Consider the following 72,089-nt stretch of genomic DNA (forward strand, 5'->3'; position numbering starts at 1 on the left):
AGCAGCCGACGCGGCCTCTATGTCCACGTGATCCCTCCTAGCACGTCACGCCGACGGTGGCGCCAGATTTTCCAGTGGTGGAGCTCGAGGCCAATAGCCGTTTCCAGCGGGTGCTCGCTCTGCGGAGCCATATTGCTAGTAGGTGCGCGCTCAAAAGCACGAGAGGAGTGACAACGTCATCGTCATCATTGTAACTATGCAATGAAGAAGGGCTTCTGCTGTTCATAGCAAATAATAGAAATTTTAGTGCTCTCTGCGATATACTACTGCCTTTGTCGGAAGATCGCTACATTGACTCGAGCGCTTCAGAATTTCGCCCGAATTGAGGCTTCCGCGCCCACTTTTCCAACCGCAGCGTCCTGTGCCAATATATACGAGAGAGAGAGTCAGAATCAGATAAAACCAATACGGTAAAAGTTGCTTAAATTTCACGGTAGGCAAAAGCAAGGATTTGAATTTGTGGTCTCTGCAGTCAGGTGCGCAGCGCTGCGACGCGAGTAGATTACAATTAAAAGGAATTACTGTCCAGTTACGGCAGAACTCTTGGTATAGCTGGCCTTGCTTTAGTTCTCTCACTGTTTTAATGAAAGTATCGAGGGTCGTGATATGGAGAGATAATAACCCTTCCCGTATAGAAGTCGCTGCACGTAAGTTCCACGGAGTACAATGGCCAAACGGAAAGCCAGAGCGAAAGGACGATAATGAGCCAGATAAGAACATACGCATGGAAACAACACGAAACAAATGGGACTGCGCCGGCGGGCTGTCCGTCGGACGCTGGCACTTGTTAAATGGTCTCGTGAGTGAGCTCGACGGGCGTTGAAGAGTCTGGACGTATTGCTGCGGCTATCGTTCACGGTAAGCGTATGTGAAATTTGTATCGATATATTCTACTGCTGCTGTCTAGAATTTTCCTTTTGTAGGCATGCCATCAACGAGAATTCCTTTTCATCGGAAATGGTTATGCATTTGCATTACCGTGAAATGGCATAACACTACGCTGTGTTGGTGCCACAATGCTGTTTTAATTAAGGCATGGTTGACTGGATGTGCTGCTAAAAAGAAAGCGCAAAAAGTACATTTTTCTCTTTCGTGACTCCAAACGCCGTTGCCCGCGTATTGGACAAAGATGATCTTTGACAAGATGATCTACGTCTAAAATGAATGCTGGGAGTCTTGATGAACTCTCTTGTACATACGAATAATGCTAACAAAAGACATGACCGCGCCACTTCATGAACAACTTCGATCGATGATCGGATCAGATTCACAGTCCGAATACAGGAGACGTAGCTTTTGTATGGGAAACGCAGACTATCATGACGATGATTATGAAAAAAACAAAATAAAGGGGACGTAGGAGTAGCGGGGCGATGGACGCTTATTGGTGGTACGCTTAAGCGGCAGTTACTGCGTTATCACAGCGACCATTTTTCGCAGAACTGTTGCAGTACGTGTATTTGCTGATATTTCTGTAAACCCTAAAAAAGCTGAAAGGATCGGGGCTTAGGAATCCGTGATTACGAAGTCCTTTATAAGGGTTTTTGTCGCTATATGTGACGCAAAATCAATCAATGCATCATCACGTCATCATTACCGCAGTACTAACTGATATTTCAGGATTGTGGACGCCGCATCATTATAAAGTCTGGACATCCTGAGCTGTTGTCGCCATGAGCGAAGACGGTGAACAGCCCTTCTTGAGCTGCCAAGAGTGCATTGACTTCCTGCGATCATATGGCCGAGTGATGTTCATTACTCGTGGCCTACCAGGATCAGGGAAGGCTGGCATCGCAGAAGCTGTCAGAGGGACTTACCCAGGCTGCAAGATCATTTACGCTGACCAGATGTTTCTCGGTATCGGAGCCGTAGACAAAAATATTGAAACTACGACGGAGGCTCACCTTCTGTGCCAGAAGAGGTAAGTCAACCGGAAATAGAAACAAACGTCGTTAAATGAACCGAAATATGACCATTTTTTCCTTCCTTTATATATGTGGTTGAGGGAAAATACGATCTACACGTTGAAAAGACTATTAACTGGCTAAATGTATACGTAAAATTTATCCCAGGCATAATGAGCAGGTTGTGTGAGGCATCATAGGAAAGAGCACAACCTTTCACGACCGCTCGCTCCGCATTTGGCAGAATGCGACACAACTACAGGTTGTTGTAGACCGTGTTTGCATGGGCGCCGCCACATTGCGCAGGCAGTGGCGCCATTTATGGGCTGTCTGCTTTCTCCGCCATGCTGGCTTGGGCGAAGGCTCTCTGGTGTATGCCAGACACACGCTCGGCAGAAGTTGCTGGTAGTAGTAGTAGTTTTCGGGCTCGCACGGTCTACATAATATGATGGGGCGTCTTCTAAATGGGAAAGGGTTCTGTGAGATGTATTGAAGTAATTTAAGTCGGCATAGCCCGTATTGCAATACTATCCCTCTAGTTCGAAGCTGTGGTTTAACAGCAATCAGTATACATATATATAGTTCTGAAATACACGATGATAGTAACAGCGTAAGTGCTGCTATTGAATAAGTACTGCTGTTCGCTTTGATAAGCGTTCAGATTGTTATCTGTAGATATCTTTCACGACTACCTCAATAGTTTTGGTTAGTAATAATAGCATACCATACAGTGTGAATTACACTTGCCTGGGGTGGTCGGGCAGCCGGCTGCAGATTGTGCGAGCGTCCGAATACTTAGCGATAGTTGCTATGGTGCAGCTGTGTTTGTTCTACACATACATAACGCATGAACCAAGCATGCGGCCATGGCCATGCGTGGCCTAGCTTATTCCAAACGTTCACCGTTTTTCTTTTTTATTATTTTTCTTCCTTAGATGGCGACAAAATCGGCCGATTAGACACCCTAGACAAGCGTAATTCACACTGCACAAGCTGCAAGGAGATGAAAAAAAAATATATGTAATTCTGGGGTTTTGCGTGCCAAAACCATGATCTGATTATGAGGCACATCGCAGTGAGGAACTCCGAATTAACTTTGACCACTTTGTTTTTTTCAACCTGCACCTAAATTTAAGTACACGAGGTGATGAAAACCGATTTTTTTGTTGGGTCTTGTTCGGCCCGTCCTCTACGACGCCCTCACCCGTATTGCGGAAACTGTGTGCGCACAAATAGCCCATCGCATTCTTTTTGTGCGATTCCTGTTGATTATTGTTACGCGAACGAAGGAATAAGAACTGGAGACTATTTACAAAGTGTATTTGCAAAGGATAATGCAGCGCTAGCCAGTTCAGCCGACAGCTCGAGAGCCAGAGAGCGTTCGTAGTCGTATTTGTCGGGGCGCCCGTGTGCATCGCCCACAACAAACAGGCAATATGCATGTATCATTATCCCCGGCGGCGGAAGCACAGTCCCGGTGCGTCTAAATATCGGTGATGACAGTAGAGTAATATGGTTCCGGGCGTGTGACATGCGCAATGTCAGTGTAATTCGGGGTAGATGAGGCAATGGGACCGACTGGGGCGATTTCGTGCGTAACAGGGGTCACGGCACGCAACACTCCATATGGGCCTGTGTACCCAGACAGGAGTTTTTCTGACAGGCCAACGTGACGAGTCGGGGACCACAGCAGTACCAGAGATACAGGCGAAAAGTGGACGTCTCTGTGTTGGCGATCGTACAAACGCCGTTGGTTCTCTTGGGAGGTCAGGAGGCGAGCGCGAGCAATTTGGCGCGCTTAGGCTGCCGTGGTGATGGCGACAAGTGCATACTCGCTGGTCTCCGCTGCGGCGGATGGAAGGGATGCGTCCAGTGGCAATGTGGGTTCTCGGCCGAACAACATAAAAAACGTGGAATAACCGGCAGTGCCGTGACGCGAAGAATTATAAGCAACAGTGACATAGGGTAGGGCAAGGTCCCAATCAGTATGGTCGGACGAGACATACTTTGCAAGCATGCCTGTTAGGGTACGATTCAGACGTTCCGTGAGACCTTTAGTCTGTGGATGGTAAGACGTAGCCAGCTTGTGCTTTGGTCAAGTAGTCGGCGATGACTTTAGAAACGAATGTCCGACCACGGTCAGTGAGCAATTCATGTGGAGAGCCATGCTGCAGAATCACGTCGCGTATAAGAAAATCGGCGACATCTGTGGCACAGCTTGTTGGAAGTGCTCTGGTGATTGCGTAGCGCATGGCGTAATCGGTCGCCACAGCGACCCACTTGTTGCCAGATGTGTATAGAGGGAAAGGGCCAAGTAGTTCCAAGCCAACGCGAAAGAACGGCTCCGAAGAAATGTCGAGCGGTTGAAGGCACCGGCAGGGAGCGTAGATGATGTTTCTCGGCGCTGGCATTTCTCACACGCCGTAACGTATTTCCGGACGATAGCTGCCTTGGCGTGTTTTCTACACCATGAACCAAGAGCGCCAAGGGACCAGCTCTTCCGAGGCCCATGTTCTAAACGGGCGTGCAAAGGGCCTTCGGCCAATTCACCGCTCTGTTTTGATGGAGCATTTATCTACCGCAACGTCATTTTCCAACGAGCAGAAGAAGGAGACCAGAAAAGTCCGGTCGGAGACCCGTTCGAGATCCCGTCGCCAGTTCCGGAAGCGCTCCAAGTCTCGGTCCCGATCCCGCGAGGCATCGGTGCGCCTCCCAGAGAAGCGCCCTCCTTCCCCATCTTCCCAACAACCCTACAAGAAGGCCCTGCAGACCAACGCCCCAGCCAAGGTGACCCTGGTCCCTTCAGGGGTGCAGCGGACCCCGGAGAAGAAAACAGCAATGGAGGCGCCTCGGGAGGTAGGTCGGGCCGAGGGTCCCCCACAGCTCGCTCCGCCCCGTAAACCTCTCCCTACACCTTCCCCTATTACCAATTCGTTACCAAATCCTGATCCTCTAATAGAAATCGCCAGCCTACGCCGTGACATGGAGGCGCGCTGTGAGCGCCTGCAAAAACAAATGGACGCGCTGGTGGCAGACATGAGCACTAGTATGCTGGACAGGATAGAACGACAAATGGAGGCCCTTCAAATAGGGATTACGGAGCAAGTGAAATCATGTATAGAGTGCACTTTCGCACGCATGCAAGTTCCTGAGCTTAGCGGTAACAACGAAAGCGCGCTTTCCGACCAAGGCTCTCGGCGGCAACCTTCAAATGTGGGCACCCGGCACTCGCATCCATATGCACGACCGCCTGCTTCCTCTCGCGATGATGATGGCGCCGCGTAACGCGGAGCAACTAGTGGTGTGGCAGTGGAATTGTAGGGCATTCCGCCGAAAACGAGGTTCCCTACAGCAGTATATCGCCACATCCACGAACCCTCCCGATGTCATCCTCTTACAGGAAGTCAATTGCACCCCTTCTTTATCCGGCTGCAGCACACTCTCTGCTGTCTCTCCTCTTGTAGGAGCCTTAGTTTCGAAACATATTACATGTCGCATGCATACCACTAACATTGACATTCCTCACCAAATATTGGAAATAATTACGCAAGGTAAACTCAGCGAGAGTCTGTTTATACTCAATGCATACAGTTCCCCCCGTTCGCGAACGCACTGTTTTCAGCACCTACTAACTGAATTTGGTAGGTTTGGACTGGTTTGTGTGGTGGCCGGCGACTTTAACGCTCCGCATACTGCATGGGGTTACGTTAAATCGCAGGCTAAAGGGACCCGCTTATGGAATGCCATCTGTAACATGAGATACACACTGCTTACCGACCCAGAGCACCCCACTCGTATGGGCAACAGCGCATCTCGTGACACCTGCCCTGACCTTACCTTCGTGCGCAATACTGGCCCAGTCGTTGCGCACGGGCCTTTAGAGGAGCACCTTGGTAGTGACCACTACATTGTAGCGACCGCCTTGTCATTACAGGGTGCGCGCATGCCCGAGCGGAATGTGCGTATAACGGATTGGGCGAAATTCAGGGAACGTCGCCAGGACCCACCAGAGCGCCTAGGGTACGAACGCTGGCTTGACTCTCTCGCACAAGATCTAGAGGCCACAATGAGCACACTGCGCACCACAACCTAGACAACAGACATAGACCCGCATTTACTTCATCTTTGGAACGCCCGCAGAGGGTTGACACGACGATGGAAACGATAACGCCTCAACCGCAAACTTAGGAAACGTATAAATCAAATTACACGGGAATCTCAGGAGTATGCAGAGATCCTTACGAGGAATAACTGGCGAGGATTTTGCGATCACCTCTCAGGCACATTGAGCACAGCAAAAACGTGGTCGATTCTTCGCTCACTCACAGATCCCACCACAACAAAGGGAAAAACATTTCAACAGCTGCACATCCTAATGCACGAGTACAGGGACGATGTCTCGACACTCCTCAGAGAGCTAGAGAAGCATTTCATACCCACAGGCCCGCCGCCGCAGTACCCTGACTATCCTTATCTAGGCGAGGCGAACGAATTGCTCGATGCAGACATCACATCTGACGAGGTGCGGGTGGTCCTACAAGACCTATGCCGCAACACGGCACCGGGAGCCGACAACATCCGATTCGCGACCCTTCGTAACCTCAATGACGCGGATATTACCCACCTCACCCATATCTTCAATGATTGCTGGCGCAAGGGCATGCTTCCCCAAGCATGGCGACACGCCGACATCACACTGATCCCCAAACCGGGCAAGCCTGTTAAGGTTGAAAACTTACGACCCATCTCCCTAACATCCTGCATTGGTAAGCTCATGGAGCATGTACTCTTGCGGCGTCTGCAGCCCTTCCTCTAAGAGAAATCATTCTTCTCAATTCTCAAACACTCAATTCGGATATCGGGCTCATATTTCTGCCAAAGATCTGCTTTTACAATTGCGGGAGGAAGTCATAGGACCTCCATCGTCCGCCCAAACGAGAGCACGGAAAAGTCGGAGCTCATAATCATTCGCCCCCGAAGCCGTTCCTCTACTCCCCCTATCATTGTGCACGTGGATGGCACACCGATACCACAGGTTAATCGTGCTCGTATCCTCGGCCTACGCGTCCAAGCGGATGGCAGGTCAAACTACACTGTTTCCCTTCTATCCAGACAGATTGAGCAAATTCTGGCCATGATCCGGAGGGTCTCCAACAGGCGCTCGGGCCTTCGAGAAGAGGACCTGCTGCGCTTGGTGGAGGCATGCGTGATCAGCCGCCTTACATACCATCTCCCATTTCAGCGGTTGCCCCACGCGCAACAACTTCGCATAGACGCAATGATTCGCAAAGCTACGAAGCTGGCCCATGGCCTCCCGAACTATACTTCCACACACCGTCTCCTTAACTTAGGGACACATAGCACACTAGGCGAGCTGCTAGAGGCACATTGGGTCAGCCATCGCCAGCGCCTCCTACTCACTCCTACTGGCCGCCATCTTCTCACACGGCTAGGATACTCTGTCCCACCCCTTAAGCCTGAAACCCGTCCAACGATATTGTCGTCAGCGATACGCCAAGCACTAAGTATTCATCCACTGCCACGTAATATGCACTCCGAGCATGACAAAGGGCGGCGCAACGCCCGTGTACGATACATTGGCCGCATGCTTGCAAACATCCCGGAAACACATACTTTATACACGGATACATCACGCACTCAAGGGGGCCATACCTCGGTAGTTTTGGATGGCACCGAATCCCTGAGAGACTCTGCTGCAATGCGCGGAACAAATGCCGCTTACGGAGAAATTCTCGGTGTTGCTCTTGCAATTCGATATGCCACCCGTGTTCCTGATGAAGTGTATATATTGACGGACTCGCAACAGGCATGCCGGGCGTTCCTATCAGGACATGGCATCCCGAGAGCGGCGCACCAAATTCTCAAACAGATCCCGCAAAATACACCAACCACACCTCCCCGCATCCACTTACTCTGGACCCCTGGTCATACCTCGCTGCGGGGTAACGAACGCGCACATACGGTTGCCCGAGAAATTTCCCTCCGGGCGACTCGGCGTGGTGAGGCGACTAGTTCAGAGTGGGGGGATCCCTTGCTCCGTTACAAAGACATACTCCGTCATTATACACGCATTCGTCGCGCCCACGCCGCACCACCGCCGTCCTTCTCGCGGGAGGAAGCAGTGGCATTACGTCAGTTACAAACCGCAACTTTTCCAAATCTTGTCTCTCTCAATAAATTCTACCCACACTGTTATGCAGATCTTTGCCCTGTCTGTGGCAGCTCGCCCACAATCTTCCACGTCACGATTGAGTGCGCTGCAAACCTCTTTCCTCCCTTTCCAACTCTCTTTTACCCCCTACGCAACAAAGAGCTGTGGGACGATGCCCTCAGCGACGGACCTCCCGAGGTCCTCCGAGCTGTGATACAACAGGCTCGAAACATCGCCGGAATCATCTCAGGGACCCTGGACTGAGGGTTCCTCCCACACTGCTCTCGCCATTCAAATATTATTAATAAAGATGTTTTACTCTCTCTCTCCGGACGGAGCGGGCAAGGCCTGGCCAAAAGAAGCTTCGCCGCATCCAGTCGTAGATCCAGTCGTAGGTGTGGGAAACGCCAAGGTGACCTGTAAATCATGAAGTTCTTGGAGAACAGCTGACCGGAGGTGCTTAGGAATGACGACGAGTAGGGCAGGACCGACTGGGCGTACATTGTGACGGTATAATACACCATCCTGGGAAACAAACAGGTGAAGGGACGAATCACAAGACGAAGATTCCATGCCATCAATGATGGCACGCAAGGCGGCATCACGGCGTTGCTCGTCGGCAACGTGTTGCAGCTGAGAAGCGGAGAAAACTCGAGCGTCGGCATCGGGGTAAGGGTCGGTGGGTGGTTCGTCCACTGGATAGCGTGATAAACAGTCTGCGTATTGATGTAATCGGCCCGACTTGTACGCTATTGCATAGGAACATTGTTGCAGTCGCAGAGCCCAGCGACCAAGCCGGCCGGTAGGATCCTTGAGTGAGGAAAGTCAGCAGAGCGCGTGGTGGTCCGTGATTACAGAGAAGTGCGTGTCACACAAGTACGGGCGAAATGTGGAAACCGCCCAGACGAGAGGCAGGCATTCGCGATCTGTTATCGAATAGTTGCGCTCCGCTGCTGTGAGGAAGCGGCTAGCGTAGGCGATAACACGATCTTGACACTGTTGGTGCTCGGCTAAGACGGCTCGGATACCGTGACCACTGGCATCGGTACGCTCCTCTGTAGGAGAGGACGGGTCAAAGTGGGCCAGTATAGGTGGCGTGGTGAGAATGTTGGTGAGCTCGGCTAACGCGGCAGTTTGAGCGGAGCGGAATTTTCTCCAGGTGTGTTTGAATATCGGAAGCGTCGACGAGGTGGCCCAGCACTGTAATCTACCGATGACTGAAGTGACACTTCGACGAATTTAGTTGCAGCCCAGACTCGCGGAAGACTGGAAGAACAGCTGATAAGCGCTCAAGGTGTGTCTCAAATGTAGGTGGAAATGTGAGAACGTCGTCTAGGTAGCAGAGCCACGTTGACCATTTGAACTCTTGAAGTAAAGAGTCCATCATACGTTCGAACGTTGACGGGGCGTTGCATAGACCGAATGGCATAACTTTGAATTGATATAGTCCATCAGGGGTGACGAACGTGGTCTTCTCTTGGGCCTTTTCATCCACAGAAATTTGCCAATAACCAGACCGAAGGTCTATTGATGAAAAATATTTGGCACCGTGGAGACAATCGAGGGCGTCGTCAATGCGAGGCAAGGGGTAGACGTCTTTCTTGGTAATGCGGTTTAGATGACAATAATCTACGCAGAAATGCCATGTGCCATCTTTCTTTTTAACAAGTACCACGGGCGACGCCCAAGGGCTCGACGAAGTTTCAACAATACCTCTGGCAAGCATCTTGTCCACGTCATCTTGATTAAACTTACGCTCTGAAGCAGAAACTCGATATGGCTGGAGTTGAATAGGACTGGCATCACCAGTATTTATGTGATGCTTAACAATTGAAGTCTGGCCCAATTGGCGATTGTTGAGGGCGAACATGTCGTGGTAGGAACCCAAAAGGCGGCACAGAGCTGCTGTTTGATCAGGCATTAGGTTCGCAGCAATCATTGGACGAAATGTTGCGTCAGGGCAAATATCATTCTGTGGACATGGTGAAGAACCTGAGCAGACGTCAACTGAAAACGTCGTGACGTGGTCATCTCCCATAGCACGCAGCGCTGCAACCGTTATGCCTTGGGGCCGAACTCCCTTTGTCAGTTCAAAATTGACGACGGGGAGGCATGTCCGGTTATCGGCGACGGTGACGACGAAGTGGGGCACATTGATATTCCGCATTAAAAGGACATCAGGAACAGATGTGGCGACGTAATCACCATCGGGCACAGGAAAAGAGGATAGCAAATCGACGAAAGTCAAGGCTTTAGGCGGCAGGTGGACGAAGGCGGTCGTACTAAATTTGTTCGGCAGTTCAGCACGAATATGCGCAAATAGAGGAAGTTTGAGGCAAAGGGTACCGGCAGAACAGTCGATCAAAGCTAAATGCTTCGTAAGAAAATCGAATCCGAGGATAAGGTCATGGGAACAATTGGTAAGGACTGTAAAGAGAACAGAATAGGGGCGGTCAGCGATACTGATACGGGAAGTACATATTCCAGTGACGTCAACAGTGCTACCATCGGCCACACGAACCTTCCTCAGTCGACGACGAAGGTTACGATTCATTATGGACACCTGGGCTCCAGTATCTATTAACGCCGTCAAAAGGACACCGTCGACGTGAACATCAAGTAAGTTCTGGTTCGTCGGGAGCGTCAATGGAGGATTTCTACACGACGAAGATAATGCAGCACTACCCCCAGGCGCTGCATCGTCGAGTTTTCCGTCCGGGAGGGTCCATAATTGGTCGGCGACGAATAGCGGCGTGGCTAGGCTGACGGGGACCGACGGCGCTGAGGTGACGGCGAACGAGCACGACGATTGTCATCGACGGATACGCCTGAGGTAGGAGGCATACGGCGAGGCGAGTAACGGCACGGGTCGGCATATGGGCGAGGAGACGGGTAAAAGAAGCTCGAATACAGCGACGTCCAGGAGGTGCGGCGGTGGCGAGCGGCGTGGCCAATGCGGAGGCAACGGAAGCAAATGGGCTTGTCGTCCGGAGTTCTCCACTCGGTAGAGTTGGGGTATCTGGGAGGAGAATACCGATCGCTGTTAGGCGTACGTGTCGGCACCGGTCGTGCGTCAGGTCGGGAGAGGGAGCAGGCAGCAGGAAAACCGAGGTTGGCAAACACTTGCCGCACAACTGCCTGAATGAGAGAGATCGCTGGGGCTGGTTGGTAAGTAAGGGGGGGGGGGGCGGGGGGTCAAGTAGGCTTGGATGAAACGGCGCAGGACTTGTAGCCTCGAGCTGGCGGTGAACAATACGGGTTACACGCTCATTTAAGGGTGATGAAGTGGTAAAGTCGATGCAAAACGACGTCACAGCCGTGTTAGGGAGTCGGGAGTAATGTGGAGTGACGCGGCGGCTTTTGGTGAGCGCAAAGCGGCAGCATTCCTTGACAATGACGTCGATGGTGGACACAGTGTTGAAGACCAACAAGTTGAACGCGTCGTCCGCGATCCCTTTAAGTACGTGGCCGACTTTGTCAACTTCGGCCATTTTGTCGTCGACTTTCCGGCAAAGAGCGAGCACGTCTTTTATGTACGAGACATACGGTTCTGTACAAGACTGAACTCGGGTAGCAAGCTCTTTTCTAGCAGCCAGCTGCTGACCGGTGGGATTTCCAAAGAGGTCAACGAGCTTCTCTTTGAAAGCATCCCAGCTAGAGATCTCGTCCTCGTGTGTCCAGAACCGGACACGAGGAGTTCCGTCCAAGTTGAATAGGACATTCGCGAGCATAATGGTAGGGTCCCAGCAGTTGTTTTGGCTAACACGCTCATACAGGGTGAGCCAGTGCTCAACGACGACATTAGCTTGGCCGGAAAATATGCCAGGATCGCGGGGGTTGGTAACCGGGACGTACGTGGTTGGTGGGGATGCAGAAGTAGAAGCAGACGAGGTGTCATCACCGGGAGCCATTGCGGAAAGCAGGACGGTGCGGTCGCTGCGGAGCTCCGTGGCGAGGACGGGGAACGGCACCCTCTACCAAAATGTTACGCGAACGAAGGAACGAAGGAACTGGAGACTATTTACAAAGTGTATTTACAAAGAACAATGCAGCGCTAGCCAGTTCGACCTACAGCTCGAGAGCCAGAGAGCGTTCGTCGTGTTCGTCAGAGGCGCCCGCGTTCATCGGGCACAAGAAACAGGCAATATGCATGTATCAATATTACTGCTTTACAGGGCAAAGAGGCAATGCTGAAGTACAAATATAATGTATCATGTTGGTTCACCAACCGCAGCGATCGCTATGTTGAGCCACGCCATCGGCCTCATACGCGAGGGTGATGTAGGCATAGCATGTATAGTAGACTTGAAATGCGTGAAAACAATGCATGTGACTGACAAAAATATTTTAACACTTGGCGCTTAGATGTTTCGGGGTTTCATTGGGCTGGTCGTAAACGAGCACACTTATGTCTAAGTTCCCGCACTAAGCGATCAGATAGAATTCACGTTGCCAATCCACAGACGCTGCTGCTTTTCGTTGAGCGGAAAACGATGCAGCCAAAGTAGCTCACAACACACACACCGCGACTGGTGATGCGTATCGCATGTTTGCGCAGTCAGGATAAATTTCCGCATACTGTATAGCTACTGCTGCACTCTGAGGCTACACAGTGGTTACTCGCCGACCTTGTGTGAACTGACATAACGTAATTTTTTCGGAGAAGAATCTACAACATCTCCAAATCGTTCCACAGCACGCGACGGGAACACATCCAAGCAGCGCTGCGCCGCGAGCGCCGGCTCGCGCAAGCGAGAGAGGAGGAAAGGCTCGTACGGGCGCAGGTTGCCGGAACTTTCCTCCACGCCCGATGAAAAGGTTTATAGATGTTTTATAATTCAAAGTATCTACATTCTTGTAAAGTGGACAACTTAGTGATGCTGCTACTTGCAGTGAAGTATATAGAGAACTAGCTTTGTCATGTGTGTGGGACATTACACGTAACTGCGCGTTTTTACTTCATTAATTTTACATTCACTCACAAAAGCAGTAATGAACAATGACCAGAAAGAACTACTATATGAGTCATCTGCTTCCCTGTATTTTTACTTTGCCATCATTATTATTATTATTATTATTATTATTATTATTATTATTATTATTATTATTATTATTATTAGTAGTAGTAGTAGTAGTAGTAGTAGTAGTAGTAGTAGTAGTAGTAGTATTGTTGTTGTGCTTGTTGTTATTGTTATTGGCGAGGAGGCACCGCACTACAAAACTGGGCGATATTTCATGTCAAACTAACCGTTCGTAACACCTCTGTTCTGAAAACTCCCAGCATGGTACCCTGTAAAGAGGACGGAGAAAAGCGTATGGATGGGAGCACATACGTTTAGAGAAAGGTGTTGTGAGAGGGAAATAAACACCACCACATGCGCTTTTCTCGTGACAGAACGGAAGAAGCCTTACAAGGAAACACGTCCGTCGTAATGTATCGCAACAACAATGCTACAGTTCGTGAGACGGCCCGGTACATCGAGCTCGCAGCCAAGTATGGCTACTTGGTGATTGTCATCGACACATTACAAAAGGAGGACATGACTGTGGAGGTCTGAATCGCTTTCTCAATTGTTATCACGCTAGCTCTCCGCATTGCTAGCTCTTGATTCTCTGCTCTTAGGTAAAGTCTTCCAGTTAATGCTAGCCGAATAACCTCATAATTTCGCACGTAGGACACTGGTTCATGTGCACCGTGTCTTTGTGTTTGTCTCGAGTAGCACGGTGCAGTTCCAAAGTAGCATACCTCTACAAGCAGCGCAAGCATAGGCGGAGAGTTGTCATTCTGCCGGGGGGGGGGGGAGCTACCAGCTTTCCGAACCCCATATATATATATATATATGCGCGCGCGCGTGTGTGTGTGTGTGTGTGTGTGTGTGTGTGTGTGTGTGTGTGTGTGTGTGTGTGTGTGTGTGTGTGTGTGTGTGTGTGTGTGTGTGTGTGTGTGTGTGTGTGTGTGTGTGTGTGTGTGTGTGTGTGTGTGTGTGTGTGTGTGTGTGTGTGTGTGTGTGTGTGTGTGTGTGTGTGTGTGTGTGTGTGTGTGTGTGTGTGTGTCTTGCACTTGAAGAAACTTCGTCTTACCTCGAGGAATTGAGCATTGGAAGTGACGGCGTTATGTGAGTATATACAAGGCCTCCTACTAGCAGACAGTACAATTTCACAGCCCGAGTCCTCTCGGTGGTGTAACCTTCCTTCGCCTAATTGTCGCATACTTGTGATCACTAGTACTGCTTCGAATTTCCGGCGAAACTGTCTCTCTCTCTCTCTTTTTTTTTCTGTGAGTCCGAGTATAAGCGCTGCTGCGCACAAGTGCTGTTGATTCTGATTTCGAGTGAATCCGGCTTGGCCTCATTACGGTTACTGAGCGAATTATGCAGTGATCCCCAACTACCATGCACCAAGACTGAAAAATAAAGCAGTAGAGCTACTCGAAGAAAGCCTAGTGCAAATTGTTTCCACTACAGTGGAGTAGCCATGAGTAATTATTTTGTTACTGAGATTCAATGCGGTAATTGTAATTAATTATGTAACTCAAGAAGTACTGTCGTAATTTTCAAAGTGTCAATGACTCATTTGTGGGCACCCAAAGTTCCATCTAACTGCGGTGTTTTCAGCGACGTACTAATTGCTTGCAATTTTTTTCGACTGGCAAGGAAACCTCACGAAATATGGAAAATACCACATGAGTGCGCTCACACCCGCATCACAAAGCAGAGCCCTCAAATAAGCTTAATGAAAGCAACTGCATTGCCTGTCTCAAACCCGAAGAGGGAGCGTATCACCTTGATAATGGTACGGAAGGAGCCCCAGCAGCAGCTTTCGTGGATTCGCAGATATTCCTCGCTCACATTTCTACGTCACACTTATTATCCGTCTTTCAAGGCCGACTGATCACATTGATAATAAAAGCCCCTTGATAACACAGCCGAAGCGCCGCTCAAAATCAATGGAATATAGACATAGAATGTTTCAAAATCCCTGCTTTGCTCGCACCGCATCGAAAGAGTGCGCGCGAAGCTATATTTTGCGCCAGACGCGCGCTATACTTTGCGCTAGAAACTTGCTGCGGACCGAAGTTTAATTAAAGTGACCGTTTTATTTTTCATGAAAATGTGTACGTGCTGCAAAAGTAGGTTCGTGTCAAAAAATAAAAGCGAAATAAACAGACCGGGAAGCGACCAACGTGCAGAGAATAAGCAAAACCGATGCGTTCAAGTAAGTAAATATACCGCTTCTAAATGAGCCGAATTGGCAATCGAGATGTCTGCACACAAAAAATCAGACCTCAGTGTGCCCTTATAATCTATGAATTTGCAAGCTCGTGAACACAGCTGCTGTCTAGAGGACGTGTTCAAATAGGTCTCCTTTTGCAGCTACGCCAGTACTGTGTCCGTTTTATCACATCTTCAGTGGCTTCCTTGATGACCGACGCCGGAATTCTGCGGCAAACATCCGTTATACATATCTTCAGCTAATCTGACGTCCGTCTCAATCATGTAAGCATGATCTTTCACATAACCCCAAAGAAATAAACCGAGTGGAGAGAGGTCAGGTGACCTAGCCGGCCAATTTGCAGGCCCGTGCCTTCCAATCTATTGCGCATGAAAAGTCGCATCCAGCCAGTTTTGTGCTCGGCTGCTGCTGTGTGCTGCGCTCGATCTTGTTGATACCACAGAAGTGGAAGACGTGAAAGCGGGACTTTGCGGAGAAATTCATCCACTACTCCTTGAAGGATTTCGTTCACGTAACGCTCTCCAGTCAGTGCGTGATCGAAGAAGATGGGAGAGATAATAGCACCGTCGTAAGTTCCGAACCACACATTGAACGACCGCTGGTACTTGTGCTGATTGCGCTTTACCCAGTGTGAATTGTAGTCACTACTGTAGTGTGCATTATGCAAATTTATCTGGGCGTTTCTGTGAAAATTGGTTTCATCTGTGCACATGATGTTGCTCAATAAGTCCAGTGACTCATCAGCTTTTGTGAGCACCCCCAGTTCGAGAAATCTAGACTATTATACGGGTCTCTAGAATTGGTGCTAGTTAAGGTGGTACTGGTGAAAGGCCATCGTTTAAAATCCTCCAAACTGTTGACTTGGAAATTGGTACCTGGCCGGCCACGTTCCGCACGCTAGCATGAGGGTTTAAGGCCATAAATGCTAGAACATACGTGCGTAGGCTAGGACTCAAAGATGGATTCCTACGCTGCTGTTTCTTGAAGCTGCCGGTTTGTCTCAGGTTTTCATAATTTCTGGCGATAGGCGACGCGTTTGGTCTACCGCCACACTTCCATGACTGATGTATATTCGCGGTCTTCCTCTTGTTGTCATGTTCAGCTCCCAAGGCAAGGATCATTTTTACCTTCTGCTCATCAGAGAAAGACATGGCGACTGGGACGAAGCGAAACGCACATTTAAACCTTTGCACTGACGGTGTCAATTCGCTTTCGTGGTGATAGGTTTTGTGGAAAAAAAAAAAAGACATCCGTGCACTTTATCTACGCTAAGACAACAGCTATCAGAGCTTGATTCCAACTAACACCAAACGCGACGTGTTACTTCGGCGGGGGCGCGGAAGATGAGGCACCAGCTTGATCACGGTGTTTTCCTTTATTTCCTTTATTTTGTTCTACATAACTCAGAGGGAGCCTGTTCGAGGGCGCTGCTTTATGATCCGGGCGGGAGCCCAGTCACGTGGTATTCTCCATATTTCGCGGGATTTTATTTATGAGCGGGAATTAGTGCGCAATTAGTACGTCGCTGAAAATACCGCAGTTAGATGACCATTGGCTGTACCTACAAAGGCCTCATTGGCAGTTTGATATTTAAGAGAGTGCGTCTCGAGTGAGATAATTAATTATAACTACCTAATTAAATCTCAGTAACAACAAATTACTGACAGCTACTCCAGTGTAATGCAAACAATATGCACTAGGTTTTGTTCAAGTAACGCATTGCTCTTGTTTTAAATCTTGGTACATGATTGTTAATCGGGACACCGTGTATATATTTATCACTTTGCATGCAAGTGACAGTGTTTCCGTCTCTAATAAATGTTGTAAATTATTAGAAATGTTCTTTTTTCATGAGTCGTTAGCATTGCTTACTGGAAAGAGAAGCAATACTGAGACACACAACATTCACGTGAATTTCACACGCCATTGATAAAGGACTCTGCCGAAGGGGTAACTGAAGTCTATAGATTTACTTTTTTTCAAGGTCAAAAATGCACGCATAGCGATTTGAAGCGTGGTGAACATACATGCACCATATTCATTCTCTAGGCATAGACTATCCATATCTCTAAAAACAATTTTTAATTGGCCAGCTCCACCTCTTTCAAAAATATAATAAACTTTGTCCTGTGTGTATATTTAAATATATTGTGTATTGGGTGTATTGCGCTTACAGTGGAAATTTAAAACAATGTTCAAGTGAGAAAATACAGATGAGGTAGCCGCCGCTAGTGCTTCTAATGCGCGTATCCTCCTATTGTCAGGATTTGCAGAAATAAAGAGAATGCATGAATTAAAAGCCGTGCGCGTCCGCGCCAACAATGATGCAGTAAGCCATTAGCGTAGTAAAAGTGCAAGTGAAAAGGTCGACGAAAGTCAATAGAAACCTCAAATGATGTGGGTGAAAACCTCTGGCAATGGCACTTTAGGTGTGTGTGTGTGTGTTTGGGGGGGGGGGGGCGGGGCTTCGGAGCCCGGGGTGGTTCAGCCGCCCCTCCTCCGGAAAACTCCGGAGGCCGCTCGGGACCCGAAGCCCTCCCCCCCCCCCCCCCCCCCTCCGTAGTCGGCTCCTATAAGCGCAAGTGCTCTAAAAATGTTAACACAGAAGTCAAAAATAAAGAGATCGAGAAACAAAATTTCTCTACGCTCAAGCACGTAGTTTAGAGTTGATGTCTGCATGCAGTGCTTTGTTCGAACACACTATGGCGCACAGTGCGTCTACCGTACAGTATAGATTTACGTGAGTAGTAGCCGCATTATTTTTGCGTTTGTGCTTGTGCATGTTCGTGCGCGTGATATCACTGCGAAATTTCGAAGGCCAACTGGACAAAGAAAACCTAGATTTTTTTTCTCTAACATTTTAAATCAACCTTATTGTCTCTACAAAAGCCAAGTACATTGGAGGTGTGCACGGGCTCAGTGGTCTATGTCAGCACGTGCCAAATGAACTGGAGTACGAATACGCGTGCCTTTATGCCAGCATTGCGGTGTAAGAGATTCGACAGACTACAACAAATGTGTTATCAGTGCGCCTGCGTGAGGTACACAGAACTCCCGAGAAGTGTGTCCGACGTCGAAGAAATTCGCAGCTGCGCCCGAAAGACGAAGCATCAATTGCGATAGCAAGTTAGTGGACAGTTATACGAAGTAACGATAGTAGTTTTACTGGCCATATAAACTTGTAAACACAGGCATCCTAACTGAATTAACAAGCATGGTGCCGCGCACGTGCAATCAAACATGAAGGCATCTCCCTCGATGACCACGGAAACTCAATATCGAAACGCTGGAGTGAGGAAGCGCGGCAGCGGCATGCAGCGGACGAATTGACATTCGTGCTGCCTCTCGCATCAACGCGAACTAAGCGACGAAAACGCAGCGCAAGGCGGACTCTGTCCGCTTCGCAGATGGCTTTCAAGATACAGTGGCCCGGGGTACAACGCCCCTCCCCTTTCTACCCTTCCCCGGAGCGTTGCGCTTGACGCTTTCGTACCTTGCGTGCGCTTCCACCTTCGCACGCTTTCACTCGCATATACAGCATACGGCGCGCGGCGACGATATTATTGCCCTTGAACTTTATACGGAACCTCACGGTGACGCCGACGGCGACGGCAGGAATGCGCCTGGAGTGTCCATATAATTATTATCGGAATAAGAAGCGCACCGAACCTTTTAGCACGGCCAGCGAATCGAAGGCTGCGTAGTTGTTTGAGAAGGCGTAACGAACTTTGAGCTCACTTCTCCAGAGGCAACGCTTGCTACAACTGCAAAACGGCTTGCTGTCGGGCAGCACTATAACGCGCTGTGCGCGGCAAGACCTCAGTATGCCAGGTATGCCGATGATACATACATACATACATACATACATACATACATACATACATACATACATACATACATACATACATACATACATACATACATACATACATACACACACACATACATACATACACACACATACACATACATACATACATACATACATACATACATACATACATACATACATACATACATACATACATACATACATACATCGACATCGATGAGACTATGTTGTTGAGATAGCATGAAGGTGTAGCGGGCACTGAGGTAGCTGGTAGACTTCTCCACGGCCATAGAACTCAGGCCTACGAAGTATGTTCCTAGGGCGCATCAGCGTCTTCTAAAACAAGCCGTCACCAGTCACTTTCAGTCTTCATGTGTGCCGCCTCAATAGTTCTGTATGACAAAGGGACTGAGCAGGCCAGGCCTCCCTGCTGCACCGCCTCCAAATGGAGTCAGCGTGGACTGCGGCGTGGCTATACAAGATCGCACTCGCCGCGTTGCCGCCGTGTGACCGATAAGATTCATGGTGGTATTGAACACTATTGGTTGTAGTGTCATTGACTCGCTGCAGCGCACAAATCTTTGGCTGAAGCCCTCGCGCGCCGAGGCGCTTTGCAGGCTAGTGCGTAAATCAGCTAGGACACATGGGCATTCAGGTGGGCAGTGTCATTGTATGGAGACGTCAGGAGGGAAATGTCCAGAAGTTCCTAAGTCATGTGAGCTTATTCTGTGATTGGTAGCGTTTAGCAGATTACTTCAGGGCTTTGTGTCATGGGGACGAGGAGGGGGCGGCATCGTGGAACACCAGCTGCAGGCATGCGTCCTGTTCAGCCTTGGTGTGCGTGTCTTGTTCAACCGTCTCGCGCTGCGCTTCTGAATTATGACGCACTGAACGACATAGCTTGCGCGTTCTTTCACTTTCGATATAGGACGCTCTTGCTATGTAATTGCGATATAGCACGCCAGTGCTCTCCAACGCTGGCACAACTGTACTACAATGTACTACAGAGCATTCAAGGCCGAGCCCTTCGCGCATGGCTGGGAATTCCTCGGTATGATTCAATCGATTTCCATCGGCAGTGATCACCCACTAACAACATATATAGCTGTCAATACAATCTGGACGCACATTTGACATATATCCAGAGTTCCTAACCACCATCTCGATCACTAGGCAGCGTTTTTCAGAGCAGTTGCGGCCATAGGTCGGCAAAATAAGCGGAACGCACTCAGACTCACAAAATATATATTTTTGCTTATGGATCATTCGGACTCAAACTCATCAAAGTTCTACTCAGCCGGGCTCACTCGGACTTCGGCTTACCAAAACTTTGCTTAGCCGAGCTAACTCGAACTCAGACTCACCAAAGACTCACGAACTTATACACACTTGGGCTCTTTCAGTTTCATGCAATTACGGACACATTCATACTAACAGAATCACGGCATCAGACTCCCTTAAATCTCATGGAATCGCTCACTTACTCATTTGACTTAAACCCGCAGGCGACTCGCATTAACTGACATGGTAACTCATGTGAACTACGAGCTCACTAAAATGATCGCTGATACAGAGCAATATCAGAGCTCGCTTCAAAGTCACGTTCACACGTCTACTAACCACCACTGCCACACACTCCCTTGCACACTCTTCTGCTCACACTTGGTATTCAAACCAGGGTCTAAAACCGAAGAAAATAAACTTTATTAAAAGAATGGTCCGGCAGCTTTTGTTGTGGTGGCCTAGGTGGCGGCTCGAAGTCCTTGGACTCGGGCGGCATCTTCGGCTTGGTGGACGGCCCAGAGCTGGTCTTCCAGCTCTGAACTTTTGAGAGCCACCTCCCAGCGGCGGCGACGCCGACGGAGAAGGTCCCCGGCGGCCCCCGAAGCCGGGGCGGTGTCGGGAAGGAGCGAGCTCGAGGCTTCCTGTGCGAGACGGCCGCCGTCATGGACGCGTCGCGAACGGCGGCGGTTTCAGTAGCGTTGCGGCCAGCAGATTCCCAGGGCATGTGTCGCAGCGTCTCTCTGCGTTGGCATGCTTTACACGCATCAGTCGGGTATAATCCTGAGTAACAGTGGTGTAAGACGGGCGGGCTAGGGCAGGTGTGTGTTTGCAGTAAGTGTAAGGTAATCGAGAAAAAAGAAATACCGGTTCGGTTCCATTCTGGTTCAATGCTCTCCGATTTCTTCCCGGTTCAGTTCCGGATCCTACAAAACATATATAACTGTTCGCGTACCGGTTCGGCGTAATCCCCTTTCTCTAGCCTCATGGCTACATGTTGTCCAGCGCTATCGACTTGTCCGTATGGCGCACGCGCAAGTTATGTCAGGAGGAGGCAGAAATGGATTATACCTGGTACGTGGGAGAAGGCAATTGGAATTTCTATATGAATGTCAATTAAGTTTAATGTTATACAGCCACAACAGGCTTAAGAGTAAAGGTAGCCGTGCTATAGCAGGCAGTGGCGCGTCGCTAGATCCAGAGTGTACGGCACGTGGTGCGGCGCCTCGACGCGTCAGTCTCTGCGTTCCTTCTTTCTCGTGTTTGCTTTTATCGTCGTCCGTACTGAGTACGCGCAAACTGTACAAAGTAGCCTTCTTTGACTTAAAGGGCGCTGATTTAGTGTTTGTAAAGGGAACAATCTGGACGGTCACAGCTGATTAATAAGGTTTTTTTTCTTCCTAAATGGCACATTGTAATTTAGTGACAAAATGTTGCAAACATTCAATAAGGTTGGGAATGCGTAGCGCACTACTACGTGCCACAATGGTCTGGTCACAAAAGACGACGACGACACGCTTGGCGTGTCGTTGTCAAAAATACGTCAGTCTGATATAGAGCACAGGCACAGTTATGAAAAGCGACAGATCTCGGAAGTAAAAATAACGTAGTATTTAATATACAACGAATAACCTTATTTTATGTGCATCACAACTTACAGAAATCAATTAAAAGAAGTGAGCGAATAATCAGCATGCAGCGCGATCATCCAAGGCACAGCTGAAAGTACGTAGCGGAAAATAAAATTTAACTGAAAGCACCGAAATAGTAACGATAGTAGCGCCATTAGAATGCTAGCTGTTCAATCGATTAACTTTTTTTCCTGATGCTGTGAGGCGTACTCGCCAAGATTGCATCGTAAGAGGAATAGTTATGCGCCATGAATTCAGTATAGAAAGCATAAAATAGCATGATTGGTAACCTAACAACGAACTCTGCTGAAAGTTCGGCTAAACTCAGTGTTCTCGAAGACAGCACTGGACACTGATCCGTTTGAAGGTCCGCGATTGCTTCACAGATGCAACAGGGGTGATACAATCATGATACAAATTGCACACAAGTGTGTAGATGTACACGCAGCACGGCCAATGTGCAGCCGTGATATTGGCATTTGCTTTCAGTCGCGCTGAACGCCAGCGCCGCATCCGCACAAGGCAACGAGACGGACGCTGAGTTTAAAAGAAGGTCGAGCGAACGCTGAGACCGACCAAACTCGGCTCTCGGCATCGATCGCTTCTCGCAACGCCGTGGGCGTCGCAGAGTCTGGCTATATCAGGCCTATTCGTGACACTTCTCACACAGTTGAAGGCGAAAGCAAAAGCTACGTTCGAATAGCCCCCAATGCTTCGTGCTCGACTGCGAGGCACCCCGTGTTTGCTTTCCAAGCTCCCTCTATCGTGCTGCGGAGGCGCGAAGAATAGACACAGCTTTAGGAGCAAAACGAGAAGCACCGGGTGACGGGGGGGGAGGAGGAAGCAGGCGCCATATACGTCTAGACTGAGCGTCAGCGGGGTTCCGCACTGGCGCTACAGACACGTGTGTAAAGCTCGTATTTGTGTGTGCGTGTACGTGTGTGCGTGTACGTGTGTGTGTGTGTGTGTGTGTGTGTGTGTGTGTGTGTGTGTGTGTGTGTGTGTGTGTGTGTGTGTGTGTGTGTGTGTGTGCGTCGACAGACGTGTACGTAACGAATTACGTGTAATCAATTACTTGTAATCAATCACGTTCTTTTAGTAAATTTCTTATTGAACGATTAATTTGTTTACTAAGTAACGCTCACTGTAATTGAATTACATTTTTCAGTAATTAATTGCACGTGACCAGTTAGATTTCTGACGAAACATTTAAGTTATAACAGGCGGCGCAACTTTGAGTACTTAAATTTGGCGGCAGCTACAGTGTCCGAAGGGACGAGAAAGGCTACCTGCTTCCCGCAATCACCGTGCTGCAGCTACGCCTCAAATCACCTGGACATGGCAGGCTTGCAGGTTTGCACACGTGTATATCGTGGATGTCCCACCTCTCAGCCGTTGTTTAAATTTATCTGTCTCTCTCTTTTCTGGAAGCGCTTTAAGGCGGCCTTTACAGGCGCTAAGAGCTGGTCATTAATTCTTCTTCGCTTAAAATGCAGTATGACTTCTCTGATATAGACAGAAACTGTTGACCGTTAAACGCATATTTTTCTGGTTTTTTTTTCTATCCGTTTGGCATATTATACCTGACTCATGACACCTATCTTTGCGATTATAACATTCGAACAGTATTATTAGAGCTATATAAAGCATATGCAGGTTTATATGTATTGAATTACATTACAGGTTTGGCTACCTTTTCAAGGAACGTTAACGTTTGATGTCGTCCGTTAAAATTAGTCGTTCGAGTCTAAATGGTCAACGAGTAAAGTCTGCCGAGTGGAGGTCTCCCAGATATTGGCCAACAAATTGAAACGGCGCTTCTATGGCTCGATAGCGAAGGCAACTTCGGACGCTCATTCCAGGGAATCACCTATGGATGATTTTCGCTTTTCAATGGTCTTATCGGGAGCGCCTTCCCCTAACCCTAGCATCAATGAATCGTTGCGCTTTATAGTGGACCCAGACCCGAGCCCAGCGGCATTGAGTAACCATCTTGTGAGCAAAGTGTTCGTACGTTAGAACACAGACCTTCTTTCCAGCGCGCACATTGAGCGAGTTTACAATGTCGCTGCTGTTCTTCACAAGAAAGTGAGGGAATATTAGGGAAGAAAATTTCGAAGAGCAATTTTTAGTCATTATAAACAACGTGTGAAGGGCTGAAGAGGACGCGTTGAAAGAGCCAGAGCAGCTCGTTCTATTTACAGTATTTCGGCCATGTTTATAAACGCATGTAGGAAAGTAACGTTAAAGTAATCAGTTACTCTTTGGTAATTGCGCAATTACATTTGTAAGGTAGGGATTAGTAATTAATCAATTACTTTCTCCGAAGAAGTAATTGTAATTGGTTATTTCTTTCTTTTTTCTGTAACGTGTGCAAGTCTGGCTGCCGATAACGCGTCAGCCGCGCGGCATGGTTCCGTGCTTGGTCTTTTTTTTTTCTTTCTCTCTTGATGGCATTTGTTCGAAGTATACGGTGCGCGCCGCTTGGATAAACATTTAACGTTTCAGCCGTGGCCACGATTTCAGTGGCGGCCTTTTTTTATTATTTGACCATATAGGTCGGCAGGATAATTAGAACTCAGACGCACTCACAAGATTTATTTTTGCTTAAGGCTCACCGTGGACTCAGCCTCACCAAAATTCTGCTCAGCCGGATTCACTCAGACTCACGGGTCAGTTTGAGTATGAGTGAGTCTGAGTGAGTCGACTCCTGAGTGAGTTCGCCGACCTATGCTGGCGGCACTCTATGTCATTGAGATTCTCGCCCGCAACAGGTATACACCACCTTTGTGGTGCTTAAAAAGCGTCCTATGTGCATTGCAGTTCCAGGAATTGCGAAGAAAGCTAGCCTGTCCTCCGCGGCTCTCAAGGAAATCACATCGGAGCATTTACATGTTTCGTACGCTAATAGAATCCATGTTTACATGATCGGTTCGGTCTCTGGATATGGGACGGGCGCCTTTGTTATTCCATCTCGACCGGTCGTCAAGTTTGACTTTACATGTCAAATATACGAGTTTCCAACCTGTCGCTCTTCGCGCCGCTGGGAAATATATTGAAAAAGAGCCACATTCTTGCCAGTGGGTAACATTCTGCGACTCAAGGCAGCCCCTCAAAATGTCGAAGTTTACGACGCGGAAATTACGACCAAGTGCTGTCCAAAACCAACAGAATTGGCTATTGCGTTGCTGATTGAGGGCATGGTATAATCTTTCAGTGCACGGCTGCCGGGACATCGTGGCGTCGTTGATATTGGTAACAACCTCGCTGACGACGTTCCCCGATGTGCTCACGCTGGAGCGCCGGCACTTCCTTATAACTTTATCAAGAGCAGACGTTGCAAGAGATTTTCGCCATCTTGCTTGTAACATCACGTTGAGTGATTGTAAAACAACGCGGAACTCCAATTGTCGCTTATACAGCCTCGATCAATCATTGCAACTGCAGTTACCAACAAATCTTTCACGGCGTGACGCGACACTGCGGTGTCGGCTGTCGGGCGGAGTATCCTTCACTAACTCATACAGCTATCACATTCCAATGGCTGACTTATCCATGTGGGCTAAGTGCAGATGTGAAGAGACCGTCGATCATCTCCTGTGCCACTGTTCCCTCATCGACAAACAACTGCAGACTCTTCAGTGTGCCTTGAGTCGATTGTACGATCAGCCTTTTACCGAAGCAAAGTTCTCGGGAGCCTGGCCTCACAGCTCATCTGCCCGGAAAGCCACACGAGCTCCTCTACAGTACATGAAAGCGACAGACTTGAGTGCCCGACTGTATATACGTACGCTGCGTCTTGATTAGTGCGTGTGAATCACCTAGACTCATGTCTTCTCTTTCTGTCTCTCCCTTTCACTCCCCCTCCCGACGTGCAAACAGGACAAAGTCTAGTTAACCTCCCTGTTTTTCTTTCCTTCCTTCTCTCTTTCTTGAAATGCAGTGCGCGGGCGGAGCAATCGCCGGGAAGTCTCGCAAGGTTAGATGTCAGCCTCCTTAGGAAGTAGCGCCTAATTGCAGACATCATGGAAAACGTAGTGTTCTGGTTCACGGGCGAAGAGGCGCGGGGTGACAGCGACACATAATTCTAACATCCTTATGTAGTACTCGACTTCTTCGCTGGTGGTTAAGAGCAACAAAATTACGATTTATAGCTCGAGCAGAGCAAACACCGTGAACCTTTTCAAGTTACCTAAATTTACAGGAAAAAAAACTGTAAAAAAGACAAAGGACAAGAGAAGGGAATGCACACCACAACGACTGGACTGAGAACTGTAGTTTATTGAAAACAGTACATTCCCATCAAGCCTAACCGAGCATGCGCAGCACAACCAACCCTAATCACATGGCAGTGAGCAAGAAGAGAGAAACGCCAAATCTATCGCGACCAATCTAAAAAAGAAAATTCATTTTCGAGCAAGCGCACCGAAGTTGTGCTAATGCAATCATCACCATGTAAACCTATGCAGTAAGCTTCTAGAATTTCACACTCTTCTTTGCCCTTACATCTGCCAAGAATAATAATAGTACTGAACAGCGGGTAGGAACCACATTCACGGCAATGGCGAAGCAGGTTTGTTCCGTCATCAGAACCCAAGGATGTGAGGTCTTCACGCAGCCGGTCATTGATACACCGGCCTGTTTGGCGTTTGTGAACTTTTCCGCATGTGATAGGATACTTATATATCACACGTGTGGCACATGCCGTGAAAAAAGTTCTCTTACTGCGTAGTGGAACCCGGATTCCATTGCTGCCTCGTGAGATACGTGATCACAGACTCGAGAGCTTAAAAGGAGCATAAAACACAAAATTTATGCCTTGCTTGACCGCTCCCTTCTTAATGTTGCGGGCCAACCTTCTCCTGTCCTTCGTCTCTTTGACCGATTTTTCATGTAAATGATGTAACAACTGGCCTGGATTTCGACTCTCCTGCAAAGGTATAACCGCCTGTATATTACCAAATTCATCTTGAAAACCCCAGTACTCGTAGGGCTTTTCGTATGGCTGTAGAATAATTGTATTATGGCTTGGCCACAATGACGAGTGATTGAATGTGAATCGCTACAACCTGAGGAGAACTGAGCAGTGACTGGTTTAGTGGCCGATGCCTGTGTACGTGTTATGTGCTACAAGTCATACCACCCTATCACTAATCCTGCCGCAATGACTAATATATGAGGAGCTGAAATGAGAGTTTTGGATTATTGTTGTTTCTGTGCTCATTCCTCCATTTTTAGCCTGCACATATGATATACCGAATGACTAACTTTCAATGCGTCCGCTTAAATATTCAAAAATACAAAAAGAAAAGGCAACGCGGGGTTTATGGTGAAAAAAAAATTCATTTTCGCGTGCATTTATTGAGTTGTTTTTTACACCCCTCCCCCCCCGTCCCCTTTCCCCCATCTGCGTCTACATTTGTCGGATTTCCCTTGCCTGTATATCGCTTCGCGCTGCATGTCTGAAACACAAATACCCATTAGCAAGTGCAGCTTTTGGTCTTTCTTGCAGTATTTAGCTGCCTGCAACACCAAATTACTAGGCACCACGTATATTAGCCGCGCATTGGACAAATGGGAAGACGTGTATCCACTGTGTACAGGCTGGTTTATGAAACCCAGCGACAAGTTGTATCTTCTGCGTCGCATGGCCCTGCTCCAGAAGTCATGCAAGGAGAATGGTAAGAGTGTACATATAATAGTCGCTTCACGCTTACCTGCTCACAATGGAACAACCACATTTCTTATGAAGAGTGTTGTTTTGCGTAACTCCAGATGAGGCGAGATGAGATGCAGCAGTAGTCGTTGCGGCGTCTGTGTGCGGTCGTGACTGTCTGGCTGTTCTTAGTGATGGCGCCCACGCAGGCTGCTTTGCAATACTAGAGCGTCGGCTTTCAGCAACACTGCTGCGTTCGAGCGAGGTCGTGTCTGGCCGTTCTCAATGACGGCTCCCACGCATACTGTGTTGCAGCATCACGGCGTCAGCTTGCACTGCCGCAGCCATACAAACACCTATAGCTGACCTCCAACGCGGAGTCGGTAAAATGTAACGTTGGGAACAAAAATTAGAGATTACTGGTTAAAAAACACGCATCTAAGTTTTTTTTTGAATGCGAATGGGAGATATAAACAAGGCAACGTTTATTTTATAATAATTTATGGTTACGTTTCAATACAAATTCGGGGGTCCGACACACGTTGTGTTGCATTTACGTTTGACATCGGCGGTCCGTCAGCCTTCGCCGCCGCATGAAAATCGTTGCGAAATTCTCCTCAACAGCTTCGCTGTAATGTGCGAAATTATATAGGAACCGTCGATATTTGGAGGCGTTCGTGATCAGTGAAAAACGATTTGGAACTACGGTGTCAATAGAAATATTCCAGGGGTTTTACGAAGCTTAAATACTGCACCCTGCGCTTGTCGTAGCAGCGCCTCTCGAAACGACCAAAATGTTCTAAAATTGCTATAATCGTAACAGTCGCAAAATTGAAACGCAATATTATAGATACAGGCCTGCTTGCTGGTGAGCCGGCGTGTTCGGCGCGGTTTGGCCAATTTTGCCGTGGCCGAGCGCTTTAGACGAGCGGACATCAAATCCACTGATAAGATTTTTTGCAAAGGGGAGCGCATAAGCGTTGCGAAGAAAGGAGGCGCTCCCTTACTACTAAAGACTTAGTATGTTTTCAGAGACGAACCACCAGGAACGTTACTCGTGCAGTTTCGTGCAGACTTAGAGGATGGGAGTACCGGGGGCGGACTTTGCAATGTCTGTGGACATAGAAGAGTTATTTTATTCGGTACCACGTGATGAACTCTTTGTAACTGCCCGGGAAGCAATCGATTCATACGGTGTTGTTGCCTTTCAGAACGACTGCCTTATCCCGGCAGAGGGTTTTCGTGAGCTTTTAGACTGCTACCTTACCTCTACCATTGTTAACTTTGACAGTAACTTTGGTAGTTCGTGTGTACGTGCGTGTGTGTGTTTAGGTTTTGTTTCCTTTTTTTATCCTTCTTTCTTTCTCACCTATTGCATCCCCTTGCCCCTCCCCCAGTACAGGGTAGCCAGCCGGAGATAATCTCTGGTTAACCTCCCTGTCTTTCCTTTACCTTTCTCTCTCTCTCTCTCTCTCTTTGACAGTAAGATTCACATACAGAAAAAGGTTATATGTATTGGATCGTGCGTGGCACCCATTCCGTGTGAAATTTTCTTAGCCAAATTTGACTGCTTCAGCATGAATTGAACCAGGACAGTGTTCTTAAAGTTCATAGATTTGTGGACGATTTTCTCGTCACTTTATCTGTTCCATATAATGACATCAGCACTGCAGTAGCTGAGCGAGTGTTGTTTTGTTTCAAACAATGCTCGCTCTCGTCATCTTTCACAATGGAACTTCCTGACAATGGCCCAGTCCGGTTTTGAGATTTAGCGCTCTATTTTAACTGTGACGAACACCTTTGCTGGCAACATTTGCCACGTTCTAAGAAGGCCATTCTACCTTTTGACTCGCATCAAACTAATAAAACGGGGTATAGCTTCGTCGTGCCTCAAGTCGTCCCTGACCAAGTCTTGTGCACACGGAGTTGGCCATAGTTTTGACTTACAAGTGTCTCGTCTGAAAGCCTCGGTATTCCCTTTGAGTGTGCTAGTCGCGGTGGGTTCAACTCTTTTAAAGAAGCTCCAGGCTCCACCCAATGCTATGCCACGTCAGAGGCCAACTAAGTTTGTCGTGATGTCATATGTCCACACGATTTCACACAATCTAAATAGAATCGGGCAAAACCACTGCGATGACCTCGTCGCCACAGCTCCTCTCAAACTTTCTTGGTTGTGCGCCCTTGCAAACCGCCCTGAGAACAAGAGTTGTGAAAAGAAGCACACGAAACCCTTAGCTCGCCTCCTGCGCTGCCGAAGTGGTATATAATATACCACTCGCTGCGGGAAAGTTTACATTGTGCAGACGGGGCGTTGTCTAAATGACAGGCTAAGACAACATTCTTCATCTTTAAAGGCCCTGGGCAACTCCGCGCACCTTCCTGTGCACAGCACGGATTGTGGCTGTAAACCCCCTTCTCGATAAAGCCGAGGTTATAAGCAGATCTAAAGGCAGACTCGAAAGGGAAATCTACGAGGCTGGTCAGATTCACCCTCACGCTAACGTTTGTATTAGTGCCCCGTCAGTGCATCTGATGGATAAGGAATTTCCGTTCCTCGCCCTTGGCTGAAATTTCTACGCCAACCTCCTCTGTCTCCGTCCCCCAGAAGGTTCTTTTGGAGAGTGAGTGAGTAAAGACTTTATTGGAAAACAAGGTATTGACGGGTGGTTTGGCAGCCACGAGCCCCTAAGCCCGGGCGGCTTCTTCAGCTCTCGATGACCTTGGCCTGCAGGTCAGGGTTGGAGCTCAGCAACACGGCCTCCCGCTGCTCAGTATTACTTATTTCGTGATTTGTGTGATTTTCCGCTGGGCATGACCACATAATGTGGAACAGATCCGCTTTTTTCTTTCAATGGTTACATGTATTAGGGTATTGGTAGGGGGTAGTAGTAGTCATAGGCTACGGGGTGGGGGTATTCGTCTGAAGGTGTTCGTCTGAATTCGCCTCCAAGCTAATTCTTGTTGCTTGTTAAACAATTTGTATGCTGGCGCATACACTGCCCTGGCTAACCTGTAGTGCTGAGTTCTTCCCTGGTAACTGACCATGCGATCCCTCTCTGATCCTAGCGCGAGCATTCCCGGTGCTCCGCTGGCTTTGGAATGATTTCTGTCAGGTCACTTGCACGTGCCGTTGTTGCTATCACTTACACTAGCTGCCATTATTGATGTAGCGATGCATGCCCCGTTATTAGGCGATTTTATATATAAAAATGTGTAAACATTGTTTCACCGTTGTCGATGGCAGCGCATGCGCAGTGACGTTGCTGGTGGTTTGTCTCTGAATATATACTTAGTTGCAAGTGAGCGTCTTTCCTGTCCATGTCTCCGTTTTCCGCGACGCTTCCGCGCTCCCCTTTGAAAAAAGCATGTCAAACCAACTAGCCCAACAGCTTACTATTCTAACGCTGATAAGATGAACTAAGATGATAAGATAAGAAGAGTTCGCTGGTAGATTCCGACGCCCAGGGGCGCGATCTTTGCCCTCGCGTGATTGCTTAGAAACGCGTTTTGCTGACGAAAGTGCAAGTCTGACCAGCCACACGGAAGCAAGCGAACGATTACGAAAGCGAACCGTTATAAGATCGCGCCCCAGTGCATGTTTTCTTTGGTGTGAACTCGGCTCAGGTTGGTATTGGCTGCATGATGGGGTCTACATCCCTGACTGTGTTGTAGCGGGAATTTCGAATATTAAAGCTCATGGAACGTTGAGAAGTGCAAGGGCGGCCAAACTACACTCAAATGTCCCCAAATGATGTTTATTTCGCTGTGAAATCTTCAGAGCCATTAATGCTTGGAGTGCGCTACGCTTCAAACATCTTGGAGCGTAACTCGTATAATATAGCCTATAGATCTTCAGTGACGCATTTCTTAGGAGCTATTTGAACGCGTGAAATAGCATATATGTATTACATTGCAATTGCATTACGCCCTGTTGCCTCTACGAAAAAGACCCGCTAGCACTAAATATGCTCCAGGTCTGCGGACGAGCGAGGTGTATGCGATGCCTGGACCATCCTTCTGTCTTGCAAGGTTCTGTTGGTTTGGCATGGAAGAGTCTAACCGAGCTTATTTTGACAAGGTGAGCCGTTCCGGCCGATGCATGCGATTTTCTCAGAGTTTTATTTTATGCTGTTAAACTTGAACATACAATCAGAGTTGCTTTTTGCGCGTTTTCTCTCTCTCTCTTTTTTTTTTTTGCTACGCATATTTCGTTCCAATTCTTTTTTGCTCTGGTAGGACAGAAAGAAAGCCTTGACGTTGGATTATGCTACGCTCAGACTGCGTTTGTAACTGAAACAAGTTTTCGTGACGTTATCGAGTGTTTACACCGAACAAGTGCGCATTGGTGCCTGGTATACAGTATATGTGCCATTTATACGAGCTTACCATGAGCACCATGGGCATAACCGCTTCATTTCAATTTCTTGCGGTCTTTTACGTTTATTTAGAATATGGGTATGTTGAATCACATGCTCGGTTGCGAAAATTCTACTAAGTTTAGTTGTCTGTAGATTCGCCTCCAGTGCATTTTAGTGCCTGTGTGATACATTGGGGTCACATATTCTTAAATTATACAAGCTGAAATAGTGGCCTCAGTTACGGCATCCACTGACTTTTTGCCCATGCCTCCTTTCCCTTCTCTCTTATTCTCTTTTTTGCGTGCAGGTGAAACACTTAATAGGAACGACACACTTATTGCGAGTATACGGATATACAATTGTAAACGCAGTCATCTACGGCCTGGTTGAGTTGGACGAGATTCTTAAAGACGAGCTTGCGAGCGGCGATGCTGTCCAATTCCTTGGCACCGCTTTGTGGAAGCCGACTTCATGTATTGTTCCTCCCGATGCAGTTCCTCCACAGACTGGCGAAGCGGAGTCTTCCAATTTTATGCCATCCACTCACGCGCCGATGGCTTCCAAGCACCCAAGCTTCATCGTTCTGGGAAATACAAACGGTATAAGCACGACACCCAACGCACCTACGCCTAAGATAGCCGAGATTTGGGAAAACGTATTACAGAAGACTGCAGGTCTTCCGTCGGTAAGAATCGGAGACGCCACAGTTCAAGATGGCAATGACGTTTGTTTTATGCTGCTTGACGATGTCATCTGTTTCAAGACAATATTTGCTGGCTTCTACCAACCGTACGTGCCGAGGTAAGGATTCCGTAATTTGTACGATACAAATGCAGGAAACAAAGCATAATGTATGGTGCCTGCGCAGGCAGTATGAATGAATTCTGGAGCTTTACGTGCCACAACCATAACTTGATTATGAGGCACGCCGTAGTGGGGGACTCCGGATTAATTTTGACCGCCAGGTGATCTTTAACTATGATTCGACGCCTTTTTCGCCACTAGTCCTCTGCTGTTGGTCAAGAATTTTCGGGCTGCACCCACTTCGGGCTGTGCGTCACGCGACGTCACAAAACCGCGAAAACTCACCGCGTCAAACCGACGTGTACGCGTTAAAGACGCATTGATATGCCGAACACCACTGATTTTTTTTCTTCTCAATAGCCAGAGACTTCTCCGTTCTAAATGGAATAGAAGATGGCTGCCCGCCGATCGCTCTGGCACTGGCTACTCGAAACCCACCGTGGTTGCTCAGTGGCTATGGTGTTGGGCTGCTGAGCAAGAGGTCGCGGGATCGAATCCTGGCCACGGCGGCCGCATTTCGATGGGGGCGAAATGCGAAAACACCCGTGTACTTAGATTTAGGTGCACGTTATAGAACCCCATGCAGTAATTTCTGGAGTCCCCCACTACGGCTTGCCTCATAATCAGAAAGTGGTTTTGGCAAGAAAAACCCCATAATTCAATTCTGGCTACTCGAAGTTGCTTGGAAGGGTGGATTTATTTGCGTATAATAAAAATTTTTGCGTGGCAGTATAACGTTATTGAGCCCTTTCGGCACGTATGCCACTTCACTCTCCCAATCCTTCTTTGCCGAGGATCCGTTTTATCGGCATTTTTAACCTTCCATTGCATGCTGCCGCGATTTTCGACCATCCACCGCAAGCTAAGTAAAGGGAAGCGGCATCGCATACGTCGGCATCACCCTCCTCATCCGGTTATCTACTTTCACTGTGCTGGCTCGGCCCAACGAAGCCCTTTCCACTTCAGTGTGCTTCTCGCCTTTTGTCTGCCAATTAGATAAGAAAAACTACTTATTGTAGGCCGTGCTATTCGCTTTTAAAGAAAAAAAAATAAGTGACTCCCATAAACCAGGAGTGCGTTTGATTGGGCTTTTCAAACAACGCTGCGGGTTACCGCCCCATGCTTGAGTCGGTGGTTACTTAAATCAGAGGTCAGGAGACTGGAATAAATACATATTGGAATAGTTTTACGTTATAGGGCCCATGCTTTATAACGCACAGTAAAGAGTTTTTCTTTTTTAGTCTTTTGCGCTACTGAGCTCGAGGCCGCGGGTGCGATCTCGTCAGCGGCGACCGCATTACGATGAAGGCGAAATGCGAAAACGCTCGTGTACTTAAATTTCGTTTAGAAGCGTGGATTTCTGGGTTAGTTGGTTCATGTTTTAAGCCAAAAAGGAACCAGCGGAAACCAAGACGCAGGACCAGAAGGAGGCGAGTGTGTGTATGCCTGCTTCTGGTCCTGTGTCGTAGTTTTCGCTGGTTCCTTTTTTGGCTTAACACTTAAATTTAGATGCACGTTAAAGAACCCCAGGAGGTCAAAATTAATCCGGAATCCCAAACTACAGCGTGCCTCATAATCTGATTGTAGGTTGCGAACTTAAGAAAAAAAAACAGAATTTAATTTTCAAAATTTTTGTCCTCCAGTACGAGACCCACTTGGCGGCCCTTTCAGCGAGAATATATTTTCCGCCGGATCTTGGAAATGCTGACTTCCACTGCATGAAGAAAAATATTACAAGCAGAAAAGTCTGCGAAGTGGCGCGTGGTGCTTGCATGTGTGTTCTTTTATTAACAACTTTAATCGTGCCCGCCGTTGTGGCTAAGTGGCTATGGCGTTCTTCTGATAAGCATTAGGTTGCGGGTTGGATTTCTGGTCGTATTGACCGCATTGTTCTAAAGGCAGAGTGCTAAGCGCCCGTGTATATTTAGAGTTTGACGTTGATAAATGCGCGTTGTCAAAATTGATCTGGAACCTTTAATTATGGCGACTCTCATAACCTAACTGTTTCATAAGAACATTAAATCACATTAATCAGTGTTAACGAGAGAAGAAGGGGAACGAGGAGCTCCATTTTGTTAATAGTGACCAAATAAAGTCAACAGACAATGAAACCAAGGAAAGAATCGGGGAAATTAACTGTGGTTTAAGTTGGAATGTAGAAGATAATGAAGAAAAGCGAAATGAAAGTGGACGAAAAGATAACTTGTCGCCGGTGGAAGCCGAACCCTCATCCTGCGCATTATGTGAGCGTTGCACTACCGATTGTGCTACGGCGGCGGCCATCAATTCGTCCACTAACTTGGATATTTATGTTTACTAAATATAGCCCTAGGAGTGTTAGCCAGCGCCGCTCAGAACCATGGTGGGCGGGTGTGAATATTCCTTTTTTTTTTTTTGCCAGATGGCGTCACTTAACACGTGATCTTAGGAGAACAGGCACGTGGCTAATAAACCTCGGCATGCTACTTAATGACATCAAGGCTGCCAGATTCGAGACCATCGCTATGAAAAAAAACGAGAGAAGTCTGTTGCCTTTATTTCGTCATTAATCAGTGTTGTGATGCTCTTTGCGTCTCCAATGCTTCTGGCGGCATGACGGAGTTCCCAACACCAGCGTGAATGCGCATAGGAATGTATATCAATTTTGACGTCTTTTGCGTGCATTGAGGTAATGGTGTCCTAATCTCTCAAGCCGTGATACTGCAGTGTACTTGAGCAGGAAAAAACCGAATCCTCAGCTGACTTTTCTGTTTTACCGCGTGCTGCCGTGGCTTCTCAGTGTTATGCTAAACTTGTTTGCTTCTTCTTCGGCATCAGGTTTTTGACACGCACTTCGAGGAGTGGTATATGATGGCCGCAAATTCCGCATTAAAAAAACGCTAGGTGAAGTTCCTGGAAATTGAAAGAGCTGTCAAAGTCACTCAACCTTGTGAACAACAGTTTATAAGCTATTTACGATTTATTATTGTGCGATAGCAATCACATAGACACTCGAGGCGCACTTCTGCCGTCGGCATTGGCCTCGCCGTCGCCGCGAGGTTCCGTGTAAAGTCCAAGGGCGATAAAATCGTCGCCAAGCGCCGTATACTGTAGGCGCGAGTGAAATCTTGCGAGGGTGAGCCGGCGATCGGGGCTCAACCTCGCGCACGCAACGGTGGGAAGCGGGGAAGAATCGTGCTGCCTTCTGTCGCGCGAAACGCTTCGCGGGGAGTGTAGGGCAAGGGGGCGTGGTCTACTTCGGGCGGCCCGGGCCGCTATATCTTGATAGCCATCTGTGACGGGTACAGAGACCGCACTGCGCTGTGTTTTTGGGACTTAGTTCGCGTTGATGCAAGCGGCAGCACGAAGGTCAATTCGATCGCTGCTGGTGCCGCGTTTCCTTACTGCAGCGTTTTGTCAGCGAGATTCCGCGGTCATCAAATGAGATGTTTGTTTGTGCTAGTGACATCATGCTTATTAATTTAGTTATTATGCCTATGTTTACAAGTTCGTGTGGCCGATAGAACTACTATCCTTACTTTGTATAGCTGTCCACTAATTTGCTCTCGCAATCGTTGCTTCGCCTTCCGGGCGAAACTGTGACTTTTTGTCAAATTAGTTAATGCTGCCCACGTCTGCCCGTCCAGACTTCGAGGTTCTCGAATGCATTTCAGTTGGAAAGAATAAGCAAGCGTATAAGCACTGCTCAAATATAACCGAATGGCTAAAATGCTCTCACATGAAGAACTTTGCCGGAAATGACAACCATTCCACTCTGAGAATATGGAATGGCAGCGAAAGCTGACGACAGTGAGAGCTCTCAAACGAAAAGCAAAGTGCTTTCGCTGCCATTCCACCTTCACAGAGTGGAATGATTGCCATTTTCTATGTTGCGAGTCTGGCGTCGTTGCTCGTTCGGAGGTGCCCGGGCTCACGATTGTCGTTTTCGTTCAGCATCGCGGGAACGTTCTTCGTCGGTGGTCGTTTCGCGCCGGCTGTGTTTACATTCCCGTTGCTGTTCCCGAAGAACGCATGTTGTTCTTCGGGTGCACGAACTATACGTGTGCGCCCCATCGATAACGCAGCTGTTTTTAGCGGCGATACCTCTCCTGCATATATACTGCGATAACCTTGACGTCACGCTATTCACGGCGAGCGTTCTAATTTGTTCCCCATTTTGACATTTGCGCCGCCGCACTGCACCCGTATGGGTTTGTTAGAATTGCTAAGTCCGTTTCTGTTGCCGGATGCCGAAAAAACTACGGAAGGTTAGTCATATACAGCTTTCGCTGTAATATATGGAGTTCAACAACCATCGTTGTAACTTGCGCATTTAAACACAAAATTGTTTCGTTTCAAGCTTTTCGAGCATTGTACGTGCAGATAAAGCGTTGGAAACTTTCTGATATGATTCTGCGGTGGCTATTGAGTTTGAAATCCTTTATTGCTTTCTATTATTTCTACCAGGTACAGATCCTGCAAGTACTTCAAGACAGAAGCTGGATGCAAACGAGGAACCACGTGCATGTTCGACCACTGCAGATAAGAAGATGCAACGCCGCATTCCGTTCAAGTCATTGAAATTTTCTGTCTCCATGCGACCGTCTTAACAATAAAAGAAAAATACGTGACAAAAATGACGCTTCACAGCTGAAAAACTGGGATGTCTCAGTGCTCTTCAGTTCATTGTCCGTAGATCAGGTCATAGACCGTGGAAATATGTGGACAGATGTAAAATCATCGAGGGAATTTCTGACCACCAGGCCGTTCTTGTCTCAATAAATTTCCCGATTACTAAACAAAATTTTGTATTCTCTACATTTCCTGATTTCAAACGCACTGATGATGTTTCAATAATGGACACTCTATCAGGTGGTGTTGACGAATTTTTCGCACCAAGTTCTACTTGTGATGTTACTGTATTCGTTAGTTATTTCGAATGCTTTGTTAAAAAGTGTATTCAGTGTTTCATTCCATTAAAAACAAAGAAAAATATGAAAATTCCCTGGATGATGCGAGATATATTACATGCAACACGGCGTGTGAATAGGCTAAGGTGTAAGAGGCGCTCCAACAATTATACTCGTACAGCCATGCTAAGTTTCATTAAAACCAAAGAGGAGCTAGACTGAAAATGAACTCGGCTAATGATTTCTTCTGTGTGCAGCTGCAGGACCTACTGAAAACGAACCCACGTAAATTCTGGTCGTCTGTTTTACCACGTGATACGATAGCTACTTCTATGGTCATTAACAATATTTCTACTAATGATCCATTTCATATATCAAATGCATTTAATGAGTATTTCCAGTTCGTTTTCACTCGTGACAACAACGTCGTCCAACCAGACACCATTGCGCGTAGTAACATGTCCACGAATGACATTAACGTTACCGAAGAAAATGTCTTGAATTTAATCTTGAAACTTGATATTTAAAAATCTGCTAGCCCAGACAGCCTTCCGAACTTGTTCTTGGTACGGTACTCATTATGGACCTGTCGTTACCTTACTGTCATATTTCGCAAGCCTCCATTGCGAGACCTTCCAGAGAAAAGGAACGAGTTGCTGTGCATAGGGACGAATTTGGGACTCGTGATACAATAGGGCGGACTTCGAATGATGGATGCCTGCTACATTATGATTATGTGCTGCTCATTCACATTCGCTTGGTAGCCTCCATTAAACGGGCTCTGTCGTTTCGTTGCAAAGCTACAAAACTGTAAGGTCCGTGACATTATTTTTTTCACGATTGAGTGCTTTCCGATCATTGTTTTCATCCTCTCGAGTCGACGGCGCGTAACTAAAAAAATCCGGCTTTTGTGTAAAGCTGCTGTCTCACAAAGCCACGTGATTGATTGGTAAACAGCGCAGGCTAGAACCATCTTCAGGCAGATTTTTAATCCCTGTTCGATTTCATTTTTTAAAGTTCCTCCTCTCGTTCTAGCCAGAAGGTAACCGTGCAATGATTCACTGAAGTGTCTTGCACTCTCCATGGCTCACTCAAGAATTTTACCGACGTTCACGCGCGCGACGTGGCAAGTGGGCTGACGCGGATGCGCGCTGAGTTGTCGGTGATCGCAGTCGAGAACGGGCGTCAAGGACACAAGCGTTTCAGGGAATCGCGTCGGGGACACGTTGGCAACTGCGTGCACAGAGGATTATCATCTCTCTGATTTAGTGCTCTGATACGCCTAGCCCTTCCCGCAGTGTATTGCTCGCAGAGATGTCCACCGAGACGACCTGGCCCGTACGAACAAAAGAAAATGGGCCTGATACTTCCGTTGCACGGCGTTCTTCTTTTGTACATCTGAGTGCAGCATGTACTTTCCTCTATCCTATTTGCATTTTTTTTCACGTGCACAGCCATGTAAAGCAAGTACGTAAGAAATCGTAAATGGTTCTCCAGGTATAGATCCTCTTGCACATGCTGTCGCAGTCTGGACACGTGCGCGGCGCTCTGGGAGCACGGCGCGTCCGGCTGGCCGCTATACGGCCTGGCGGCATAGGCGTACTCGCACACGGATCACAGAACTAGATCGTTTGGCGATTTCCTCGGCGCTGTACTAGCTTTTGAGGACGTTCCAAAAATATTCACGACTGAGCTTTTGAGTTATTCGGTTACTGCAACAGCAACAATCATTGTTAAGCGGAAAATAAAACCACCTACCACTGGTGAGTCTCAATCAATCGGCATTGCAACGAAGGAAATGCGTGGGGAAATTCATATGAGTGCGCAGTTAATTATGTTTCTGTTCACATCAGATATGAACGCAGCCTGAAAGCAAGAGGAAGAAGACAACATGAGGTGGCAGCTCAAGCTACATCCTCATCCTCGCATGTTGTTTCAGTCACTCCGCTTTTGTAATAATTTATGCGAATGTATAGTGTTAAACCTAGCTAAGGGGCAGTTGGATCAGCAGTTGTCCCAATGAAGGTATTAGCTAACGGTTCACCCCAATGATGGCGCGCGGTTGTGGAACTTGCCCTGAAGCCTCACAGAAACAGCTGCGGGATCATGTTAGGATGGGATCATAAGTAGAGTATACATGCGCGACAGAAATAAAGAATAAATAAGAGATTTATTATTTTTTTTTTGCCTTTGGCACAGCCTTTTTTGGGCGCACGTGTATGATATATATGTTTATTAAGGACATATTGCAAAGAGATATGCTTCAGATTACGAAGAGTGCTCTGTTTGATGAGCCCGTTGCCTCGATTACTGCTTGAGGTGGAGAAAGGGGCAAAATTTGAAGTATGCACTGCCTGTGAATCAGTTCTGGGAAAGAAACTAACATTGCACCTTGAATATTCACTTCCATTGGCGCTACTCTAGGGCTTCAAGGTCCGTATTCGCAAGAAAGTTTCTTACGTGGGAAAAGCCTCGTACCAATAGTTTCAACCGAGTTGTGAAGTTGGACCTGCTGTGTCCTTATGTGTTATGAAGCCTGCGACGTATTCTCTGTCGTGAAGAATGACTCTGCATCAGAGGACGTGCCCACTGGTCCGGCTTGTATGCAAATATATGGTGCTTGAGCATTTGGCGGACTGGGACGTGACGAGTGGAGGCATCTACCGCCAACTGACTTGGCCACAATAATACTAGGACGATTGCTATGCCTGCTGATGGTATTTAATAATGCAGAGATAGCTGGTTCTACCTTTATTAACCCCATGACTTCTCCACCGCACTGTATATGAGCGAGTACAAGTGAAATAAACGACTTACCAACAACCCCGTGTTTCACTCTCCCGAGATGTGTGTTTTTTTTCATGTGTTCTAGTCGTGCTCCTGATGTACTTAGTTTGCATTATCCGGTTCAAATGGTAATTAGCAAATGTCTCGCAAATCTGTAGTGTAACTACGCAATTTTCAGATTTTTAAGTGACCAGCAAGGCGGCTGAATTCATTCTGAAGGAAGCACTCGATTATTCCGCCTGTCGTTAGGTATTTTCGAGCACCTAAACTGAAATACGCTGCATGTATTTGTGACAGTGGTCGGCGTTTGGCCTCTAAGGAAACAAACGATGTCGAAGGTTACTGCCGGTTTCGGTGGTTTGGTTGCTTCAAATGCTTGTTGTAATGTCTCTGCCAGTGAGTGATCAGGCAAGGGTTCCAACGGGAAATTGTGTTTATTGTCCGAAGCTTGCGGGCTCATGGTTACTTCAGGAATCAGCGGTTAGCGCACAGAGCATGACATTATAAGCACTTGTGCGCACATGCGCACTAACAGCAGTCTGCTTATCAGGCGCGCTATCGCCGACACAACACTTATGATCGGTTTAGAAAATGCGGCATTCTGAAGCTCGCACATACTTTTCGCGCGGCTTTTCTTCGCGTCTAATACAAAGCTCGCGTTATTTAAAAGTGACCCGTATAACGGTCCATCTGTCCACAATAAACTAATTTAGGCCTTGGTCCCGCCCAGCGGCCGCATATGTATCACAGGACGGTAATGCTGAAGGTGCACAGTATATGCGTATCGGTGACCGCTGTCACGTGAACCGAAAAATTGAAAAGCAATGTTTACCTATCAAGGAGAGCCAGTCGCTTTCGCAGACTGTCTAGTGCAATCAGTCCACAACGTCAGGCGGGAGAATTGAGCGGCCTCGCCATTACACGCCACACGTGGTGGCCTGGGGCGCTATAACGTAAAACTATTCCAATCTGTTTCTATTCCAATCTCCTGACATCAAATTTGCGTAACTGCCGACGCAAGCATCGGGCGGTCACCCGCAGGCTTGTCTGAACAAACCAATCAAATGCTCCCCTCGTTCATAGGAGGTCACTTTTGTTTGCTTGAAAAACGAATAACATTGCCTGCACTGAGCGGCTTGTCTTATCTAATTGGCTCACAAGAGGCGAGGAGCATGCTCAAGTGGAGAGGGATTCGCTGGGGCCGAGCCACTGCAGTGAATATCGATAACCGGATGAAGAGGGTGGTACCAGCGTCTGCGATTGGTCCGCTTTCTCTTACTCCGCTTGCCTGGCTCGATGACAACCGCGGCGGCAGTCAACGGAAGCTTAAGAATGACGCTAAAACAGATCCTCAGCAAAGAGGAGTTGGCAGAACGAGATGGTAAACCTGCCGAAAGTTCTCGAAAACGTTACACGGCCACGCAAAAAAAGTTTTATTATCTGCAAATAAACCCATTTACTTCGACAGGAGCAAGTAGCCAGTGCCGGAGCGATCGGCGGAAGCCATCTTTTATTCCTTTCGGAACGGGGCAGCCTGCAGCTATTCAGAAGGAAATTCACTTTTATTTGGCATATTAATGCATCTTTAACGTGTACACGTCACTTTGACGCGGTAAGTTTTTGCGCTTTTGTAACGACGCGTGAGAGGCAGGTGAACTGGGTGCAGCCCGCAACCTTTTGACCAATAGCGAAGGGCTAATGAAGTAATGGCCTCGAATCAGAAATAACTATTTTTTTGTTTTGTTCGGTCATATTACGCATAATCAGTGTGCACACGTCATATCAGATGGGGAGCTATCGCGATTTTCGTGACTTTGCGTGACAGACAGGTGAAGTAGGAGTGGTCCAAAAAATGTTGACCAATCGCTGTGGGCTGATTGCAGAATTGGAATAGAAAAGTTTGGAATGGTTTTACGTCATAGCACCCCTGTATGCGATAATATTTCAGGCTTCGAAAGTGCGTGGAAGGCAAGCATTGAAGTAAACAAAAACATACATATATTTTTCGTAAAAAAACGCACTGCACAATTTTAGCAGAATGGCTGGTTTGAAATTTATTATAGTATTTCGTTTAGCCCTATTCTGGGGCCACTGCATATTTGCCAATCCTCCAGAATGGGTATGTGCCATTGTGACATAGCGTGTATAGATGATTTAAATGTACGTACTTGCATACCTGTGCTGTTATAGGACGGGTATAATACAGATGTGTAGTTATTCAGGCGAAAGCCTTAAGTGGCTCATTGCAATGGTTCATACCTAAAAAACACGGCGTCTAGTCGAGTGGTACAAAAATATCATCATCAGCAATGGCCCATACCTCCGTAAGCAATGGCTCATACCCCTGTAAGCAAGCAAAAATTCAATGGCTCATACCCCCTTAAGGTAGAGGCTACAAGCGCTCAGCAAAGTAAAGCGAACAGTGCATACATTCGTTGAAATCACCCATACAACACACATAACAGCATACGTTTTAATAAAGAACAATGCTCAAAACAAGTATCCGAACCATCAATAAAGCACTGAATACCTCCTCGGTAGTACGCTACGGCTGAGGATGATCGCCAAGTGAGAAACGAGGTGCGGCGTGCAAAGCGGCTGGAGCAAGGCGTTCGACCGCAAATGCTGCTTTCCCCTGCTGAAAGGATGCAACGGAAAATCGAAGAGAAACGCCGTTGGCGCGAGTCTGACCCCGCCATACGAGCGCGCCAAGCCGCAGCTAAGCGTCGGAAACGAGCCGAAGGAGCCGAACTGCTAAAGCAGCAACGCGACGACGCGAGACGGCGACGTAGAGAGGAGGCCGAATTTCGCAGACAACGGCTTGTCACACGTTTACTGCGGCTCGTTATGCCTTGCAAGATGTCTGCCGATCGCACAACCTAATCGCAAGATTATGCCGATCGCACAACCTAATGCACTACCAAGTGTGCAGCAGGCTTTCGCTTTCACGTGATGCAGGAGTGTCACATGCTGCCGAGCTTTTTTTCTCTATGCATGCACGTTTCCATACCATTCTTCCCGCGAGAAGGATAAAACAATGCCGAAGTCCCACAGTATGCATACCGCTGAACTGGTGGTTCAATTTTGGCATACCTTGTGAACCGTGGAATGCATAAACATAGGCATTACGTCATATTTAAAGGGACACAACCCATTTTCACAGCACCTACTTTTTTTTAATGCAATGGAAAGCTTACCGGTCAGAGTGTCTAATCATGAAGTGGTAACGCGAAAAACGCCGTGGAACAGTTCTCATCACAATTTTTCGATCTGCAGTGAAGATGTAGTCGTTCAGTGAAAACATGCTGAAAACGGTGATAGGCGTGATAGGTGAGCGCGATAGCGATTATACGCCGACATTAGTGGGAGGCAGACGACAAGTGCGGCCGTAACCGAGAAAGTATTATTTTGTTTATCAAGCCGATGTTCCTGCGATTCATGTTTTATGAATTGTTAAATAATGTCTGCGATAAATGCTACGCGTTTTCGTGGTATCCTGTCGTACTGCTTTGGTATTCCACCAGTCAAAACGAAACCAATCGGATCGAAAACGAAACTACCCTTTTACACGCGACACGCTGTTCAGCGTGTTGCCGTAGCCATGCATGCGCTTTCGACTTCCTAAGCATAGAATGAAGCGCAAGTGTCTAATAATATAGCATCTTCAATCTTAAGCAATAACTATGTTGCACTTAATAACAGCCGACTTACGTACAGTAATCTTACGGACTACATCCGAAGTACCAAGATTTCACCACCAGGCCTAGCCACTTACTGGATTTTTAAACTTCTTTTGCCAATTTAAGATAATAATTCCTACTTAAATCGCAAACAGCGTGCTGGATTCTATCACTTTAAATCATAGTCATTTCATTTCCATTAACGCCTCACAACACATTCTGGTCAGTTGTAAGTCCCTTTAAGTTGTGACTTGTGCGGTGCATAAACAGTGCATGAGATTACAAGTTTAATAAAATGAAAATAAAGGCAGTTGTACGCATTGCATTCAGTTGCCTATATCATTTAATTAATCACTTCACGATAGCTTCGCTTCACATAGTTTCCAACATGTGGATTGGATCTGTATAATGTTTCGTCTCATGTGCGGTGCACAGACTGGCCCACTTTTAAGACATTCATGGAGAATTCCTGTGCGAATCTCGAGTCACCAACCCAAATAGAAGACTTTATCACGTCCGCCCTCGGTGAGGCCACGCGGGACATATGTGCACCTACACCGGGGTCTCCTATCGACGTGGAATTTGAGAGGTTGCGCGCAGTCCGACGGCGCGCTGAAAGAAAATATAGAAGGACTAAATCCACGTACGATCTCGCCCTTTGTCGCCAAGCTCAACGACAAATAAAGCGTCATCTCGAGAAATTAGGAAGGAAGCGCTGGAAAAAGTTCTGCTCATCACTGGATCCTCGCAACCCGCTGTCACGTACTTGGCATGTAGTCAGGAGCCTACGTTTCCCCCACAAGAAAGGTACCCTTTCAGTGCTCTGGGCCTTTACCAACGCCGCAATGATGTAGAGGTAGCGGACGACTTCTGCAAAATGATTGTGGGCACAACTCAACCAGCCTCAATCCAAATCAAAGTTTTTGCGCCACCTTCCTCAAGTGACCACTACGACTTGCTCTTTACGATGCCCGAATTAGAGGCTGCTCTTGCGTCGTGTCGGCATTCATCTGCTCCTGGCCCTGACGGGATCTCGTACTCGTCTCTCTCTCACCTTGGCAGGGCTGGTCGCACTGCGCTGCTCAATTACTACAACGCCACATGGGTCTCCGGTATTGTTCCGCAGCAGTGGAAGATCAGCCGCCTGGTTGCTCTCTTGAAGCCTGGAAAGACTCCTCATGAGCTTACCTCATACCGGCCAGTTGCATTAGCCAGCTGTGTTGCAAAAGTTATGGAACGAATGGGGGGGGGGGGGGTCCTGGCGAGGCTCGAATGGTTTCTGGAGAGCAATGATCTTTATCCGAACATGATCGGTTTTCGGCGGGGTCTTTCTTCAATTGACAGCGTCATTGACCTCGTTACGACAGTGGAACATGAAAAACGGCAACGCCGACTCGTCGCCGCTGTTTTCTTAGGTATCAAAGGGGCCTACGACAACATCCTTCATGAAGCCATTCTCGATGCCCTAGATGACTTGGGTATTGGCGGCCGGCTCTACCTGTGGATTGTGAGCTACCTCAGCGGCCGTTTCGTTTACATGTCCACGCCTGACGGAGAGACTAACCGTCATCAGGTATGCCGTGGAGTTCCTCAGGGAGGAGTTCTCAGCCCAACATTATTTAATGTGGCACTGATTGGCCTGGTGAGGGAACTTCCACCTCACATCCACATCAGTGCACATGCAGATGACCTCTGCATCTGGGCTTCTGGTACAACACGCCCACAACTACGTGCGAAATTACAACGGGCTGTGTCATCTACTTCACGATACATACGGCGTCAGGGTTTGCTCTTGGGTGCCGAAAAATGTGCTGTGGTAGCATTCACACGCAAATCCGTCTGCCGCTACCCGGTCTTCATTAACGGTGTCATAATACCTTATGTCTCCCACCACAGATTCTTGGGTATTATCATCGACCGCGGTTTGTCATGGACGAGGCATGTTAATATGTTGAAGCAAAAACTTAATCTGTTTTGCCATGTTCTTCGTTTCGCAGCAGGCATGAAATGGGGCCCCACGGAAGGCTCATTACTAAGACTTTATCAGTCTCTTTTCGTAGGCTACATTCGATACAGCCTTCCGATACTCTCAAACTTGAGCATTTCCTGCTTACGGACATTAGAGAGAGTTCAAGCGCAGGCACTCAAAATATGCCTCGGGTTGCCACGGCGTGCCTCCAACAAAGGCACAATTGAGGAAGCCCACGTATGCCCATTATCGATATACCTGTCCCACGAACCACTTCGTGTGTATTTACGCTTACTGACACGACACCATTGCCATCGATCGACGTCGGTTCTACATGAGCGGCCGGACAGCAGTTTCACAAGTGCAGTCCGCTGCCATCTACCCCACATAACATCAGGCTATGCCCTTTCATATTGCCCCGTCAAACCACCGTGGGTTATGGTTCAACCTTCCGTATGCGTACATGTCCCCGGCATACTAAAGAAATCATTGGTTCCCGTCAGTGGACTACAACGACTTGCTCTCGCGTACATCTGGTCAGAATACCAGACATATGTTCATGTTTACACAGACGGTTCCGCGTCACCAAAGGCATCAACAGCAGCTGTGGTGGTACCAGCCCAACAGATGACTCGAGGTTTCATACTAGACCATAATTCTACATCAACCGCTGCAGAGCTTGTGGCTATTCGGGAAGCGATTCGCCACATCTGCGGGGAAAGACCTCCAGAGTGGTGCATTTTCCAGGACTCAAAACCCGCGCTGCAAATTTTGGGATGCCTCCTGCGCCACACCGCATATCAGGTTCTGGCACTGCAGATCACCGAGCTACTTTCATGCGCTCAAGAAAAACACCACCGCATAGTGTTCCAATGGATCCCGGGACACTGTGGGCTCAACGGTAATGAGATGGCCGATGCTGCAGCAAGGCGCTCCCTCAGCAATGGCCTGCGAACTATAGTGCCATTCTCCAGACCGGACATCACATGCCTCCTGTCGGAATTAATGAGGAGTGCGACGAGAACATACCGGACCCAGCCAGATGGTCGTCACGCCCGCCTTAAAAGGCTGGATCCCGATATGAAATTTCCTATTCTGCGTGGAATTCCTCGCCCTCATACATGCCTGATACACAGACTGCAATTAGGCGTCACCTTCACGCGCAAATATTTGCACATTATTGGACGGACAGATTCCCCGGACTGTTCAGTGTGTGGCGCTGTAGAGACTATAGAACATGTGCTCGTCGTGTGCCCTGAGTATGCGCGCGAAAGACTGACAATGGCAGATACCTTGAGACATTTACACAATGGACCACTGTAGGAGGACCTCTTGCTAGGCGCATGGCCACAGAGTTGGCAGACGACAGAGACAATGCGTGCTCTTTCACGCTTCCTAGGTGACACGGGCCTGGACTCACGCCTGTGATACCAGTTGTGTAATGTGTCCTTCACCTCGTTCCTCCCATTATCCTCCCCCATTGCGACCCTTTTTCTTCCCCTCTTCCCCTTCCCTTACGTAGAGTAGCAGGCCAGATGCTCCATTATCCGGCCGACCTCTCTACATTTTCCATTCATTAAAATACTTCTTCTTCTTTTCCAAAATATTGTAGTACCCCTAGCAAAGCACCCCTTATACACGAGGAGTAATGCTACTCATGAACAACATTGGTCAACTGTGTGCATCCAAAGCGCATCCAAAGGTTAACACGTGCTGAAGTTCAGCAAGGCTGCAGATTCGCAGCCTTGCTGAACTTCCGTCCGATTATTCAAAGATCAAGTCCGCCGAACATGTAATTTATCATTAGAGATGCTGAAGAAATTGTTCCCTCTCACATACATACATACATACATACATACATACATACATACATACATACATACATACATACATACATACATACATACATACATACATACATACATACATGCATACATACATACATACATACATACATACATATAGAGAGAGAGAGATGGAAGAAAGGGGAAAGGCATAGAGGTTAGCCAGAAAGGAAAATCGGATCGGGTTCGCTAACCTACGCTGGGGAGGGCATGTATGGGAAGGTAAGCGATAAGAATATACATAGAGAGAAAGAAACGGAGCACAGACATGCAATCACAGCCGGTCACTGTCACCTCATAACATCACAGTACAGCAGCACTTGCAGCACTGTATACATCTGTTCAGCCTACAGTCGCTTGTGTAGGTCTGTTGTCCTTAAAAAACATTAATAGTTTCCTCGTCGCGCTCCGCTGTGATGGCTTGTTATGTCAGCATTCTAAGATGATTTTCTCAGTTAATAGCCTTTGTTCAAAGCGCGCTATCGCGGATGCGAGCGATCGTCTCTGTAAATTGCAGCGAGCACAGTCACAGAGAACGTGTTGAAGAGTACCCTAGCTACTACAGTCATCACACGAGGAGTCGACGGCCCATCCGATTCGGAAAGAAAAAAATTCTTCGTAAAATCCCCTCCTATCTATATTCGACAAACACCCGAAGTTTGCAAGGCAACCGGCTGACTCTGAGCGCGTGGCCGAGTACAACGAATCGGACGACGCGACTAATCTTAGAAATGTCTATTTTTGCCTGATGGGAGGCGCGCGTACGTAGTTTCAAAACCGTGAGGAGCAACTGAAGTCGTGGCCTGAGTTCCGCCGTCAGCAGCTGGACACCTACGCCAGTGCTGATAGGCGCGAACGAGCAGAACGAGCGATCCAGGCCCGCGTCCAGCTTCACAACGAAAGTGCCACCGCGTTCTTCGAAGACATGACGCGCCTCTTCAGGCAAGCAGACCCAGGAATGACCGCTGACAGGAAGTTGCGTCACCTGATGCGAGGAGTGAAGGAGCAGCTCTTCTCTGGTCTTGTGCGGAGCCCTCCGAAGACTGTCCCCGAATTTTTATCTGAGGCTAAATATGGAAAAGATGCTTCAGCAGCGATCGAACTTCTACGAGCGGAAAGTGAACGCGACATTTCCTTCCGGTATTTTCACGGCCACAGGAGGCAACGATGGCAACCTCCGAGAACTCATCCGCGACGTTGTGCGCGGAGAAAGGCAGAAGGTTTACGGCGCGTCACAGGCTACGGGGAGCTCCATTGCGAGTGTTGTAAAAGAATAAGTGCACCAAGCGCTCCGGTCCACCTTTCCTCTTGTTAACACCGCGCCTGCACCGACTGAGCACCGGCGTGCAACCTACACGGACGCCCTCAGACTCTCTGCTTCATCACCGCCGCTCTTTGTTCACGCCGCTCATCCGGTTGCACTTTCACCAGCCCAGCCAGTACAATACATCGAAGAACGACGCACGCCTCCAGCGTTTCTCCCTGCCGCTCCTCCTGTTGTGCTTCAGCCGGAGCAGCCAGTGCATTAGGCCGACGATCGACGCATGACCCCTCGGAAGTCGGAAGTTTCGCGCACACCGGACCGTCGTTCTCTTGGCTTCCACTGCGGTAAGGCATATCATTTGTACCACCAGTGCCCATACCGACGTCTCGGGTTGCGGGGCTTTTCCGCCTACTCGCCGCCAACCAGACCTGGCCAACGACCACGGTATATTGAAGATTATCTGGCCTAACAGCGCATGCCACCGCCTACCGGGCGACATTCACGCTCGCCGTTGCCAAGACGATTTTCACCACCGCTCCAGCGTTATTCTATCTCACAATCGCCAAGTCACCGCCGGGAAAGCCAACTAGAGCGATCTTTGGGGGCGAGGCCGCTGGGAGTCGACGGGCTGAAGACCTCGGATCGACGCGAACAAGGACTGGCACCAATCCGACGTCAACTGCAGCTGAAAAGAATGACCGGTTAGCGCTTTAGTGGATACCAGTGTGCACTTTTCTATCTTAAGCGAGAAAATAGCGATGCTTCTGAAGAAAGTAATTACCCCTTGGCGTGGCTCGCAGATTCAGACGCTTGGTGGTCACGTCGTTACTCCAGTGGGAACCTGCACGACTAGAGTTCGGATTCGAGGATCGACATTTGTGGCGAGCTGCCTTGTTCTACGCGAATGCTTCCGTGACGTCATTCTCGGGGTTGACTTTCTGCAAGAATACGGCGCTGTTATTAAACTACGGGGAGATGTAGTCATCTTCTCAGCCGACCGAGCAATTGACGGATACGACGACAACCGACGTGACGATGCGCTCCGTGTCTCCGCCGAAAGCGTTACGCTTCCTCCACGAGCCAGTGTCCTAGTCGAATTTATGTGTGCTAGAATGCGCGAAGGCGATGTGGTCGCAGAAAGCAACTTATCCCATCTACTGACGCAAGGTGTTTGTGCGGCTAAGAGTGCGCTACAGCTTATTCATGGCCGTTCTCAGTTGCTTGTCACCAACTTCAGTAACGAGCATCACCATCTTTTCCGCGGTACTTCGACTGCTTTTGCCGACGAAATAGAGAACGTGGCTGAATGTTTTGCCTCTGAAGCCGTGGCGATGCCTGACAAGTCACTGGGCAACATCGACGTTAATTCAGAGCTATCGAAAGACAACCAGGCAACAATGCGCGAGCTCTTGCTTGAATTCAGGGCATGCTTCGCAAGTTCATCTAAGATACGCCAGACTTCAATTACAAGGCACAGGATCATCACATGCGACCGCGCACGTCCGGTACGCCAGCAGCCCCTACCGCGTGTCGGCGAAAGAACGAGAAGCGATTCGTACGCAAGTAAAAGAGATGCATGCTTGAAGGCGGCTTTATCGAACCTTCTAAGAGCTCATGGTCATCTCCGATCGTTCTTGTCATCAAGAAAGACGGAACGCTACGCTTCTGCGTCCACTACCAGAAGCCCAACAACGTAAATAAAAAGGACGTGTACCCACTGCTACGTATCGACGACTCGTTAGACAGACTGCGGGCTGCCCAGTATTTTTCGTCACTCGATTTGGAAAGCGGGTACTGGAAGATCGAAGTAGACGAACGAGACCGCGAGAAAACTGCCTTAGTGACTCCCGACGGCCTCTACGAATTTAGAGTGCTCCCTTTCGGCTTGTGTTCAGCCCCAGCTACTTTCCAGCGAATAATGGATACCGTCCTCGCTGGACTGAACTGGCAGACTCGTTTCGTGTACCTTGATGACGTAGTATTCTTTTCTGAAACATTTGAGCAACATCTTCATCGCCTGCGGAATGTGCTAGAAGCGATCCGATCGGCTGATCGCACGCTTAAACCAGAAAAGTGCCACTTTGGTTATGAAGAGCCCAAGTTTCTCGGACACGTCGTAAGCACTAAAGGAGTTTGACCCGATCCCGACAAGCTTTCCGCGGTAGCAGCAATTCCTCCTCCAGCCGACAAGAAGGCCGTGCAGCGTTTCTTAGGCTTGTGTGCGTATTATCGCCGTTTCATTTAAAACTTCTCTAAGATAGCGGAATCCCTGACTCGCCTTACAAAGGATGACACGCCATTTACCTGGACGGATGAGCAACAGATGGCCTTCACTGAACTACGTCAACGCATGCAGTCAGCACCCGTCCTGGCACATTTTGACTACGACGCTGACATCGAGGTGCATACTGACGCCAGTAACATCGGTCTTGGCGCAGTACTCGTCCAACGTCAAGACGGCATTGAAAGAGTAATAACCTATGCTAGCCACTCGTTGTTCCATGCCGAAGCGAATTATTCTACCACAGAAAAAAGAGTGTCTCGCGGTTGTGTGGGCGATCACGAAGTTTCGCCCTTTCCTCTACGGCTGTCCCTTCAAAGGGGTGACAGACCACCATGTCTTACGTTGGTTGGCAAACATACGTGATCCTTCAGGATTACTGGCACGGTGGAGCTGGCGGCTACAGGAATTTGACGTCACCATCGTATATAAATCTGGCCACAAGCACGAAGACGCTGACACATTGTTGCGTACACCCGCCGAACCTGTCAGTGAAGAGCGAGAGAACGAAAACGGCATCCTGGGCGCCATTTCTCTATTGGACTTGATCAGACGACAGCGTGACGGCGCTGAAATTTGATCGATCATCGGCCACTCAGAGGGCCGCCCAACAACCATTCCACGTCATCTATGTCACGTATTGACGCCCTTCTGTCTCGCGATAGCGTGCTTCACAAGAAAAACGCCCGTTCGAATGACCGAGCCTACCTCCTGGTGGTTCCAAAAAACTTGCGGAACGATATTCTTTTCGCGTTCATAGGAGGTTGTGGCCAAGTACTGCACCAGGGTGGCCAATCCTGCTCTGGTGAGGGAGTGCGTTACCGGTTCTGGTCACCGGGATCAGGCCACACTCCAGGCCTGTTTGTGCAATTTTATCAACACGCGGATTTTTTTTTTTTTTTTTTTTAAATCCGGTGGAAAATTGCCGGCACCGGGATTCGAACCACGGACCTCTTGCACGCGAGGCGGGTGTTCTACCTCTACGCCACCGCGCCACCAGCAGTCATGGAGGCATTACGGAATCAGGGTGTAGATGAGCCATATGTAAAAATACTGGAAGATATCTATAGCGGCTCCACAGCCACCGTAGTCCTCCATAAAGCAAGCAACAAAATCCCAATACAGAAAGGCGTCAGGCAAGGAGATACGATATCTCCAATGCTATTCACAGCGTGTTTACAGGAGGTATTCAGAGACCTGGATTGGGAAGAATTGGGGATAAAAGTTAATGGAGAATACCTTAGTAACTTGCGATTCGCTGATGATATTGCCTTGCTTAGTAACTCAGGGGACCAATTGCAATGCATGCTCACTGACCTGGAGAGGCAAAGCAGAAGAGTGGGTCTAAAAATTAATCTGCAGAAAACTAAAGTAATGCTTAACAGTCTCGGGAAAGAACAGCAATTTACAATAGGCAGCGAGGCACTGGAAGTCGTAAGGGAATACATCTACTTAGGGCAGGTAGTGACGGCGGATCCGGATCATGAGACAGAAATAATCAGAAGAATAAGAATGGGCTGGGGTGCGTTTGGCAGGCATTCCCAAATCATGAACAGCAGGTTGCCATTATCCCTCAAGAGAAAAGTATATAATAGCTGTGTCTTACCAGTACTCACCTACGGGGCAGAAACCTGGAGGCTTACTAAAAGGGTTCTACTCAAATTGAGGACGACACAACGAGCTATGGAAAGAAGAATGATAGGTGTAACGTTAAGGGATAAGAAAAGAGCAGATTGGGTGAGGGAACAAACGCGAGTAAATGATATCTTAGTTGAAATCAAGAAAAAGAAATGGGCATGGGCAGGACATGTAATGAGGAGGGAAGATAACCGATGGTCATTAAGGGTTACGGACTGGATCCCAAGGGAAGGGAAGCGTAGCAGGGGGCGGCAGAAAGTTAGGTGGGCGGATGAGATTAAGAAGTTTGCAGGGACGGCATGGCCACAATTAGTACATGACCGGGGTTGTTGGAGAAGCATGGGAGAGGCATTTGCCCTGCAGTGGGCGTAACCAGGCTGATGATGATGATGATTCTTTTCGCTTGCCATGACGAGCCCACATCTGGCCACTTAGACTCCTCATGAACCCTTGCGAGAGTGCGCGAGATGTATTACTGGCCTGGGCTTTCGGCAAGCGTCAAACAGTATGTTACAGTACACAGTAAGTACAGCTTTTTTACAAGAGCTATCAAAGAATGGAACTCCCTGTCTGAAGAAGCCGTTTCATCCTCATCAATTGATTTCTTCGCAAAACGCATTGGAAATATCCTAGTTTGTAAATAATATACTTAACTTTGTGTCCTTGTTATCTTCAGCGGTTTACGCTGTTACCTCTGGGTGTTATTAATTTTAATTTATTGTCCCTTTTTTGTGTTTCAATGTACAATTTCCCACGTACAAAATATGTGATTTATAATTGTTCGTATTCCTCTCCTGCTATAGCCCTGTGTAAGGGCTGGCAGTATCTGTAAATAAAATAAATAAATAAATAAATAAATAAATAAATAAATAAATAAATAAATAAATAAATAAAGGCTGCCGTGAATGTCGACGGCGAGTCATTGCCCATGAAACCCGCCAGGTTATTGCAACCCATCGAACCACCTCATCAGCCATTCTACCAAGTCGGCTTGTATATTTTGGGCCTTTTACTTTGTCAACCGACGGCCACAAATGGGTGATTCTCGCGACTGACTAATTAATCCGCTGTGCCGAGACAGAGGTGCTCCCACGAGCCACGGCTTCTGAGGTAGCACAGTTCTTCATGTGCCGCATTGTAGTACGCCATGGTGCCCCGTCCACTGTAATCGCATACAGAGGGACGGCGTTCATAGCACGGCTCATAGACAAAATTTTTCCATTGAGCAGCATTAGGCATCGAAAGACGACGTACTGCTTACCATCCGCAGTCCAACGGACTTACGGAGCGATTAAACAAGACCATCACGGACATTATCTCTATGTATATTGACTTCCAGCACAAAACATTGGATCATATCTTGCCTTACGTGACCTTCGCGTATAATACCGCCGTACAGGAAACAACGCGCTTTACACCATTTCGTCTCCTTTACGGCCGCGAAGTTCAGACGATTGTGGAAGCTATGCTTCCGTGTCAAGACGACGGAGTCTAACTACTGACGCCGAAGAATTTGCTCAGCGCGCTGAGGAAGCTCGCCAGCTTGCGCGGCTGCACATCGGTCAGCAGCAGCACGCAGATGCACGGCGTTGTAACATCCGCCACAGACAAGCATGCTACAAAGCCGGCGGCCAAGTGTGGGTGTGGACTCCCGTTCGCCGCCGTGGCCTTAGTGAAAAGTTGCTCAGCCGGTATTTTGGCCCATACAAAGTGCTGCGCCGCATTAGTGACATGAACTACGAAGTCGTTCCGGACAGTGCGGCTCGAATGCGGCGTAGACAACAACCTAGCCCTGACATTGTTCACGTCGTACGCATGAAGCCCTATGTTGCGCATTCGCGATCATTTTTGTTCATTTATTCAATGTTTATATTTGTGCTCATATTTACAGCTAATGCGGTTACCTATCTGTTTCTTGAGACTCTGCACGGCACGCTTCAACACTGCCATACTTGTGGCTTTCCTGTCGCTGTGACTGTTCTTTGCGCGAGCATCTGCCTTGACCTTGTTTAATCCCCCCCCTCTTTTTCTTACACCGCTTCTACACCATCGAGCCGATTCCCTTTTCGAGGGAGGGGGAAAATGCCACCTCCAGTAGTGGGCACAGTACAAGAGAAGAGGCAGGAAGACGGAAGAAGCGCGCGTGCTACCCCTGTCCACTTGATAGCCAGGTCCCACCCCCGTGTTCTTCGGGAGCCAGCTGTCTTCATTAAATGTAGCGAGCGCTCTTTTAAACAACGTGACAATATATATATATATATATATATATATATATATATATATATATATATATAAACGAGAGAAAAGGGGGTTAACCGAGGGGCCCGATTTTTATTAGTCTTATCCTAAGAAGCCGACAAACACTAACACCAAGGACAACATAGGGGAAATTCCTTGTGCTTAATAAATGGCATAAAGAAACGATAAATTGCCAAATGCGAAGAAACGAAATGCGAAGGTTGTGGGATCGTTCCCCACCTGCGGCAAGTTGTTTCTTCATCAACTTTCATTTTCATTAATTTATCGTTTCTTTATTTCATTTATTAAGCACAAGTAATTTCCCCTATGTTGTCATTGGTGTCAGTGTTTGTTGGCTTCTTATGATATGACCCATAAAGATCGAGCCCCTCGGTTAACCCCCTTTTTTCCCGTTTATTACATAACGAGGGTCTCGAATCCGGCTACATTGATGCCTTCAGGTAGCATGGGTGGGTTTATAGACCGTTTGCCTTCACCCAAAAAGATCACGTTCTCGTGACGCTTGCGGCAGAAATGTTCTTTCACGTCCGCCGTCAAGGTCTGTGAATGGTGGCGCTGGCTAACACTCCCAGGGTTCTACAAGGAAACATAAAATACCCAAGAACGGGGATGGCGAGACGGCGCCGCGGTAGCTCAATTGGTAGAGCGTCGCACGCGAAACGCGAAGTTTGTGGGATCGTTCTCCATCTGCGGCAAGTTGTTTTTTCATCCACTTTCACTTCCATTAATTCACCGTTTCTTTATTTCATTTATTAAGCACAAGTAATTTCCCCTATGTTGTCCTTTGTGTCAGTGTTTCTTGGTTTCTTAGGATATGACTATATATCTATATATATATATATATATATATATATATATATATATATATATATATATATATATATATATATATATATATGCCCATTGCGTGCATTCGCGGGCTTCTTTCACGCTTGGGAAAACACTTTTATGTAGCACGTGTTGAGCAAAAGGAAGCTGTATCGGAAGTTTCTAATGTTGCTCTACAATTTTCTCTTTGCGACTTGTCATCTAATTATAATAATTGAGAAGTTGATTAATTTAGTGATTATCTAGTCAGGGGGAAGGGAAAAAATAATCTGAGTATCTCCAAGCGACGGCAAACAATATTACCTTGGTTCTCTTCAGCTACGTAACATTTGCATATTTTAATGTTTGGCTCAAATGAGGTGAAACACCCTGCATACTTCGGAATTAGAATTATTCTCCACGGTTTCCTATATCACCGCCGATGAAGGCCATAAGTGGGACGTCACCAAAGGTCATGTTAACTTGAGCGAACAGCCCGTATACAGATTGTGGTAAGGTGTGAGATGAACTAGAAAACAGCCGATACTGCAATAGTCTTATTGCTTCAAGTTTACATTGCGTCTATAGAGTGACTATATGTAAGAGTCGTTAATCTAGGCCCAACCCGTGAACGCTATAACGAAGCGTTGGCACCGGTGGATAATACGGAGTTACGTTAGATATAAGCCACTGAAGTTGTATACTACGGAGATTGCTTCAGAGCCTATTTGTAGAGTTTAGTATACAGATAGTGTATATATACCTCCTCGCGCAAAATTGGAAGCTGGCTCTCGTTAGCAAAGGGGCCATCCAGCAGCTGACGCAACCGGTGCAGGAGTTGTGACGGTCGTTGGTCGCCGAGTTTCCCGGAGAGGAGCTATTGAAGCCACCTGTTTTACTGTGGAATAAAACCAGTGTACTATTCGTTCTCAGCCTGTCAAAACATGTATTATTTGCCTTCCCTAAACCGAGCTCCCAACAATATGATCTACGTAGTCACACTCGGTAATCTCAAGACAGTCCCCACAGTTGCATGATTTTGCGGCAGTAGAATAAATCAAATAAAACGCCGTTCTAATCTTGATAATAGCTGTTATGTACGCCAACTTTAGCTACAAGCGGATTCAAAACAAACATCAAGCTAACAGCACAGAGACTCGTAATGTTTGAAGCTGACAATGCAGACTTTGTGATTGTGCAATGAACCAATGTCGCGCATTTGGTGTGCGCGTTGTGTGTCATCCGATTATCAGATACTTTTCACATTGTCCTCATGTCTCGACTGCATCACCAACGTCGGGTGGTTTTTCGTTGACTGATATCCTGCAAGATATCAACTCATCAAAGTTTCTAATTCACTTAATATATGTGCCAACTCCTCTGCGCCCACCCAGTCCTTCGAGGCGGTATGCCTGTGCGGCCGAGCATGTGCGTACGTAATTACTGTATTGATTGATTTGACCTATCATGGGAAGAGAAAATTTCCACTAATATGTGCGCGAGTATCCCATTTGGCGGTACGCTGGAAGATACACCAGAAATGCACTGTATTATTCATCGTCGTTGGCGATAATGCAAGTGCCTGGCGGGCCTTGTAACGGCTCTTACAGCGCATTTATCCAAGTGTGCGTTCCAGTTCCACATGATGGCCCACAGCGTTTGCCCGCCGTGGTTGCTCAGTGGCTATGGTGTTAGGCTGCTGAGCACGAGGTCGCGGGATCGAATCCCGGCCACGGCGGCCGCATTTCGATGGGGGCGAAATGCGAAAACACCCGTGTACTTAGGTTTAGGTGCCCGTTAAAGAACCCCAGGTGGTCAAAATTTCCAGAGTCCTCCACTATGGCGTGCCTCATAATCTGAAAGTGGTTTTGGCACGTAAAACCCCATAATTTAGTTTTTAGCCCACAGCGTTTGTAATACAACGTGCCAGCGTATTTCCTTCATCCATGAAAAAAACTGAAAAATGGAAAAGAAAAGCAACCTGTTCCGCGCGCATGGCGCGCAGAGAGAGAGAGACAAAACAATGAAACGGGAAAAGGCGCTCGGACTTCTCGGAGCGCACACACCTTTGTCACCCTGAGCGCCCGCGCATGCGCAATGGCAGCAACGGCTGCGCGCCTATCTGTCCGCGTCGATTTAAATTCTCAACGGCTGCGCCAGGCACGTAAACGCTTGTCGCAGTGGTGTGCGGTGCCTGCCTGTGTATACCTTGGTGTCTGTGTATTCGTGTCTTCTTTGTGGCATTGCACGTCACCTACACTGAACGGTAAGTTTTAGCAACGATCTTTTCCGTCAATAGCCCATGATTAGGTCAGCGCATTTGGTAGTGCGAACCGGCTGCCTGTAGTGTAGACCACTTGGGCACAGTGTCGATTTGTCGTTTACATGATTTGAAAGCACGCTCGTGTTCTCGCTTGTGCTGTATGGAATGTTTTACGGCAAGCAATCGCTCACGCTTGTTGATTTTAGCGTCATAGTTGATGTGCGTGAAAAAGAAAATACACCATGTTTTACCTTGATACTGAGCAGCCATTAAGCGAATTGTGTGTGTTGAGCAGCCAGTGTCGGTAAATCTCATTTCGTGGCGCTCGATCGGGCTGCCATGAACGCTGCGCCGCATGGGTAGTGAAATTGTCGTGACAAGCTTTACGTATATATGTCGAAATTGTGTTAGCATGAGGAATTTTCAAACACAGACGTATAGTTGAATAAATGCTAGCGAATTCGGATGAAAGGCCGTGTATGCGGGGCGTGCATCAGCTGTAGATGCGCAACCGTATTCGTATAGAGTACATGTAGCAGCATTTTTAAGGCTCCTGGCAACCAATCTAGATATATATTCAACCGCAAAAGTTTTCGGAGCACAAAACCTGCGATAAGCTCAGTCACTCGCAGCTTCGCAACTTAGCCGAGAAAATTAGAGAGAGAGAGAGAACTAAACTTTTATTTTCCGAAACGGTAAACCGAGTCAGAACCCGGTTCACACTAGGTGGGAGGATTCCTTATTCCAAGAACCCTCTGGCTTGGGCTGCCTCTTTGGCCCGGGCGACGAGACTGCGTTGGTCGTCCAGGTCAACAACGGAAAGCTTGGCCTCCCACGTTTCAGTTATCGTGTGGATCTGCGGTGAATTGGGGCGCTCTTTTTGTGCTTCTATGGGGCGGCTTTCTTTGGAGTCGTCTTGTGGAGCTTGTGAGGTAGGGTCTGTGGATGTGTCATGCAGTGGGCAATCCTGGACCATGTGTTGCAGGGTGTCTGGAACGTCGCAATGGGGGCATATGTACGAGTACTGCGTAGGATACAGTCTGATTATTCCGTGCACGTAGGTGTTGGTCTGTAGGCGCCGCAGGATGACTTCTTCCTCTTTGCTTAGATTCTTGTGTGGTAAAGCGTACGTTCTTCTGCTGAGTCAGTGGTGTTGCAGAAGCTCCGAGTACTTTAGGGCAATGTCACCAACGTTGGTGGCCGGCCTAGTGTGGGATGGCAGGAAAGCCCGGCTGGTATGCTCGCGGGCAGCGGCGTGTGCCGCCTCATTTCCTGTCACGCCCTTATGGCCTGGAACCCAGATGATGTAGGTGTCGGGGAGCGGGGCGCGTGCGATGTGATTTCTTAGTCTTTTGAGCGCTGTTTCTGATACGCGGCCTTTTTGATAGTTGCGAGCTGCTGCTTGGGAGTCTGTTAGTATTACTGCCACTTCAGGGCAAGTTGTTATTGCCAGAGCAATTGCCGTTTCCTCTCAGTCTCAGGGGCTCTTGCTCGGATAGTGACAGCTGCAAGTTCTTTGCCTTGGTGATCCGTGACGCTTAGGGCAAAGGTGTTTCGTTTAATATACCGGGCAGCATCGGCGTACCTCGTATCAGGGTCTCTCCCGTACTTCTTGCTGAGTGCGCGGATTCTGCTTTGGCGACGCTCCTTATGATAAGTTGGATGCATATTGAGCGGTATACTTGCAACGCTGATGCAGTCCCGGACTGCAGGTGGGATTCTTGCTTTCTGGTCTGTGTCTGCAATGAAGCTTTCACTGTATTTGAGGTAGCGTAAAACTGCACGTCCGGTGGGTGTGAGCTTCAGCCGCTCTAGTTGGCTGATCTTATGATCGTTCGAGATCCCGTCGCAAGTTCCGGACCCGCTCCAAGTCTCGGTCCCGATTCCGCGAGGCATCGGTGCGCCTCCCAGAGAAGCGCCCTCCTTCCCCATCTTCCCAACAACCCTACAAGAAGGCCCTGCAGACCAACGCCCCGTCCAAGGTGACCCTGATCCCTTCAGGGGTGCAGCGGACCCCGGAGAAGAAAACAGCAATGGAGGCGCCTCGGGAGGTAGGTCGGGCGGAGGGTCCCCCACAGCTCGCTCCACCCCGTAAATCTCTCCCTACCCCTTCCCCTATTACCAATTCGTTATCAAATCCCGATCCTCTAATAGAAATAGCCCGCCTACGTCGTCACATGGAGGCGCGCTGTGAGCGCCTGCAAAAACTAACGGACGCGCTGGTGGCAGACATGAGCACTAGTATGCAGGCGGCTCTGGACAGGATAGAACGCCAAATGGAGGCCCTTCAAATAGGGATTGCGGAGCAAGTGAAATCATGTATAGAGTGCACTTTCGCACGCATGCAACTTCCTGAGCTTAGCGGCAACAATGAAAGCGCGCTTTCCGACCAAGGCTCTCGGCCGCAACCTTCAAATGTGGGCATCCGGCGCCCGCATCCCTATGCACGACCGCCTGCTTCCTCTCGCGATGATGATGGCGCTGCGTAATGCGGAGCAACTAGTGGTGTGGCAGTGGAATTGTAGGGGATTCTGCCGAAAACGAGGTTCCCTACAGCAGTATATCGCCACATCCACGAACCCTCCCGATGTCATCCTCTTACAGGAAGTCAATTGCACCCCTTCTTTATCTGGCTACAGCATGCTCTCGGGTGTCTCTCCTCTTGTGGGAGCCTTAGTTTCGAAACATGTTACATGTCGCATGCATACCTCTAACATTGACATTCCTCACCAAATATTGGAAATAATTACGCAAGGTAAATGCAGCGAGAGTCTGTTTATACTCAATGCATACAGTTCCCCCGTTCGCGAACGCACTGTTTTCAGCACCTACTAACAGAATTTGGTAGGTTTGGACGGGTTTGTGTGGTGGCCGGCGACTTTAACGCTCCGAATACTGCATGGGGTTACGTTAAATCGCAGGCTAAAGGGACCCGCTTATGGAATGCCATCTGTAACATGAGATACACACTGCTTACCGACCCTGAGCACCCCACTCGGATAGGCAACAGCGTATCTCGTGACACCTGCCCTGACCTTACCTTCGTGCGCAATACTGGCCCAGTCGTTGCGCACGGGCCTTTAGAGGAGCACCTTCGTAGTAACCACTACATTGTGGCGACCACCTTGTCATTACGGGGTGCGCGCAGGCCCGAGCGAAATGTGCGTATAACGGATTGGGCGAAATTCAGGGAACGTCGCCAGGACCCACCTAAGCGCCAAGGGTACGAACGCTGCCTTGACTCTCTCGCACAAGATCTAGAGGCCACCACGAGCACATTGCGCACCGCAACCGAGACACCAGACATAGACCCACATTTGCTTCATCTTTGGAACGCCCGCAGAGGGTTGACACGACGATGGAAACGACAACGCCTCAACCGCAAGCTTAGGAAACGTATAGATGAAATTACACGGGAATCTCAAGAGTATGCAGAGATGCTTACGAGGAATAACTGGCGAGGATTTTGCGATCGCCTCTCAGGCACATTGAGCATAGCAAAAACGTGGTCGATTCTTCGCTCACTCACAGATCCCACCACAACAAAGGGAAAAACATTTCAACAGCTGCACATCCTAGTGCACGAGTACAGGGACGATGTCTCGACACTCCTCAGAGAGCTAGAGAAGCATTTCATACCCACAGGCCCGCCGCCGCCGCAGTACCCTGACTATCCTTATGTAGGCGAGGCGAACGAATTGCTCGATGCAGACATCACATCTGACGAGGTGGAGGTGGTCCTACAAGACCTACGCCGCAACACGGCACCGGGAGCCGACCACATCCGATTCGCCACCCTTCGTAACCTCAGTGACGCAGATATTAACTACCTCACCCATATCTTCAATGATTGCTGGCGCAAGGGCATGCTTCCCCAAGCATGGCGACACGCCGACATCACACTGATCCCCGAACCGGGCAAGCCTGTTAAGGTTGAAAACTTACGACCCATCTCCCTAACATCCTGCATTGGTAAGCTCATGGAGCATGTACTCTTGCGGCGTCTGCAGCCCTTCCTCGAAGAAAAATTATTTTTTTTAACTCTCAATTCGGATATCGGGCTCATCTGTCTGCCAAAGATGTGCTTTTACAATTGCGGGAGGAAGTCATAGGACCTCCATCGTCCGCCCAAACGAGAGCACTCATCGCCTTAGACCTAAAAGGGGCATTCGATAATGTTGAACATGACCTCATCCTTCGCAATGTTGCACATTCACACTGTGGAATTCGTATGTACAACTATATCCGCGCATTTTTTCGAGATCGCACAGCCACCGTAGGAATGGGACCGCATAGATCCGGTACGATTCGCCTTGTAGGACGTGGGACACCCCAGGGCTCAGTTCTTTCCCCTGCTCTATTCAATATCGCGCTCGCAGGGCTCCCCGGCGACTCGACCAGATCCGTGATGTCGCCCACGCTATTTATGCGGACGACATTACCATCTGGTCGACACGGAGTTCTGAGGGAGCCATCCAGGACCGACTGCAGCAAGCAGTCGATACAGTTTCCGAGTACGCGAGAAAATGCGGCTTAAGATGTGCTCCGGAAAAGTCCGAGCTCATAATCATTCGCCCCCGGAGCCGTTCCTCTACTCCCCCTATCACTGTGCACGTGGATGGCACACCGATACCACAGGTTAATCGTGCTCGTATCCTCGGCCTACACGTCCAAGCGGATGACAGGTCAAACTACAGTTTCCCTTCTATCCAGACCAGATTGAGCAAATTCTGGCCATGATCCGGAGGGTCTCCAACAGGCTCTCGGGCCTTCGAGAAGAGGACCTGCTGCGCTTGGTGGAGGCATGCGTGATCAGCCGCCTTACATACCATCTCCCATTTCAGCGGTTGACCCAAGCGCAACAACTTCGCATAGACGCAATGATTCGCAAAGCGACGAAGCTGGCCCATGGCCTCCCGAATTATACTTCCGCACGCCGTCTCCTTAACTTAGGGACACATAACACACTAGGCGAGCTGCTAGAGGCACATTGGGTCAGCCATCGCCAGCGCCTCCTACTCACTCCTACTGGCCGCCATCTTCTCACACGGCTGGGATACTCGTTCCCACCCCTTGAGTCTGAAACTCGTCCAACGTTCTGGTCGTCAGCGATAAGCCAAGCACTAAGTATTCATCCATTGCCACGTAATATGCACCCCGAGCATGACAAAGAGCGGCGCAAAGCCCGTGTTCGATACAATGGCCGTATGCTTGCAAACATCCCGGAAACGCATACTTTATACACGGGCACATCACGCACTCAAGAGGGCTATACATCGGTAGTTTTGAATGGCACCGAATCCCTGAGAGACTCTGCTGCAATGCGCGGAACAAATGCCGCTTACGGAGAAATTCTCGGTGTTGCTCTTGCAATTCGATATGCCACCCGTGTTCCTGATGAAGTGTATATATTGACGGACTCGCAACAGGCATGCCGGGCGTTCCTATCAGGACATGGCATCCCGAGAGCGGCGCACCAAATTCTCAAACAGATCCCGCAAAATACACCAACCACACCTCCCCGCATCCACTTACTCGGGACCCCTGGTCGTACCTCGCTGCCGGGTAACGACATGCGCACATGCGGTTGCCCGAGAAATTTCCCTCCGGGCGACTCGGCGTGGGGGCGACTAGTTCAGAGTGGGGGGATCCCTTGCACCGTTACAAAGACATACTCCGTCATTATACCCGCATTCGTCGCACCCACACCGCACCACCGCCGTCCTTCTCGCGGGAGGAAGCAGTGGCATTACGCCAGTTACAAACCGCAACTTTTCCAAATCTTGACTCTCTCAATAAATTCTACCCACACTGTTATGCAGATCGTTGCCCTGGCTGTGGCAGCTCGCCCACAATCTTCCACATCACGATTGAGTGCACTGCAAACCTCTTTCCTCCCTTGCCAACTCTACTTTACACCCTACGCAACAAAGAGCTGTGGGACGATGCCCTCCTTGACGGACCTCCCGAGGTCCTCCGAGCTGTGATACAACGGGCTCGAAACATCACCGGAATCATCTTAGGGACCCTGGACTGAGGGTTCCTCCCACACTGCTCTCGTCATTCAAATATTATTAATAAAGACGTTTTACTCTCTCGGAGGTATCTTTCGATAGTATCGACGGCTACTTGTAGATTGCGTTTTTGTTGTCCAGTAGTAGGTGCTTTCGTCCAGAGCATGACGTCGTCGGCGTAAAGGGCACGGCATAGGTTTGGGATGGCGTTCAGTTGTTTCGGTAGCTTGATCATTGCGATATTGAAAAGGAGAGGTGAAATAACTGATCCTTGTGGGGTTCCTTTGTTGGGTAGCCGAAATTTATCGCTGCGGAGGTTGCAGACGCCTACTGTTGCTGTTCGGTGTGTCAAAAAGCTGCTGATATAGTTATAGATCTGGGCTCCGCAGCCTGTATCTTCGAGGTTGCGGAGAATGGCTTCGTGGCTCACGTTGTCGAATGCGCCCTTTATGATGATTGCCAGGATTGATGATTTGCGTCTGTGATCGAGGTAATCAAGCAAGTCTTCTTTGAGGAGCAGGAGTACGTCATGCGTGGACAGATGCTGTCGGAATCCGAACATGGTGCGCGGGAAGTGTCCGTTGTCCTCGAGGTATGTTGTTAACCGGTCGTGCACCATGTGCTCGAGGAGTTTGCCCACGCAAGATGTGAGGGAAATGGGACGTAGCTTTTCGATGCGAAGGGGTTTGTTGGGTTTCGGGATCGTGGTGACCTCCGAATGCTTCCAGGCTCCTGGTAGGTCCCCCTTTTTCCAGCAGTCGTTGTAGTACTGTAGCAGAGCTGTTGTGGCTGATTGCGGGAGGTTGCGTAAGAGATTATTAGTTATTCTGTCCTTGCCGGGACTGGTGTTTCTAGTGAGTTTGGCTAATGCTGCGTGGAGCTCTGCCTGGGTGAATCGTCGATCGAGATCTGGGTTTGGTGCACCGCCGTACGTCTTTCCGGTCGCTGATGAAGTGGGCTTGTCGCTGCTAAGTTTTTGCTGAAGCTCACGAAGGAGATCATCCTCCGATCCAGCATGATTGTGGATCAGTCTGCGCAGATCCTGCCTCTGTTGCGTTTTGGTGCGATCGGTAGCTAAGAGAGCGCGTAGGAGATGCCAGGTTTTCTTGGTGCTGAGTGTCCCTTGTATGCTGTCACAAAAGGTGTACCAATTTTGCCTGCTAAGTTGCTCCGCGTAATCTTGGGCCTGTATAGTGAGAAGGGCGATTCGTTAAGTTTTCTATTGAGTTTTTGTCTCTTCCACCTCTTCAGGAGGCTTCTTTTGGCCTCCCAGAGATGAAGAAGATGCGGGTCGACTGCGGGGGTGTTGGTGCTTAGCTGGATGCTCTTGGTGTGGTTTTCTGCGGTGATGAGAAGGCCCTTGAGCCAATGGTCGACGTAGTCGAATGTTGTGTTGCCGCTGAGGTTGTCTCTGAAGGACTTCCAGTCTGTTAGTCGAGCAACTCCAGTCTTGGTTGGTTTCCGGTTATGCCCAATGTCAAGTTGGATAATGTGGTGGTCGCTTCCGAGCGTCTGCGAGAGTCGACTCCACTCGGCCTAGTGGACGTTCGCTGTGAACGTAAGGTCCGGGTTTGTGTCCCTGGAGACACTGTTCCCGACTCTCGTGGCTTGCAATGGGTCGTTCCAGAGGGTCAGCCTGTGGTGTTGAGCAGTGTCGTGCACTCGCGCTCCCTTCTTGGTTGTGTTCGGATAAGCCCATGCTGTATGTGGGGCGTTGAAATCTTCCATTATAACAACTTGATGGCCTTTCGTGAGTTTCCTCAGTTCACGCACAAAGTGGTCGAATTCCGGAAGTTGATCACGAGGAGGGCTGTATATGCTGGCGATAAAGAGACTTTACTGCGTTTTTCTGTCTGGTATGATCTCCACTAGGGTGTGCTCGATGGGGACGTCTTCTATTTCGTGTTCCTGCGTTGTGAGAGTTTTCTTGGTAAGGATGGCTGTGCGTAGAGTGTGTGCATGAGCGATGTATCCTTGAAGTCGGACGTTGTGGGTATTGGTTTCCTGTAGGACAATTACATCAGGGTGGTCCAGTTTGACGAGTTCTTGTAGGTTTGCATACCGGGGACGGAAGGATCGACAGTTCCAATGCCAGATGCGCAGAGTATTTTGCGGGCTCTTTGTTGTGGTTTTAGGTGTCGCCATCATGAGGATCTTCAGCTTCACAGGCAGCTTCATGGTTGGGTGAGATCGACCGGGAGGCATTGCGACTGTTCGTGCGAGCCTTCTTTCTACCCTGCTCGGTCGTGTTGAGAAGGCTGTCGAGGTAAGACTTGGTGACATAATTGTTCTTTGCGTGTGCTATGAAATTGTTGACCTGGGCTGTCAGGCCGGTAACCTGGCTTGTGAGAGTGGCGACTTGATTTGCGAGGGTGGTCACCTGGGTGTTAAGGGTCGCAATCTTCTCGACGATAGGCTTGGTGATGTTTTCAATCAGGGCAAAGATGTTCTTTGTGAAGACGTCCTCGAAAGCCTGGATGTGCTTTTGAACTCTAGCTTCGATAGCGGAATCAACTGCCTCCGTGGTTAGCGCTGTAAATGATTGCTTGCTTCCATGTTCATATTCTCTGCATCTTTGGAATAGTCTGTCTATGAGACTTTGTTGATTTTGTAGCTTGCTCTCGAGGGCTCTTACGGCTACCGCTTCTGCCGATCCGACGCTGGCACTGCCCGCTGCCGGTCACTTCAGCGTAATTCAGGCATTTTCGGGAACGCGATCACGATCTTGATCGTGATCTTGACGTGGGTCTACTAGTTGTTGCGGTGCTACTGGAGGCGTTACTTGAGTTGGCGGCACATCCATTGGCAGCGCCTAGTTCAGGGAACTCCTCGCGGTTAGAGCTCCATCGACTGTTTCGCTCTTGGATCCTGTTTTGCCATTGCTGTCTTACTTGGTAAGGCGGTGGGTTGCGCTTGAGCTTTTTCTTGCATTCTTTCCCAGCCGTTTGGTGTCCTTCTCCGCAAATCTTGCACGTGGGATGGCAGTCATGGTTCGGGGTTTGGTTTGTTTTGCCACATTTGTAACAGAAATTTGGGGTTCGTTTTGGGCAAACGTCTTGACGATGTCCGAGGTTGCCACAGGTTCGGCAAAACTGAACTGATTTGCGGTAGGGCTTGCATCGGTAGTCGCCGCTCTGATAAATGATGTTGTAGGGGACGTGTGGGCCCTCAAAATAGATGACCGCCGCTGTGGACTGTCCGAGCATGCGGGCGTTGAGGACTGTATAGCGTGCTGGCACTCGAATTCCATCCATTATTTCCGCACTGCAAGTCCCAGGCGTGATACCGTAGATAACACCTTTGCTGACATCTTCGGGTAGACGGGAGTTCGCTTTTACGTTGTAAATATTGCCTCCAAGCTGTATGTTAGTGACCTTGGCTAAGTAGCGTAGTTCTTGTTTGCTGTACTTGCAATGATGAGGTTTTCTTCTTTTTGCATTTGTACTCGCACGTTGTCATGGAATTCTTTTTGCAATATTCCGCTGGATCTTCCGACTGCGTGAGTGACTGCGACGAGTGACCATTTGGCGAGTTCAAGGCCAGCTTGCGGGCGGTAGACAATCTTGATGTCGTCCAAAGGTAGCGGTGGCATTCTGGATTTGCGCGGCGGTGGCGGCATGGCTGGCTGTTGTGTGGAATGGGTCACTGCGGGGGCTTTGATGCGCGCGATTTCCTTCTTGCCTTTCCTTTCCCATGTCAGCCATTGGTTGTTGAGGTCTATAGTTCTGCCGCTGTTTTTCTCATAGGTCCAAGATTGCGCGACGTCGGCTTCTTCCGCTGAGTCTGTATGCATAGCGCTTGTTTCTTCTTGTCGTTCGCTTGACGTTGCGTCCGTCGCGGGTGTTTCTTGGCTCATCTCAAAGTCTGCTTGTCAGCCTCGGTGCCTGCGATCGCCGAGCCTCCGCTTCGGCTCACAGTGCACGTGCAACGCACGTGCGGCAGCGAGCGCTGTCGGCCTCCTTTCACGCGCACCGTGTGCCTGTTGCACGTGCGACGGCGGTTCTCCCCGGTGGGCCGGTGGGGTCTCGCGCGGCGTTAGGCTTAGCTAGGCACGAGATGGTCGGTGAAGATGAAGCTCGAAATCTTGAGCAAAACGCACTCACTTTTAAAGTGGGTGGTATCCGCTGGTTCTTTGCAGCTTGCCGATTCTGTCGGTGCAAAATGAGTGGCCTTTCTGTAGAAATGAGCGCAAGACGCAGGAGCCAATGTGAGGCACGTCAGTACTCCATGGCCCCCTAGCGGCGCCTGCTCAGAAAATTAGAGAACAATAAATTACTCACTCGGGGAAGCACCTTTACACGTTTCAAACTAAAGGCATTGGGTTTGATGATAGTTGGAAGATTTCTTCTTTTTTTTCAGGTCTCTGTTATGACCAGTTTAGCAGCAGGAGTTATTTTCCGGTCCATTTGAAATGCGTTAAGCGACATTGGATGCTTCGGCGTTTAAGTTTAAGTTTAAGTGCTGTTATTCACTAGGCAGCTGCTGGCGCAGATTCGCACTTTGCCAATCGTGCATGGTATGAATCCCTTGTCATGCGTAATAAGTGTTCCGGTTTTCATTACTATTGCATTTAGTGCCGTCGTCTCAGACAGACTGTATACTACATGCTTTGTACAAAAGAAAAAAAGAGCCAGCTTATCCATTTGGTGGTCTTTCCTTAATAGGTAATTCACAGAATATTAAAATAATTTAGTGGATATTGTACTTGGTCTACCCTTATCAACACACCTAGGAGATCGTAACATGTTTCAGCTGATAAGTAACCTTATCAATACACCCCATTCATGCATTCTACTGAAAGTGTGGAAAATAATATATTCATCTCGGAGTTTGAGAAACGAGACATTGCAGACTGTTCTAAGTGGACATAAATTGCAATTTTTAGCGCGATTGTTCAAAACTGCAGTCACCATTCTGAGTATGTTCGTTCGGCACGGGCATATGGCATTAACACCCGAAAGATTTGCACAGTCCAGCCGGGTACATTTGTTTCAGCAATTATTATTATAGGAATCGTTTGGGATTCTCGCGTTTTTTTTTTTCATTTTGATAAATAGGCTATGTGTTATATGAACCTGCTTGAAACGAAACGTACCGTTGCTGGCACCAGCGACCATTACGGTTGTCCAACTGCTCATCATACTGTAACATGATGAAACATTACAATGGTACTGATTCGTATTGGCATGTAGACTTTAGTCAGAGGTAAACAAAGTTAACTAGAGTATTGTGATGAGGGCAAATTATATATAAAGCTACTAATGAACCGTAAAAATAACTCGTTGAATAGTTTTTCCTCACATCGTTTCATCTGCCTTACGTGTATGTCTTTCTGTGTCCTTGTTTTCCGTGCTGTGCTCGTGTGGCCATGAATCACGAACTTGCCCAAGCCCTTGTCAGCTTTATTAAACGAGGGATTCAATTCAGCTGGATCTAATACTGCATGTCAAGTGACTGACGTGTTATTCGTTTTATCTAAAATTTATGTACTGGCAGTAACTTGGCAAGCATTAAACCACAATATTTTTTTTATTGCACTTAAGCTGCGGGTGTCATAAACTGCCAGAGAATTTTCATGAAAACAGCCAGGGACGACTTGGAAAAAGCTCGGGGAATTTGAATATGTCAACATAGGTATGCTGTATTGTTATATGCCATACAAGTTTTCCAGAGACTCTCTATTAAACAGATTTTTAAAACGTTTCACCTCACAAAAGATTGAGAGAAATTGGTACAATTTATTAAAAAAATATGAAACTGAAGCATACTGACATGGCATTTCTTAATTTTTAGTTTTTTCGTTAACTTAGCGTCCTGAACCTCGAAACCATAGAAAAAGTACTCATGTTTGAGAGCAGCTTAAATAATTTACTGTGATAGCATTCATTCGAACTATAGTTTTAGTTTTGTTTCCTAGGAGGAGCATATCTGTCGTGGCATGACAGAGAAAGTGCTCGCGTGGTATTTCTGGTGCTCTTGTGGTATACCTAACTTGCAACCGTGTCAGCACGACCAAGAGGCCTTATTATCTATAAGAAACTAATAAGTGACCATATCAATACAATCAATTCATCTGCATTCTGTTGATGTTATGGCCAATGATGCATTCATTTAAGAGTATGAGAAAGACATTTAAATGTGTATTAACAGGGTGTCTACCAATCGGGAAAACCTGGAATTCTCAGGGATTTTGAATAGTCTGGAAATATTCAGGGAAAACTAAGGGATATCTTGCTTCTATCAGGGAAAATTAGTTGTAATTTTATTGAAAGCGAACGAAAGTCGCGGTAATGCTGGCTCGAGTATCGTCTTTTGACGCCGTGTCGTCGGCTGGAGGAGTTTCCAGTGTACAATCAACGACCGACTTTCCGGACGCCCGGTTTCGGACGGCTTCGCGGAACCACCAGAAACCCATAAAGTCAATCTAAAAACGTATGAAATTTCGTACACAGGAACCCTTCGCCGTCCGACTTTGCGGACTTTTTGCCGTGACCGCAGGTCCGAAACGGCATCAATCAAAGCCACCACTGCCGCCGTTTTGATTACCTCGCCGCCTCGAACCGGCCTTTTCGCACGCAGATCCGCTTGCATCCGTAGCCACTACCGAGGCAAACGCTAGGTCTAGGTGCTTCGACGTTCGCTATTCACCTCGCGATTGGCTTCGAAGCTCGGAAAGCGAAACGCGTTGCATAATGCCGGCTCCAGAAAGTTAGCGTTGCCTCAATGCAGCATTGTCGCGCGGTGAAGCATAACAAGCATGAGAAGGGGCAATTGTCACGGGACACAGTATGTATTCCTTAATTATACACGCGTCTAACCGCCATCTCATGACACAGTACGAGCACCGATATTCCTAATAAGTGTACAGGCAGGCCTATTAGGATGTGCCTTTGGCCTTTTGAGCCCTTAAGGGCAGTAAAACACACGCATGCATCTTTTCGAACTCCCCGATTTTTCGAACGTTTTCGCGGCCCCTAGGGAGTTCCGAAAAATCGGACGTTGGCTGTAAAACTGACCGAGAGGATCCTTTAAGTGTTCGTGGGAAGAACGCGCGGTGGAAGGAGGTCGAGAACAGAAAGGACCTATGCATTGAGGAATGAATGGTAAAGGAAGCCTGCCGCCGATTTTTCAAGGAGCTTGAGTTAAATAAAAATGTTGACTGACGCCGAGATGCAGATGTTCCTCATCCAAACCAAAAGAAACTCTTTAAAGGAGTGAAACGCAAGGAGTTGTGCGCGGGCTGAGAGTATGTCAGGGCATTTGAGGTTGACCCACCACCTGTTGAGAGAGAATCTCACTTGTGCCAAAGTTAGGGCCTCATATCGATGAGCTTGCTATCAGTTGATAGAAATAGCTCACATCCCCTTCAGTCATGCCGTCCACATTTGTGGACGTCACCTATTTTTGCCATTTCTGTGCAGTGGCAGCAAGGAATAGAGCACAAACATTAAGCTTAGGGTAAATTGAACATTCTGATAAGCTAAATTGCTTCCATTTTACTTCTGAGTGATATGTATCGTTAC

At 48.2% G+C, this 72,089-nt stretch overlaps 1 protein-coding gene across 2 annotated transcripts; it reads left to right on the top strand.

The window, feature by feature from the left end:
* The first annotated feature begins 747 nt into the window (after positions 1 to 747).
* On the top strand, positions 748 to 37,633 carry LOC142572426 (uncharacterized). 2 transcript variants are annotated; one of them, XM_075681540.1, is made up of 7 exons: positions 748 to 864; positions 1,621 to 1,921; positions 13,472 to 13,628; positions 27,566 to 27,734; positions 31,684 to 31,787; positions 32,375 to 32,868; positions 37,318 to 37,633. In XM_075681540.1, the coding sequence occupies exons 2-7, from the start codon at positions 1,674 to 1,676 to the stop codon at positions 37,394 to 37,396; spliced, it is 1,251 nt and encodes a 416-aa protein (XP_075537655.1). In that variant the 5' UTR covers positions 748 to 864; positions 1,621 to 1,673; the 3' UTR covers positions 37,397 to 37,633. The 2 variants fall into 2 exon arrangements, with proteins under 2 accessions (XP_075537655.1, XP_075537647.1); XM_075681532.1 differs by having other exon boundaries at positions 748 to 858.
* Positions 37,634 to 72,089: the final 34,456 nt, after the last annotated feature.

Source organism: Dermacentor variabilis, chromosome 1 (assembly GCF_050947875.1).
Source record: "Dermacentor variabilis isolate Ectoservices chromosome 1, ASM5094787v1, whole genome shotgun sequence".
In the NCBI taxonomy this organism is placed as follows: domain Eukaryota; kingdom Metazoa; phylum Arthropoda; class Arachnida; order Ixodida; family Ixodidae; genus Dermacentor; species Dermacentor variabilis.

Bases quoted from the DNA above. Each gene is read 5' to 3' on its own strand.
- LOC142572426 (XM_075681540.1), top strand. From the start codon at position 1,674: ATGAGCGAAGACGGTGAACAGCCCTTCTTGAGCTGCCAAGAGTGCATT. The intron at 1,922-13,471 runs GTAAGTCAACCG...TTCTCGTGACAG, and splicing joins CACCTTCTGTGCCAGAAGAG to AACGGAAGAAGCCTTACAAG. The intron at 31,788-32,374 runs GTGAGCCGTTCC...TTTTGCGTGCAG, and splicing joins ACCGAGCTTATTTTGACAAG to GTGAAACACTTAATAGGAAC.